Here is a 59350-nt window from a genome sequence, read left to right as displayed (position 1 = left end):
TTTGCGCCATGATCTGTAGTTTTTATCAGTACCACTTTTGCTTAGGTTTTATTTTTTATAAATTTTTTGGGACAATTTTTTTGGGACTTTTTGAAAAAAATTACGTTTACACCATTCACCGTATGGGATAATTAACAATATATTTTAATATTTCAGACTTTTACGCACGCGGTGAAACCAAATATGTGTAATAATAATTTTTTTACGCTTTTTGGGGGGTAAAATAGGAAAAATGGACGTTTTACTTTTTTATTGGGGGAGGGGATTTTTCACATTTTTTTACCTTTTTTTTTTTACACTTTTTATGTCCCCATAGGGGACTATTCATAGCAATCATTTGATTGCTAATACTGTTCAGTGCTATGTATAGGACATAGCACTGATCAGTGTTATCGGTGATCTTCTGCTCTGGTCTGCTCGATCTCAGACCAGAGCAGAAGACCCCGGGAGATGGCCGGAGCCAGGTGAGGGGACCTCCGGCCGCCATGCTGGATGATCAGATCCCTGCGGCAGCGCTGCGGGCGATCCGGTCATCCATTCAAAGTACCGCACTGCAGCAGATGCCGTGATCTGTATAGATCAAGGCATCTGAGGGGTTAATGTCGGACATCCGTGTGATCGCAGATGTCCGCCATTCCCGGCGGGTCCCTTGCTGCTGATAGCACCCGGGACCTGCCGGGCATGATGTGAGCACCGCTGAACTGAAGCTTCCACTCCCCAAGTGTGTTACCTCTGTCTGCACTACAGGCTCTATGACTCTCTCCTTAATCTTTTTCTCATGAACTTACTTTGAGGAGGGGCTAAGAAAGGATATTCTTCAGGATAGGGTTCTTCACAGGAGCTAGGATGTGCACCAAGCAATCTTGGGTTAAAGGCTAACTCCATATAGAGGATCAGGGCTCAGGACAAGCTCCTCATATGTGTAGAAGTATATAAAAGTGCATATGTTAAAGGGGTACTCCGGTAGAATATTATTATTTTTTTTTAGCAACTGGTGCCAGAAAGTTAAACAGATTTGTAAATTACCGTAAGTGTAGAAATTAAGTCGTCACTCACCAAGGTACGTTATGCTGACAGTTTCTTTATTTCATCCACAAAAGCATGCGGGGAGGTGCAGTGTCAGGCAGGTTTAAACGGCAGGAACGCTGGAGCTCACAGCGTGATGGCTACAGCTGTGTCGTGCTTCCTCACTTCTTGGTGTTCTACAGTGCTCTCTGCTGACACCTGATGCCTGTATCAGGAACTGTCAAGAGCAGGAGAAAATCTCCATTGCAAACCTATGCTGCTCTGGACAGTTCCTGACATGGACAGAGGTGTCAGCAGAGAGCACTGTGGACAAGACGGAAAAAAAATCAAAAAAGAAAATAATTTCCTCTGTAGCATACAGCTGCTAAAGAAAACTGTAAAGGCAAAGATTTTTTAATAGAAGTCATTTACAAATCTGTTTAACTTTCTGGCACCAGTTGATTTAAAAAAAAAAAATGTTTTCCACCGGAGCCTTTTCTCGCAGCCAAACCTAGTCCAATTACAGCATATTAGTAATATAAATCAGTGGAACAACTGTAAAAAGAAAACATATGTAAGGCAAGCCCTAAAACAACCAACTCTGAACCAACTGACTGTTCAGAGATACCAGTGGGACACTACATGTGCCTTTTAGGTAGAAACCAAGTGGGTTTAATATGTGAACATGTGGGGATGAGTCCCTGTGTGCTGTAAAATTCCTACTGGAGCAGCAGTGAAAAGCAACAAGCATAAGTGATGCTGGGTTGTAATACACTGAAATTTAAAGAAACTGTGAGCTGCTGGATATGACTGCCATGGAGTCTGGCAGTATTGCTATGTGGAGCATGGATTGCAGAGATATCATGCAATTCCAACAAAGGCAAGTATATGATGGGCGGAGTGAGTCTGGTGCTGAAGAGTGTGCTTATGCGGAAAATTAGAGCAAACAAAAGAGTAAGACAGCTACGAGTTCACAGAGCACAAAGTAGAGCAAGTAGAACTCAAGTCTTCCTGTAAATAGCTCTAGGAGCAAGAATCCTTGCCTGTAAAGTAAAAGTGCTTGTTACAAGGGTCTAAAGACTTTGGGAACATTTATTTTTATCAAATATCTTTTTATTAATTTTACAGCATAAATAGAAGTTGTGTATACATACAAAGGTATTCATTTGGGTCTATAAGGAGACCTATCGTGTATACAGATGTTACTTGCACAAAAGAAACATATAACTAGCAAACAGAATAATCAACCAGGGAATGGGTAGGGAGGAAGGGGATGGGATGGGGAGGGAGGGTTTAGAGGGGTGGGAAAATTTCTTAAGGAATGTATGTCAGTGTTCTGGTGTACAAATCCATTAACCACAATGCCCAAAAGGGGTAGCTGTGGGGACTCAAAACTGGAAAAACACCACACCTTAAGTACCCAGAGGAGTAACCCCCCTCCCCCAGGATCACAGGGTGCAAAACCACTTTTGTATAATAAAAGTGAAGTTTTATATATAATAATTTGGTGGCCCAGTACAGGAGTTGCACCACTGTACCCTTGCTGTCCTGTCAGGCAGCCTCCATACAGTGACCCCTGCCCCCCCCCCCCCTGCACCTGTACCCTATGAATATTCCTAAGTGCCTGTGTTATATTGTGTATTGCATATAAAATGTGTTATGCCTTTAAGACCTGTTGTCATGTGATTGTAACCCAGTGAGGTACCTGTGACCATGTGACCTAATGGCGATCTATGGGACCCCTCCTAGTCTACCCCATATAAGCCCTGGGTGGAGCTAGCTTACTCTCTTCCTGCTTTGCTGAGTTGCAGCAAGGTCAAGTCCTGTCAGAGTGTGTCTGGAGTCCAGAGGAGGTAAAGTCTGTCAAGCAGCCCCAGATCCACAAGTCCACTACCCCCAGGTCCAAGTCAAAACCTGGTAAGCTACAAACAGGGTACAGTCAGTCTAAGTAAAGTCGGTCAAAGTCAACCTGTCTCAAGTCAGCGTGGCCTGCATCAAATTGTCCAAGTCCACTCTAAGTTCCAACAAGCCCTGTGGTCTCTGAAGTCACTGGTCACCTCTGTGGGCCTAGCCAAGCTGTATAGACTGTTACATCTGTCTGAATCAGTAAATCTGCCATTGTTCAGTAACTTGGCATCGGAATCATTATTTGCCCCCGTGCCTAGCCCAGGATCCAGCAGCATTCCTTCGGGTGGTGTGGAGGATAAACCATGCCCTGTCATCATGAACACAAGGGGTTAATGCACTCTGCCCCTAGGGAAATTCCCTCTGCCCTCATCACACCTTCAGCACAATAAATATACAGGGGGTAGCTACAAAAGGTGTACAAATCTCGCAAATTAAAAAAAAAAATGAGGTAAAAACCGTTATCACATCTGATTTGACCAAAGTTTGAAATGGTCCTTAGTAAACTTGTAAACTTTTAGCACCTTGTGTACTAAAAGCCTCTAAAACAGAGGACCAGAATTGTAAACACTTATAGTTTAATCCAAGCCACACTGGAAATACCAAATTGAATATCGTACCTTTTACATACATTTATGTAAACACCAAGCATAATTGACCTGTATGTAAAACCTTTGTGAGTTCTGCATTACAAACTGACCATGTCTGGGCATTTCTTCTGGCTTCATTCCCCCAATGAGGTAGGTGTTCATGGCCCTTTGCCATCATAAGTCACTAGGTGTTAACACCACACCACCCTTCTGCACCCCACCCCACCCTCCCTTTCCAATATACTTTACCACAGTTCTACAGAGGGACTAAGATATCCTTTTGGAGACTAGTCACAGATAACCAAAAAAATAAAACCTTGGTTGTGATAGCTCCGAGTTCCAGGTGGAATCTCTTTTTGAATGGTAGAAATCTCTTTTGGGTCAGCGCCTCACCTTCCTTTCGCATTGTGATGAGGAATTATATATTTTCACACTGCTGGAGCTGCTGCTTTCTTTGTCAATTTCAAACATAACATAATCTTCTACAATTATGTCTGAAAGGAATAAAAAAAACATCTGGTAAACATAAAGCACAAAAGACGATTTCTGAAGCACAAAAATACAAACAAAGAGATAAGTATTCATTCCAATAATGTAGCTGAAGCACAGACTTGAACAAGCTGACCTGAAAGATCCATACATTGAACAATGCAGACTGTAAAATAATATGCATTTGGAATAGAAATTTGTGCATTAAGAAATCACACAATGACAAAATATGGGAAATGGTGGAGGAGCAAATTAGGCAGTGAGGGGCATTATTAACTGGTGGTATAGAAATAACAGATGATATTGGCAGCCATAGTAGAATAGTCATACAGTAGGGGATGCAAAAAGAATAGCAGATCATCGGAAGCCTAATAGTAGGAGAAATAAGAAGATGACAAAGAAAGAAAGTAATAATGAAAATGCCGAAATCTGAAATAGATTGTTGTAATAAAGGGCAGGTGGGTAATTTTATGCTATTTCAGCACCGTACATTTGTAAGAACACAAGTCTGTAACTTTATGGGAATATATCTTGACCTTTTTAGGAATATTAAGAATGTATCATTACGGAACTAAAAGGGCTGAATTGAAATCCCTCTGAATTAACACAAAAGAAATATGAACAAACCGGAATTAAATGAAGTGCTACAAGGATCAAATTCCTGCTGAACAATTCCTGGCTGCTAAAGGTCATTTTTATGATCTTTCAAGTTATGCTTTAAAAAAAAAAAAATTAGAATTACTTGTGTTTTTTTTTCAGTAGCTATTCGTTAAGCCTCTTAAATATCTAGATTCAATGCAAACTCTGCTTCAGAGTAGTTCATTATAAAAAAAAAAAGCATATACGATGGTCTTTGTGCAAAACTGAATGGCATAAAAGAGAAGGAGCCAAAGTGGTGGAATTTCCTGCTCCAGCATTTTGACATTTCATTAGTTTATTGTATTTCTGGTTTGGAATATTAAAAACTGATGGAGAACATTGAAGACGGACACTTCTGACTTTCACACACACTGAGTTGTGCAACTTATTTTGCTTTCTTCAGTTATAATAGAAGTCAATGTAACTGAAGACTGGTGCCCTACACTGTTTTCTTTTGGACAGTTGAGTGATATTAGACTGTAAAAATAGCTGTAGTCAACTATACATTTCAGAAGAAGAGGTATTGTGCCTTCAGTAACAGATATAGGCCAACATTCTCTAATCTGTGTATGCCAGTTTGGGGTGTACATTTGTAATGGTGCGGCTGAAACTGCAACAGAATAGGTATTTGTCTGTCAATTTCAAACATATGTGATGATAAAAGTAGGTGTTGTCTTCAAGGAGATGTAGGTTATGCCACATTTATTAATCCCTTCCTGATGTAGGACATGAAATGCCTTGTGGGTGCTGGCCGTTATGTGCAGCTGACACCTGCTGAAGTCAATAGTCACCTCAGAAATTAGGGAGTTCTAGCTGGGGTCGGTCCTTTTAGGGATTTGATCAGGCAGCCCTGTGATACAATTCTGAGCTGTCATGGCAACCAGGGACTTCTGGGGGTTACTGTGTAAAATCTCCTATTATAGCCTGTCAGGAAATGACAATACACTGCAATAGTATTAAAATGTATTTAATATTAAATATAATGAATAATTTAAATCACCTTCTTCCTCCATTCACACACCATGATGACATAAATGCACTTCATAGAGAGAACTCTCCGTCACTCAGTAGTGACCTCGCAATGTGATTGTGAGAGTTGCCATGGAATCTGTCAGCTACAGAAGCCTCTGAGGCCAAGCCACATAGTAGGTATCACAGGTAAACTGTCTATGTAATACTGACAGGTATTGACAGATGTACTGCTGTGTACTGTAGTATGGATGGGACGATAATATGATTTTTTTCCCCTTAGGGGACCCAAAAAAAGGAAAAATAAACTGTAAAAAACATAAACCAGTGAGAGAGAGGGAGAGAGAGAACAAAAAATGGATTCATACAGCAAACAGTGGACACAATAATAAATCTCTCTTTAGTAATCTTGTATGCTCCCCCTAGTGGAGACTGCAGGCAGCTGTAATGTCAGTATTTAAAGCATACTTGTCATTTCAGGTAACTTTTCAGAATAGGCTGTCCGGTGTGTCTTCATGTAAAGCAGCACTATTTCTGGCCATGATAAAACTTGTATATGGTATTATTTAGCAGTTTTCAACTCTAATTTGCAAAGCTAGTGGGTGGAGCTCCCTCCTGCATAGATTTGTCTTGTAGGTGCAGGACAAAGCTGGGCTGATTTTCAGAGGAGAAGATTCAAGCAGCAGGAGGAGGGGGAGGTAAAACATTTAATTACATCAGATAGAAGCATTTTTGTCTGATAAGATATTTAACACATTTTCCTATATTTGCTTGAATAATTCTATACAAAGTTGATTCAACTGAGATTACCTATTTAATTCTATGTGGATGACAAATAGAACATTACAAAGTGAACATCTTTCATCAGCTTTTTTTCTATTTACTTTCTTGGAGTTCTTCAACAGAAAACTCCAGACCTAGACACACATATCATGAAATATAACCATTTTTATTAAATAACAAAAAAAACTAAAAACTATTAGTACATTTAAATGTATCATCAATGTAAAGGATTTACACATAGTATTAAATTATCAGAACTCTGATACAGTATCACCAATACTTTTTGTAGAAAAGGCCAGTCCACTCTTTTAAATAAGACTCTGACCTGTTTGTTTAATGATATATCACTTGGTTGCAGAAAAGTGTGAGCTTATTCCCCTAATGCTTATAGTATACAATTAACATTAAGAAACTTCATGTAAATAACATGAGATAATCATTACAGACTGAGCAAAGAGCTTTGGCATACAGCTTTTGTTAATAAGCATGCTTAAAATAGACTAGACTGCGCCACTGGCGTTAAGCTGCGGAGTCTTCATCCTCCATCGGCTTGTCTCTTTTATTTTCATTTCATCCCGGCATGACATGCCTTTGAAGTGTGATCAAAATGTATTTAAATTAGCATAAAATTTTATCTTATGAAAAGCAGTAGGGCCATCTAAATTAGCAATGGTAAGCAACCGAGCAGATCCTTTCACAAGAAAGCAGACAAGATAAAACTCCCATAGTAAAAATGTACTTCACATTCTTAATAGGGACTTTATAGCTGGGGAGAGGTGGAAATAGCATTCTAGAATTGTCATAAAAAATATATTCACTTTGTTTTCACTTGGAATTAAATACATGGTCTGTATGACTCCCTAGCTGTTTTCAAAGGATTTAACAGCGGTAAGGTTGTGCTACAAATATGAAAGATGTTATTTACAGAATGCTGATGCATTTAGGGAATGAATACAAGAATGAATCAGTCTTTGTAGTTGGAGACTGATGGGTTATATATTTCAAAAATTAACATCTCCTTATTGTTGGTTGGCTAACCTTACTATCTCTTTATTGTAATAGACTTCAAGCTTTAGAAGAGGCACTTTCATATTTAAATGTGGCAAATTCCCATATTCCATAACAAGCAAAACAGTGGGGATCCATCCTTTCCATCACCTTTTTTGAGTTGCAGAAAAGCTCTTGAACATTTAATTACTTAGAAGTCAAGAAAAAATATGGAACTTTAATTGGTCTATTAAATGGCCATATAGTCATTTTACTTATCAACTCAATATAAATAGCTAGCAAGCTCATAAAGGAAATGAATCCATAACAGTAACTTAGGAAAAATAACACAAGGAAACAATAAGACGTTAGTCATTGAGGATCCATTCAGCAATAAAAATAAAGTGAATAAAAAAAAACAAAAAAGTTTTTAGGCTTTTCTCTGGACTATAAAAAGTTTATCTTTATCTTTATTGGAGCACTTTGAATAGAACCTGTCAGATGATTTATGATACCCAAACCACTGGCAGCATGAAATCCCGACAGGTTCCCTTGTTACAGACAGCTGGAGGGAAGCTGCACTCTTGACATTTGACAATTCTGTTTAGTCAGAAGGGTTTCTTGACAGTAAGCTGATCATAGTACGATACCTACCACAATCAGCCATAGACTGTGGAGGAGCTTGCCCACAAGCGTTGACTTTCCCTGTGGCATCACTACAGGTAAAAAAAAAAAAAAAAAAACATTATCTGGTATCTATTGAAATAAAGTACTTCCTGAAAGAGGGGTGAAGGGGGAGCGGTGTAGCTTCACATGAAAAAGTAAGAGCTATGGGGTGACGTCCTTGCTGGAGGAGAAGGTATAGTAAGAAATGCACACACATTCTGTTTCCAGTGTCATACAAACAAAGGTTTTGCTTGCAAGATATACTTTATGTTTGGCTGTTAAAGTAATATATATATATATATATATATATATATATATATATATATATAAATATACTGTATATCCAGATTTCTTCAGTAGGCATTTCTCACAGGTCACATTTGTGTCAGACCCTGTCAAGCACAGCACAGTTTCACGTTACATTAACCAGCATCACACAAAACACGAAATCCCATTCTTCTCAATTCATACAAGCATAGGGACCCTCCCGCAAATGGTCAAATGCTCAAACATGCCCCCCTCAGCTTCTATCTACAGTGCACACATCAGCCTTCCTAAAGACAGCATAATGGTGGAATTCCCTGCTGCCATGACGCCTAACTGCAAAGAAACTGCTACCAAAGAAATGCAATTTAAAGACACTGTACATATGCACAGAATTCAGATTCTCATTTAGGAAATCAGGGTTTGGCATCAGAAATTCACATGTCAACACAAGGCCACAAATTTTCACACTACAAACTTAACAAAATAGGGCATCAGAAGAAGACAGATACTATTAAGAGTACTCACTTTCCTTAGATGACAATATTGACACTGGATTCTGGGTCTTTCAGAGACAAAGACAGGTTTTTTGTTGCTTTGGCGAATAAATTAAGGTGTTGCTATATTATTTTAGCACTACATAATTTAAATAAAGACTATGGACACATTGGCATTGTTTTTCTTTCATAGCTCTATTGCTTCCTAAATGCAAAATTTAAGGGGTATTTCAACTTGTAACACTTGTCTGATCGCGAGGGGTGTAACTGCTGGGGACCCCTCACAATCTTGAGAACAGGCCAGTCCATTCATTGTTTATGGAACTGCTTATAGTAGCCATCCGCTTTAAAAGCAATTTTGAAATGACAACCAAATAATCGTAGTTTTCTTCCACCATTATATCATTAAAGGGGTACTCCGCTGCTCAGCGTTTGGAACAAACTGTTCTGAACGCTAGAGCCGGTGCTGGGAGCTTGTGACCTCATAGCTCTACCACCTCATGATGTCACGCCCCACCCCCTAAATGCAAGTCTATGGGAGGGGGTGTGACAGCTGTGAGTTGCATTGAGGGGGTGGGGCATGACATGAGGGGGTGGGGCTATGACACCACAAACTTCCGGTGCCGGCTCCCGCCTTCGGAATAGTTTGTTCCAAACGCTGAGCAGTGGAGTACCCCTTTAAATACCATATTACCATTAGCTGATTTGTGTCAGGCTGCAATTTTTTTCATGCATGATCCTTAAAAGAGGATGTTGTGTTAATCCTTTGTGATCTTGTCATGAACCTAAGCGAGCCTGTCACGTTGAACTTAGCGGGTCATGTATCACCAGGGAGGTTTTGGTGTGCCAAAGGGCAAATTTTTATGCATGACTTGCCTGGTGGACATGTATGATGATAATGTGTGCCTTTTAATATTTGCTGGCTAATGTTAGGGTGCGACTTTAGGTTCCTCATTGGTGTACAAATTTGCACAGCATGCTTTAAGAACAAACTGCTGTTGAGCATGGTAATTGGTCGCTTAAATTTGCACTTTATACATTTGGTGTGCACTTTATACAAGAGGTGAAACTCGGTACACCAGTAAATCCAAGCAAAAAAACAAGCCCAAAACATGCTCACTGGTGCACTCATAGAAAGGCATCAGCACAAGTGAAATTTGCTTCTTAAATGCGGCTCACAAAAGTAAGACAGGCCAAACAACCAATGTGCGCTAACTGACCAGAGCGTTATACATCAGCCCCTTAATTCCTTTTACAGGCTGTCTTCATTAGCCAAAGCTAAGAGACACCCGAGCATCCACAGAAATCAATGGATGCCCAGTTGAAAGTAGTGCTTCCCGAATATTGGCCCTGCGGTTTCCAAGTTAATAGAGGCAACTGTCAGCTCTATTACAAAACATTAAAATATATAAGAAATAATCTAATTAGGATAAAAACCGTTATCATTGTCCTTTTTTTTCTGTAATGCATTTTTCTGTTATACATGCTAGAATTACCACTGAGGCCAGTGATTTGCTACAGCGATGACATGAGTTTAAAGCACTCCACCACTGCAAGAAAACAAAGGCCGATAGGGGCTACCCAGACATCAGCACTGGCCCTGTGGGACATATGACAGGTTATTAATAGTTATTGTTTTATTATTATTTTATAACATTTCCTTCTGCAACCTACATATTTTTAAGACTCAGACAATATTTCATGTACAAGTTATATATAGCCTAATGAACTGTTATAATGCCCTATTCTGATATCTGCCATGTCCCAGCAATTATTTTCTGTGCGTACATGTATCTATCAAAAATAGGTGTTTGTATTAAATATAATAAGTATTAGAAGAAAAGTAACCTTTAGCCTTTACCTTCCTGAGACTTAGAAGCAATTGGCGCAATTAAGTCTAACGGCAGACAAATACATCTTGAAGTTCAAACTAGGTAATTATCACTAGGGCTGTCATTGAGAAAGCCATCACTGCTGCCTTAATAGTTCTATTTCAGAGCTTCCTCTCAGCACCATCTCCTCTCCAGGGACCTGTATAGGGATTGCGATGTAGTTTGTTTCTAGCATTGCCATAAATTGACAGATGCCGTTTCCTGCTTTGCAGTACTCATATGAGTAGTTATGTTTTACACAGTCATAAACAAAAAGCTTTCTAAACAGAGCAACTGACCTTCAAATTTGGACATTCTTGCAAGACAGTGAATGAAATTGCCTTAACAATCTTGGTTTGCAAAGATAGTTATTGTGGGCCTACAGGGATGACACAGGCAACACTACTACCAACACTACTACCAATTAAAAAAACAATGTAAGCAGCACCCTTTACATAATTTGAAACACATAATGGAACCATGTCATCAGAAAATACTTATTATTTAAACCATTCCTGCTGTCATTTAAAGTTTTTTCCTCTTCATCTTTTTAGGCTAGGTTTTTCATTGTAAAAATGTGTCTACAAAATCCTGGACAAGCTGAGTCTGCATTTTTAACATTAATGTGCTCTATGTAAGACCATGCTAAAGTGGCTGTCTGACTATACAATGTGTAAAAATACAGATGCATTTTTTACTTCAGCTTAAATAAGTGACATGTCATTTATTTATGTGGCTGTTAATAATTTGGCCATATTTTTACATATTGGCCCTGATTTACTAAGATTGGAGTATACGTTTCTTTGAGGGTTTTAATTCGCTACAATTTTTTTCCATGATATTTACCAAGGTTTCCCTATATTTTCCACTTTCCCTCCATTTTGCTTTTTTTTACACATTGTCAGAGACCGACCAGGGGACAGGGAAAGTGAGCCTTTAACTGACACAAAAACCGCCCTCCCTGCCTACTTGCCCATCCACCCTAAACGGTGGATCAACAACTGGGCGCCGGTCCCTCCCTGAACTAAAGTGCAAGGGCCTAAAAACACATACTAATAAATAGTCGGTCACAAACCAGAAACATACAGGAACATAGATCTCCATGGTATAAAAAATCAGAGAGCACAGATCAGAGAGTTAGTACAGAGGACGCTATATCGGCGGTCATGAACAGAGGACTCCATAGATTAGCAGATATGAACAGAGGACTCAGAGGTTGTGAACAGAGGACAATATAGATCGGCGGTCATGAACAGAGGACGCTATAGATAAGTGGTCATGGCCAGAACTCCAAAGATCTGAATAAAGAACTAATAAACATGTAGAGTTCAAAACACCAGACATGAAAATGGATGAGTCTGAACATACTCCAGAAATGAAACAGGAATAAGCTGAATCCCTTAGAAAAACCTCTGGTAGACACAGGAATAACAATACACTCTGAGTCCCCACGGACAGGTAAAAGGGATCTATCGCTAAACAGGAATATTCGCAATCCTACAGAAAACCTCCAGTAGACACAGGGTCCCCATGGACAGGTAACAGGGATGCCTAGATACACGGGATATATTTATAGAACACTGTTCACACTGAACACAAGACAGGAATCGTAATCCCTCAGAAATCCTCCAGTAGACAAGGAGTCCCCATTGACAGATAACAGGGATGCCTAGTTACAACTCAGAAAACATATGCAACAGGATATAATTATAGAACACTGTTCACACTGAACACAAGACAGGAATAATCGCAATTCCTTAGAACACCTCCAGTAGACACGTAGTCCCCAATGGAGTGGTAACAGGGATCTAACATAGGACACTGCTCACAGTGGACACTCCACTAACGAAGTAGCCATTAATGATAAATCCAAATAGACTACTGGCCAGCGGCACACTCCACAGTGTGGTCAGAAGCTGACCCAGTAGGAAAACAGAAATATAAAACACAGAACTTCATAATAATGGATACAAGAGAAAACAGAGTGTAAAAAGACACATAGCAGAAAAGATATACAAATCCTAAAACCGACTATACAAACACAGCTTAAAAGGGTACTCCCACCCTAGACATCTTATCCCCTACCCATAGACTTGCAATGAGGGGACGGGGCGTGACGTCACACGGGGCGGAGTCCTGACATCACGGACTTCCATTCCCGTGGTCGCGACCCAGACCCTCCAGCGCTTCCGGACAAGAAACAGGTGGGTGCCACATGCAACATTCCGGGGGTCCCCAGTGGCAGGACCCCCGCGATCAGACATCTTATCCCCTATCCTTTGGATAGGGGATAAGATGTCTAGGGTGGGAGTACCCCTTTAAAATCTACAAAGAGCATGCCACATAACATTGGCTAAAACCAGAAAATACAAAGTGTGCATTTATTACAAAGGAAAACCTAGTCTAAGAGTAATAATGTTTTTATTTTTACATTGAAAGAGTCATATGAGGGCTTATCTTTTACATATTATTGGTACCTTTTACTTAACTTTTAAGGTGAATAAAAAAAGAAAAGAAAAAAAAGAACACAACTGAGCAATTTTTGTGGGGTGTTTATTTTTCAGATAAGAATGATTACAATTATAACGAAATTATATTGTTTTTAATTTTATCTAACTACTGATCAATATAATTTTTATTTTTATTTTTTATCTACAGACCTATTTGAAACTTTCCTTTTTTGTGTAGTGAGCTGTTGTTTTTACTTGAGAAATTTTTTTTTACTTTTCTTTAAAATATTTTTACTTGCTCTAGCAGAAGCAAATAATTGAGCAGTACACTGTAATACTATTGCTTCGCAGTGTACTTTTTTCTGTGCTCTGCTGGCAGATCTAACATGGCAGCAACAGAGACTTTCAGAAGGCCCCTGGCTCCTGTGTTAATCAAGTCCTTGTCAAATAACTCCCTAGATGTCGCAGTTGCTTTTGAACATGACAGCCAAGGGGTTAAACAATTGGTATCTTACTGATGCTAGCTCCAGATGGCAGGTGTAAGCCAGCCCTCACTTGGTGTAGAAGGGGTTAAACCAGATTTTTATACAAAACATGTAGATGAAGATATTTTTTCAATTTCTTTTCTCCTCTTTTGCTCTGGCTAATAAACATAATATTAGACTGTACTACCTGCTCTGTAGGTATGTTTTTTTATTAGTAATTTTATAATCTTTGCAGATAGAATTCCATTTAACCCGATAACGACCAAGGACGTCTAAGCTCGTCCAATGGCTGTTAATGGGGTATGACGCTAATTCCTGTAGCTGGTGGCCTGCATTAATAGCCGACATGCGGCGATCACCGCGGCCGGCTATTAACCCTTTAGATCGCTCCTGTCAAAGTTGACAGCGGCGTCTAAAGGTGCCTTTATCCTGTCCCTGGTGGTCCAGTGGGGTGGATGCCCCCCCCCCCCCCCCGCAGCACGATCGCAGGGAGCGGTCCACTGTGGAGGTAGCCGCAGGGCTTACCTCTCCTGCTGCGGCGGCTCCAGTGCTCTGAATGAATGGCAGGGCCAGGCTTTATCAATCGAGCGCAAAGCACACAGATCAATATGGTTCTATGGAAAGGGGACTAAAAATGTAAAAAAAAAGTTTACAAAAATTTAAAAACACACACACACATTAACCCCTTCCTTATTAAAAGTTTAAATCACCCCCCTCTTCCCAAATTTCATGTAAAAAATATATAAACATAATAAAAATAACCATATTTGGTATCGCCATGTGCATAAATGTCTGAACTATAAATATATATAATAAATTAAACCACACGGTCAATGGCTTATGCGCAAAAAAAATTCATAATAGAATATTTTTGGTCACTTTTTATACCATAAAAAAAGGAATAAAAAGCGATCAAAAAGTCTGATCAAAATAAAAATGGTACCAATTAAAACTTCAGATCATGAGGCAAAAAATGAGCCCTCATACTGCCCCGTACGCAGAAAAATAAAAAAAGTTATAGGGGTAAGAAGAGGACAATTTTAAATGTATTAATTTCCGTGCATGTAGTTATGATTTTTTCCAAAAGTACGACAAAATCTAACCTATATAAGTAGGGTATAATTTTAATTGTATGGACCTACAGAATATTTTTTCAATTTTGTCGCACAATGATTTTTTTCCTGTTTCGCCGTAGATTTTTGGGTAAAATGACTGATGTCATTACAAAGTGGAGTTGGTGGCACAAAAAATAAGCCCTCATATGGATTTTTAGGTGAAAAATTGAAAGGGTTATGATTTTTAAAAGGTAAGGGGGAAAAAATGAAAGTGCAAAAACAGAAAAATGCTTGGTCCTTAAAGGGGTTGTGCGCTGCCCTGACTTTCGGAGCTCCGCTCACAGCATCCGGAAGTTCATTACTCCGAACGCTGTGTGCGGGCTTCCGTGTTCGCGGCTGCCGGGCCCCTCGTGACATCTCGCCCGCCTCCTCAACAAAAGTCTATGAAAAGGGGGCACGACCGCTGTCACGCCCCCTTCCCATAGACTTTGGTAGAGGGGGCGGGCGTGATGTCACGAGGGGGCGGGCGAGACGTCACGAGGGGTCGGGCGTGACGTCACGCCCGGCGGCCGCTAACACGGAAGCCCGCACACAGCGTTTGGAGTAATAAACTTCCGGACGCTATGAGCGGAGCTCCGAAAGTCAGGGCAGCGCACAACCCCTTTAATGGGTTAAAGGTGACATCTGTATGTAGATAATACAGGATCCTCCATTTACAACAGATAATGATTACATCTACCCCTTCCCCTCCCTGCACATGTCACAGAGTGTGCCTAGAAAGGTCTTTCAAATGGCCTAGAAAGTCTGTTCAAATGGATACTGTAAAGCATCTCTGTAAATGGATGAAGAGACACAGCACAGTAGACTTAGGGAGGAAAATGAGTTATGTACAGAATGATAAACCAAATAAGCAACAGATGGAAGGTATTTGTGAAAGAACTATAGGTGCTAGACACATGAAAAGTATATGTACATGATCAGGCTTAGGTACTGAGGAACACATAGCATTTTTGTTTTGTTTTTTGCTGGGTATGACAGGTACTCTTTAAGCACACAGGGGCTAAAATAGCTAAGCTTCCAAGCTGGCTTTATATAAAAAATACTGCAATATTTCTTTCCATTTTCAATTCTTCAGTCTCAAATTAATAGTTAAATATATATTAAGCCTTATGTAATATCTCTCCAAATTAAGATGACATCTCTAAGTGATATTAAAGATCCTCTGGGAAATCACAGTTTAGTTTGATTTGCTGCAAAAGAGAGAACAGCTTTTGAACGAGACGTAAAATGTGATTTTCTGCGATATTGTCTTTACACCCCATAATAAATTTACAAGACACCTCAAGAGTTGGAAAAGCAGTAACTTAGCAAATGCCAGGTTGATTGAAGCAAAGTGTAGAATTTCATTAACACAAAGAATGCAAATTTATTCCCCGTGGACTCCTGATTGTTCCAATAAAGTATGCCTGTAACATTGTGTGCGTACGTGATTAAATTCACATTCATTTTAAGCCATTCTTACAGTCCCAAAAATAAGCAAGCCACGAATCCTGTAATGTATGCACAATCAGACATACACATAAAGTGAAAATCAGATATTTGAGCTCTGTCTGTGAGATAAAGGAGTCAACTAGTTATACAAGTGCCAAATACAGCGGGAGTTTAATCAATTCAAAATCAACAGAAACAGAGCTGGAGAGAGAATTGGAATTTAAAAAGGATCTAAAGCTAACAAAATATTTTAGATACGATGTAGCAGCGGGTGAATTATGCGGCTTTACCTACTCCTGGAAATCACAGCTCTGCGAAAATCTAGCTGCAAATGGAAGTTCTACTATTTCACAAGTTTGTTGGATAACCAAAGTCACTGACTTTATAGAAATAATCTAATAACCAACTTTGTTATTATATTTTATATGTATTTTAAATGATTGTATTGTATTTTTAGGTTGTTTTCCTTAATCTGATGGTATTTCTATAGGTGAAGTACCAAAGATAAAGACGGGCGTTCTGCACAAACCACATAAGACCAGGTATTCCAGGTTAGACGCTATGGGGCGCTCAGAGGCGACTGCCGGCTGTTTCACGCATAGGAATGAGCTTCATCCGGCCTCCCAGCCGGATGAAGCACATTCCTATGTGTGAAACCGCCGGCAGTCGCCTCTGAGCACCCCATAGCGTTTTAAAGTCCCCGCCGGAGTAGCAGCCCGAGATGGGAGCTGGAATACCAGGTCTTATGCGATAAGTGCAGGACGCTTGTCTTTATCTTTGGTACTTCTACTATTGATTGCTGTTTGCATTGTCCTTGCACCGCCACTACTGGACACGGCTGGTTTCCCTACCTGGAGCAATCATATCCATCTCGAGGAGCTGTTGGCTAAAGGTATTCGGTGTCACTTTCTTGTTCTTTGGTTGTCATTTTGTATTTCTATAGGTCATCATCATCATCATATGGAACCTATATAAAAATAAGGTTATATATATATATATATATATATATATATATATATATATATATATATGTATCTGAAATATTAATGAGAGTCCAGGTACAATGGGACCAGCACTACTGATCTAAACACACAGCTAAGTAATTAATGCCATTACAACTGCAATATCAGCATACCAAACTGTGCATTGGGAGGAGAAATTAGGTTGTAAGGCTAATGCACATTTGGGACAATTGTACCATATAAGTTATGCAAGAGTACAGGTGTGTGTAGAAAAAAATGGTGAATGGGAAAAAGTGTTAATATGCTTGCTAATGGACTTGTGCAATATTTGGGACTGTCAGCAATTATGTCTACAGGTGACCTGGTGCAATAATTGAGACACTGTGCAATAATCCTGTAGATGCTGACAACACATGCACTTTTGGAAAAAGCACCATAGACAGCAACTATAAATACTTATATATACTGTACATTATACACCTGGCAAGGATATATGCAAGCTAAAATGGACTCTTTGGTGTATTCCATTCACACATTGGTCCATTGATCCCCCATCTTGAGACAAAGTGTGAAATGACACAGCTGTATATCACAACATAGACTGTGGACATATGGTAACTGGTGGTGGCCATTGATATATCTTAAGTGACATGGTAATAAGTGTGCTTTTTTTTAATAGTAATAATAAAAGTGATGTTTTAAGGTTCCCTTGGAAATGATTGGATGACCTCACATAATAACAGTAGGTGCGGCAGCACCCTTCAGAGAAATATATATATATATATATATATATATATATATTCTAGTAGAAGGTCTTTCTAGGAGATTATTCTAGTATAGTGGGCAAATATATGCAGATTGCTATTTTATGTGCATGTATCCAAACTTCGATCCAGAAAACCTGGTATATAAGCAAGAAACGGATGCTATTTCTGCTTTATCTTAGAATTTAATAAATGCCCTTACAGAACCTACTGATATTTGTTTTCATCATTGGTCACTTATTTGTCCAGATTAGCTCTGGGCTCCTGCATCTCCTCAGGGGCGGTGATAGTGGTTTTTATACCTTATCTAATTTAGTAATGTCCTAGCTATGCTTCTAACTGGATACGAGGAATACAAATCTGGTGAAGGAATGGCAGTAGGGCAGCACAGGAAGCACTAAGTAACTAGTCAGTGACATGATTTAAGGCGGCAGAATGTAACACAGAATACATGTCAAATTCCTTGCAGAGTCTGTCTGAATTCCCTCAGTGTGAACCAGCCCTTAGACTCTGTTAACATCTCTGTCATGGCATCTATTAAAGGGGTTATCCAGGAATAGAAAAACAGAGCTAATTTCTTTCAAAAACAGCTCCCCATCTGTCTCCAGGTTGGGTGTTGCAACTTGGTTCCATTTACTATTTATTGGAACAGAGCTGCAGAACCACACCCAACCTGGAGAAAGACGGGGAGTGGTTTTTGAAAGAAATTAGCTCTGTTTTTCTATTCCTGGATAACCCCTTTAAAAATGGAAGCCATAGTACAGTGACAGACTCACTGGATAGCAACGGAGCCCGACAACTTTGCAGACTTACAATGGGGTTCCTCAGAATTCCTCAATATGATGCATACAGTGCTATTCCATCAAATGTGACCAAATTGCTGAAGTACCCAATACAAGTGTGAACATAAGCTTTCATATTGCAGTTTAGAGCAATTCAGGCCCCCAGCAATCCAAAACTAAATATGTTCAGCACTGGCTGTCCGGGCATGCTAAAAGTTGTGGTTTTGCAACAGTTGGTGGAACACTGGTTGGAAAAAAAACAGCTATAAGAGATATTGTGGAAGTCTAAAGTTCCAGGTGGGGTTTCTATTATAGATTTTGCATTGAGGTCAGCCAATTGTGCCTCTGTTGTCCACCCTCAGTTTTAATAAAGAACTTATAGTCAGGGCTTTAACGTGTAATATAGGAAAACCAGCCCTACTATACAATGTACAGTAATGTAACTGTAGAGGAATAATGTAAACTGTGACATCACAGTATAGGGATTATACACACAGTGATGTCACATCATAAGTAGATTTCACATTTTAGACTTCAAGAATGATGTTCTTCCATAGAAAATCTTAAAATGTGCCCCCCTTAGTTGTTGGGTCCTATAGCGGCTACTACTTACAGGTGGTTGGGACATGACTAGCGGGCTTGCACTTCATGATCATAAAGTATACTAATGACCTGTTAGTTTAATACATTTTGCTGAGAAGCATTAGATCATTGTGCATGTTGTGGATGTGCGACCATGTCTGTTTTTTTCTCTATTTGAATTCACATTGTGTTTTTTATCCCACTCTTTTTTTGTTTTTACTTGTTCATCATTCTGCCCCTCCCCCTCAGCCCAGGCCTACATAAATTGGCAGGGCCCTGTTCTCCCTATTCTTTCTGGCAGTTTCCAGTCTTTGACTGAGAGCACATGGTAAGTCAGCTTTGTGACCTGTTCACTCTGGTGCTGAGCTGTGCAGCGTCCATTGCTGCCACCGCACCCTGTCTGTGAGGAGGTATGGCCCAGGGTCTGGTTCAGGCGGCATTGGGGCTGCTCTGCCAGTGGGTCGTTCCCCCTGTGGGCACTGGTGTTGCGGCATTGGTGGTCCCCGCTCAATACAGAGCCATTTGATTCTAGGGATGTTAGGGACCCACTACTTACAGGTGGCCGTGAGGCTAGTGGGCTTGCACTTCATGATCATAAAGTATACTAATAACCTGTTAGTTTAATTAATTTTGCTGAGAAGCCTTAGATCACTGTACATGTGGTAGATGTTCGACCATGTCTATTTTTTTCTCTATTTGAATTCACATAGCGCCTACTAGGTCTACTACCCTGGTTATGCTTGAAGTATCAGAACCTGTTTTGGATGCGTTCCAAGTGACCGCTCTAGGTGGATGTCCTGCTCCAAACTAGGTAATACATGCAAGGAGAAAAACATACACTGACTCTCTCATTGGGTCAAAGCAGCTTTTCTGGTTTATTGTATTGTGTACACACAAGATATATCCTTCAGTAGGGCGTAGCACATTGTGTAAGCATTCTAATTGGTTAGCAGACTACTTTACGTAAGCATTGCATCATATTTTCTGTGCCAAAAGGGGATGGCCTCACAGGGTGTAGTACAGGATGCAACCACCATCTTAGAAGAATGATCTTCATTTTGTATCTATTATCCATAACAAACCTATGTTCCCTTGTAGAAAGTACCAACAATGTCAATCAGTCTTGGAAATAAACACAAATAAAACAAGTTCTCTTTCACATTTTTTGTCTACAAAGTCAACTAAAGGGTTCTCTAAGCTGTCTTAATGCTTCATTAACAATCCAAATGAGGAAGTTTGTCAATACCGCTTAATGCTTGTGTGGAATAAAATTACCTTAAAACGATTAACCATGACACTAACAATCTAAATGCACTAGACCTGTTCTGCTGGAAGATATGAAACACTACAGTGAGAATGCTCGAGAGTTCCTGATACTCCACACTTAGCTGCTTCCTGATTCAGAATTCCATTTGTCAGCGAGTCATTTAGGGGTAGTTTTATCCTCTCACAGTGTGCGAGGATTACCAACATAACAACACCGTACCAGCTGAGCCTTCATATGCCACGCCATAAAACAGTATGCAAAAATAAAAAGCTCACTATGTCAAAGTACCAATCTGTTCCTCCGACGAGATTGAATCCTCTAAAATGTGATTATTTTGTGTTCTTTGCTGGGAAGTGGTTTCAGAGGTTGTTAAAACGTTTCTTTTCACAGCCCATTATTTCCATTGAACAGCTGCTGCCTTATTACAACGCTAAACATAATATAGTTCAAAGTAAAGAAATCGGCAATAAAACTGGAAGGCCTGAGTAGGCTGTTGTGAGCTTTACAAAAACACTATTTACACAATCGTACGGCAAAACTAGAGCAATGTGCCACACAGTTGACATATTTTCCGAAATGAGCAAAGTCAACTCTGAAGCTTTTTCCAGCTAGTGAAAGAAACACAAAGAGCGGTGGCTCATTCTGTTACTTTTTCATAGAATTTAGTCATTTTTAATTTGAAGGGAAAATCTTCTAAACATAAAGAAATTACATCACAGGATACCTGGTGATCTGCAGGGCCGGGTCATACATTATTAGGGCTTTAGCTTCCTCACCCACTGTTCTGAATTAGACCAATGAGAAGTAATTACATGAGTCAAGAGTAATTACATAATGACATGATTCACACTGTAATAACATCTTCACTTTATAGAGTACATTTATATCCAGGCTGCAAGAATATGTTAAACACCATCTCATATAAAAAGATTTAAATGATACTGCCATTATGTAAGTTCTCTGTGGTTTTTCTGTAAACTCCTCCATGTTCTATATCAAAGCACTTTTAGTGTTTTTAAAAAATGGGAACAATGGTACAAATACATTATATTCCTAATACTATAAGCTGTTATAAAAATACTCCCCATTTCTAACATTATAAATAGGGATGAGTGAATCGAATGTGACAAATTTGTTAAAAATTTCAGGAAAAAATTTAATTTGCAATGAATGCGAATATCACTGTGATTCTATCGCGCAAATCATTTAATTAAACTCCATTTAGTGCGGTCCAGGCACCAGGGCATCTAAAAGGGTGGTTCCACATGTGAGGACATTGGGTAAGGAATCCTGGTAAGGCGGGAACAAGGGTATGTGGGATGACCCTGAATCACATGCAGGATGCCGCCTATCAGCAGCTGTGATGTCACAGCCCTATATAATCGGTAGCCATATTGCGGCCAGTCACTTCAGCCTTTCACTGCAGAGAGATAGATAGGGACAGACAGTGCTATGTGTTGCGCTAAAAAGCTTTTTCCAGCAGCGATTCACCTCCTAGTCAAGTCAGCATTCTTTTGCACAGAGAGAGGGACAGTGAGCAGTGTGTGTTTCACAGAAAAGCATTCTTACTGTAGCGATTTACCTCCCAGTCACTGTCTACAGCGTTCTATTACAGAGAGCAGTGTGTTGCACTGTAGTGCAATTTTCTGCCCTCATAAGTGAATAAAACATATGTACATCTAAGTGGTGTACTATTTTGTTCCTGATAGAGTCTCAAGGGCCTAGATACTGTTAAAGGACAGCCAAACACCACTGCTGTTCTAGACAAACATTGTTAAGCTTAGTGGAGCACATTCTCCTCCCCTCATAAAGGGCATACCACATACGTACATCTAAGTGTTATACCATTTTGTTCCTGATAAAGTCTTAAGGGCCTAGTTACTGTAAAAGGCCAACCAAAAGTACACACCTGCTGCTGTTCTAGACAAATACCGTTTTAAGCGTAGTGAAGCGTATTGTACTCCCCTCATATATGCACTAAGTTTGTCAGGCAGGACGTGCACAGAGGAGTGGCAGAGGCCTAAATTCATCAGGCACAGGCAGAGGTCGCAGCAGACTAGGGATGAGTGGCAGCAGGAGTGCAATTGAGAGGCCTAATCTCCTTGTATCAGCTAGCGGTCGTGTCTCGACCAGCAACCCGTCTGCCATCATCGATTGGTTAACACGGTCATCCACTTCATCGCAAGTGACATCTGATATCTCCCAGTCAACAGTTGGTGGGTTACTCAGACACAACCCTCAGTTGGCATGGCCCGCGAACATTCCCTGTTTTCCCATTGCCTCTGTCCTATGCTGTTCCCTCCCCAATAGAAGTATCTTATGCTGTGGGTTAAGCTCCACTATTCAGTGAGGACGATCTGATAGAGGACAGTCAGCAGCTACTGCCCAGCCAAAAAGTCGAAGAAACATCTGCCACTTCCTCTGCTAGGAGTGCAAGTGGTGATGAGGAGAGTGATGTGGGAGGTAGTGTTGCCAGCGTTCAGGGTCCTGAAGCAGACACTGTTGAGGAACCCGAGGAGGACATCAGTGACGTGCAGACACTTTGTTAATGAAGCCAATCGCAATTGGGAGCCGGGTGCAGAAGGGGCTTCATCATCAGGAGAAGAGGGTTGCAGGTTGCCCGTGAGGCAGCATCTGTGCCAGCAAGGTGGTAGCATAGTTGGCAGTCTGTATGGTGGCAGAAGTGGAAATTCTAGAGGGTTATGAGGAAGGCGAGACAGAGGACCCAGACACACTGTGGCAGTATGCAGTGGAGATGGAGGCAGGGAGTCCCTCCGAGTCACTTGCCCAAATGGCACGGTGCATGCTCAGTTGCTTGTGTAGTGACCGCCGACTTGTTACCATTCGGCAGCGCGATGACTTTTGGCTCTCTACCTTATTGGACCTTCACTTCCGGCACAAAATGGGGGTCTTTTTTACACCCACTCAGAGGGAGGACGAACTGACCTACTACAGAGACATCCTATTTAGTCAGTTGGGCAATGCCTATCGGTGCCATCGCCCATCCTCTCATAAGTTGGGGGCCCTCAACGAGTCTACAGTAGCTGATGCGTACCTTTCTTCACCCACATAGTGAAGCAGCTCATCAGCAGCAGGTAGACCGGGAGCAGGACCTTAACCAGCAGGTGGTGGCATACCTTCACATGCCCATGCCAACACACCTTGAAGATCCGCTGGACTTCTAGGTAGCCAAACTTGATTTGTGGCCGCAACTAGCAGAGTTTACCCTGGAAAAGCTGTCCTGTACTGCCCTTCCAGTAGTGTGCCATCAGAGCGGGTGATTAGTGCGGCGGGGGCCATAGTCACCACAAGGAGAACTCATCTGTCCACAAAAAATGTGGAGAGACTGACCTTTGTGAAGATGAATCAGGCATGGATCAGCCAGGATTTCCACCCACCAATGCCTGATGCATCAGAGTAGATTGACCATGGTGCCACACTAACACTTCACAAATATGGATAGTGCAAAACAGATTTAAGGCGCTGCTCCCCATTTACAAACATTCCTCCGCATCAGACCTTTTTTCACCCACCTTCGTCACCGGGTACTGGTATTGCCACCCACCACACCACTCTGTCACTGGGTCACTTTAAGGACTCCTGATGCTGCTTCTACCACCTCCAGGCTTTCTCATTCTGCCACCATATATTCTCCTCATGCTGCCGCCACCTCCATGCTGTGTCATTCAGCCACCATATGTTCTCCTCATGCTGCCGCAAACTCCAGGCTGTGTCATTCAGCCACCATATGATCTCCTCATGCTGCCGCTAACTCCAGGCTGTGTCATTCAGCCACCATGCGGTCTTCTCATGCTGCCGCCACCTCCAGGCTGTGTCATTCAGCCACTATATGGTCTCCTCATGCTGCTTGTATATTACTTAAAAATGTTTAAGGTAGCGCTAGCTACCAAAAATCTTCAAATTAAATTTGAAAATTCATCTTTTTATCTTAGGGATTGTGAAGCTCTATTGTCTCCTCATGCTGTTGCCAACTCCAGGCTGCGTTGCTCAGCCACTATATGGTCTCCTCATGCTGCCGCCAGCTCCAGGCTGTGTCATTGAGCCACTATATGGTCTCCTCATGCTGCCGCGAGCTCCAGGCTGTGTCATTTAGCCACTATATGGTCTCCTTATGCTGCTTGGACACTACCTAAACATTTTTATGGTAGCACTAGCTACCATAAATCTTCAATTTAAATTTGAAAATTAATCTTTTAATCTTAGGGATTGTGAAGCCCTATTGTCTTCTCATGCTGTCGCCAACTCCAGGCTGTGTCGTTCAGTCACTATTAGTGTTGCTTGTGAATATTCGCAATGCAAATTTTATTCGCGAATATCGCATATTCGCGAATTCGCGAATATTCGCGAATATAGCACTATATATTCGTAATTACGAATATTCTTTTTTTTTTTGTTTTGTTTTTTCACAGTACACATCACAGTGATCATCCCTCTCTGCTTCCAGCTTGTGTGGTGTAAAGAAGGCTCTAATAGTACTGTGTGAGACTGGTGTGCGCATTTTTGCATATACGAAAATTTGCATATGCGAATTTTCGCATATGCGAATTTTCACTTATGCTAATTAAGTATATGCTAATTTTCGCATGTTAAATTTTGCATTTGCGAATTTTCGCTTATGCGAAAATAAAACGAGAATATTACGAATATGGGAATATTCGCGAATATATGACGAATATTCGTCCATATATTCGCGAATATTCGCGAATTCGAATATGGCCTATGCCGCTCAACACTAGTCACTATATGGTGTCCTCATGCTGCTGGGGCATTTTCTAAATATTTTTATGGTAGCACTAGTATGCTAGCACCATAAATCTTCAATTTAAATTTGAAAATTAGTCTTTTAATCTTAGGTATTGTGAAGCCTTATTGTCTCCTCATGCTTTCGCCACCTCAAGGCTGTGTCATTCAGCCAATATATGGTTTCCTCTTGCTGCCACCAATTCCAGGCTGTGTCATTCTGCCAGATTATGGTCTCCTCATACTGCTGCCACCTCTAGGCTCTGTCATTGTGCCGCCATGTGACATGTGACTCCTTGTTGGATTTGGTCTTTTGTAACCACACATTTTATTATTAAATCTTACATTTAAATAAAAATAAATCCATAGAGCAATAGCAATGAACATAACTGATTAAATGAAACATTCCCACTTTCACAGCCAGTGGGGCACTGAGAGGCAGGGGCTGGAACAGGTGGTATCTCGCCTGGCGGAGGGCCGCCAGCTCAATGCTCAGCAGAATGGGTAATCAACATTTTTTTTATAAAAATTCAAATAAAATAAAATAAAAATTACATAAAAATTCTCTTTATTCTCTTCAAATTTGACGTCATATGTTCTTCCTGCTGCCACATCCATACGCTCTGTGGTAGTGATTCTAATGGGAATGCTTGTAATCTGCATGTCATACTGAATAATTGTATTATTTCACTAACACAGCACACTCCCTATGCATGTTAAGACTAGGCAAAGTGTTCTACACCCTTATTAAGGCTTAATGGTCTCCTCATGCTTCCGCCACCTCCACGCTGTGTCATTCAGCCACAATATGTTCTCCTCATAATGATGCCCCCTCCAGGCTCTCTCATTGTGCCACTCTGCGACAGTGATTCTAATAGAGACAACTATGATCTGCATGTCATACTGAATAACAGTATTATTTCACTAACCCAGCACACACCCTATACGTGTTACAGTAAGGCAAAGTGTTCTACACCCCTATTAAGGCTCTCTGTAGGCCAGAAATAGCCATCTTTAATAGCAATTTACCACGAATAAATTCGGACCAAACTAAATTTTTTCGGAATTGGGCCAATCAAATTTTTCAAAACTTCGCTCATCTCTAATTATAAACTGTTGAATTTACAGACTATCTGTACTTCAGCAGGTATGTTTGCAAGTTTAGAGTCTTCGTAGATTATTACCTTTTTCTTTTTCCATATCTATCATTTTCTAAATTAAGTATATATATATATATATATATATATATATATATATGTGTGTGTGTGTGTGCTGAGGGCGTGATGAGGGCAGATGAAATTACCCTAGGGGCAGATGGCATTAACTCCTTGTGTTGGTGATGCCAGGGTGGGGTTTATTCTTTACACCACCCAAAGGAATACTGCTGGATCCTGAGCTAGGCACGGGGGCAAATAATGACTCTGACGCCGAGTTATGGAACTGAGTCAGACAGGAGTAACAGTCTATACAGCCTGGTGACCATTGACTTCAGAGACCTCAGGGCTTTCTGGGACTTATATTGGACTTGGACAATTTGGATGCAGGCCATGCTGACTTGAGACAGGATGACTTGGACTGACTTGACTATGACAGACTATGACTGACTTCACCCCTTCTGTAGCTTACCAGGCTTTGACTTGACCTGAGAGTCAATGGACTTGAGAATCCATGGCTGCTTGACTGACTTTAGGACTCCTCTGGACTCCAGATACACACCTAGGACTTGACCTTGCTGCAACTCAGCTAAGCAGGAAGAGAGTAAGAGAGTGAGCAGAGGCTACACCCAGGGCTTATATGGGGGAGACTCTGTCGGGTCCCATAGGTCACCCTTAGGTCACATGATCACTGATACCTCACTGGGTTACAATCACATGACAACAGGTTAATCACATGTCAACTATTCTTAAGGGGATAGCACTTTTATATACAATACACAGCATAAAGATAACTGTACAAGGGGAACAAGTGCAAGGGGACCCAGGGGACACTGTAGGGAGACTGTCTGACAGGGCAGCAAGGGTACGGGAGTGCAACTCCTGTACTGGGCTACCACATATATTATATATATATATATATATATATATATATATATATATATGTTAAAGGAGTAGTCCAGTATTGGAAAACATCCCCTATCCTAAGGATATCCTAAGTTTCAGATCGCGGGAGGTCTGACCACTAGGACCCATACGGGGACCCGGCTCTCCAGCCAGATAGTGTGTGTCAACCCCTGCATGAAGCGGCAGCTGACACGCCCCAACAATACAGCACTATAGCAGAGTCGAAGATTGCCGAAGGCAGCGCTCTGGCTCTTCCATAGAGTTGTATTAAAGGGGCGTGTCAGCCACCACCTCGTGCGGAGATCGCCGGGGGTCTCAGCGGTCAAACCCTGCGCAATCTGAAACCTATACCCTATCCTTAGTATAGGGGATAAGTTTTCCAGTCCTGAAGAACTCCTTTAATATCTACTGTTAACTGATTCAGAGTGTTTACTGATCTTACCATCAACATATTGCATTCTACAGAATCATTGAAGCAGCTTAGTACTGCTCTGGGTAAGGGTCCCTAAATGCATTAACATTTGAGATAGGAATGACGTGGTCATTATTTTAGGAGGAAATCTAAAATAAACAAAATAGGAGCACTTAAATAAAAATGTTTAGAAGCATCCGATTTAATGAGACATGTGTATTCATTTACTACCTATGCACTATTTAGCAGCAGTACATTGCGGGCTGATCTTTCTAATATTCTTTAACCTGTTAAGGACCAAGGGCGTAAACGTACGCCCCTAGTCCCGCTCCCGTGATATAACGCAGGGTTACACGGTAACCCCGCATCATATCACGGCGGGCCCAGCATCATAGTGAAGCCGGGACCCGCAGCTAATAGCGCGCGGCACTGATTAACCCTATTAACCCTATTAGCCGCGTGCTCAAAGCTGAGCCGCGCGGCTAAAAGTGAAAGTAAAATGTGCCGGTTAGCTCAGGGAGCAGTTCGGGATCGCCGTGGTATAATCGTGGCATCCCGAACAGCTGTACTTCAGGAGGAAGGTCTCTTACCTTCCTTCCTGCAGTCCGATCGCCGAATGAATGCTTCAAGCCTGAGATCCAGGCTTGAGCATTCAATCGCCGAAAACACTGATTGATACATTCCTATAGAGATGCATCAATCAGTGGTAAAGATCAGTACATGCAATATTATAGTCCCCCTGGGGGCTATAATATGGCATAAGAAAAGTGTAAAAAAAATCATTAAGCCTTTCAATGATCCCTTACCCTAATAAAAGTTTGAATCACCTGGCATTTCCAAGAATAAAAAAAAAAACTGTAAATAAAAATAAACATATGTGGTATTGCCTTGTGCGGAAAAGTCCGAATTATAAAAATATACCGCTTTTTAAACCGCACGTTCAATGGTGTACGCGCGAAAAAATTCCAAAGTACAAAATAGCGTATTTTTGGTCACTTTTTTTATCATGAAAAGATGAATAAAAAGCGATCAAAAAGTCCGATCAATCCAAAAATGGTACCAACAATACTTCAGATCACGGCACAAATAATGAGTCCTCATAGCCCCCTGAACATGGAAAAATAAAAAAGTTATAGGGCTCAGAAAATTACAATTTTAAACGTATAAATTTTCCTGCATGTATTTATGATTTTTTTTCAGTAGTAATACAAAATCAAACCTATACAAGTAGGGTATCATTTTAACCGTATGGATCTAGAGAATAAATAAAAGGTGTAATTTGTAACAAAAAATGTACTACGTAGAAACGGAAGCCCCCAAAATTTACAAAATGGCATTTTTTTTTTCAATTTTGTCGCACAATGATTTTTTTTTCCATTTCGCCGTAGATTTTTGGGTCCAATGACTGATGTCATTACAAAGTAGAATTTGTGGCACAAAAAAATACGCCATAATACAGATTTTTAGGTGCAAAATTGAAAGAGTTATGATTTTTTAAAGGTAAGAAGGAAAAAACTAAAGTGCAAAAAAACGAAAAACGCCTGGCCCTTAAAGGGATAAAATAGAGATTATTGCATGGTGCATTTTTACATTCTGGTGTAAATCCCAAGAATTTCAGATTAACACTGAACGCTCCGAACAATCTGAACCCAGACTTTCCTGAACACAATATTTTGTTCAGTGTAGCCAGTTTTTATGAGATAACAAAATTATTGTTTATTTTTACCAAAATATAAGAACACAATATCATCAAGTTTGGAAAGAATGGACACAGGAAATGTTTAAAGTATGGTGTAAAATTATAACTTGGTTTAAGGTCTTTGTGTAGTCTTGATGCAACTCTTCTATATGACTGTATCATTTCTAACTTTCCACCTGCTACAGTATTTGAAATATGCCCACAGAAGAAAGAGTTTATAATAAAGCATTTCCAAAAGAGATTGCAGCCATTCACTACATCCATATTGACTTGAACTAGTGAATTAGAAATAATGGCTGCTTAAGCAGTCTAGAAACACGGCCTTACAAATATCATTTGCTTGTATTGAGGTAATGCAAGTAAAAGTGACATTTATATATTTTGGGTGTAGTGATGTAAATCTACATATTTGGTTTCTGGCAATATCACCGCTGTAAAATGACTCATGAATGTGTTCAATGAAGAAATATATAGCAGTCACAGGTAGACGCACAAAGATATGAGGATTACTGAATGAACATCCTAGTTTGGTTAGTCTTAAATCAAAAATGTTATGTTTTACACTGTATAGTATTCCAATATTTTATAGAGATGTGGCTTACCTAACAAGACACACACAGTGCTCCCATTTCCTAATGTGCTTATGAAACACCAGCAATTGAGTTTCTCCATAACAAATGACCAAAAGACAAACCGGGATGCTGGGTGCTAATATAGCCATATTTATATAAAACCATCAGATTCCATTAGATATATGAAGCTATTACCCCACATTTACCATTCTTAGTATAGGACAAGCATAGGCAATTGTCAGCACTACAAATGTTTTGCACTACATTTCCCATGATGAGTTGGCAGCTTTTTGGCTTTAAGAGGATCATGGGAAATGTAGTCCAAAACATGGGCAGTGCTGAGGGTTGCCTATGCCTTGTATAGGAGGTAGTTGGAGTGATTTGTGCCAAATTTATTAACAGGTACACTTTTGCACCATTTCTTATTTTACTACACAATAATAGTGATGTAAACTATTCCTCCTTAGAGATTAGGCCCATTTACTTTTTACTAACTGACTAAATTTGGTGAAGGACACCAGTCACAAATTTCACCATTAAAATGTCACAGTTCATCGCATTTGTAGGGTTAATGTTTCACTTATGTACAAGCATGTTATAAGTGAGTACATACCATAGTAGCAGTACATGCAGCCGCCATGGGCTCTATCATAAAAAAGTACAATTTTCCTTCATTTGTATTTTTTTAATGAACCTTTCCCTCTCTGTAACTGTGTTAGTGTTGGCGAGCAAGTTACAAAGAAATGTGTTAATATGTTAATAATCCTCCACAATAGACACACTAGGCACTGCTATGCTGGATTTGGCTTTGGTACAGAGGACTGACACATACGCTCCAGATCCTCAACTTCTACACTCGCACAGCCTAGGGTGCTCACTGACCAAAAGAGGCAAAGAGCTTCACATACACTGTCCATAAGAACAAAAGATCAAGGCACTCACCATTGCTGCTACAGTGAACTTTATTGAAGATCCAGGTATCATATCACACGTGCGAGACAGACATATACTTTAGCAGGGGTGCTTCTCTGGGTGGCGGTGCCGTTTTGCGCGTGGATTGTGCTTCAACTGGCCCAGTGGGCCAGTCGAAGCACAATCCACGCGCAAAACGGCAAAATATTTATTGTGATACCTGGATCTTCCATAAAGTTCACTGTAGCAGCAATGGTGAGTGCCCTGATCTTTTGATCTTATGAACAGTGACCCTATGTTAATGCTACACTGACTGCATGAACTAGCACTAAAAAAGTGTATAACACCTAGAAACAAAAACTACAAAATCACCACGTTTGTAGGCTGTTGTTCACCAATCTTATTTATATTATAGCAAATCAACAGATATAACACAAAGTAATATTTATTTATCCAGACAATATGGCTTCATTAAACATCCTTCATGCTGAAGAAAGGAAATTATAATACAAGGAATTTGTTTTTCCAGAAAAATTATGGAAACATCAACAAAGTATTCCAAATAGTACTTTGTTGTTTCTCCTTTTTTGCCGGCCTGAATCCAGGATGGATTCAAGTATGGAATTTATTTATCCTTGACAGATCAGCTTTACAGGATGGACCATCTTGAAATGCATTCTGCTTGCTGGCCATGTCATTTACTTGATATTTTTTTTAGCAAAGGAAATCTTTAACGCTATTTTCTCTGTGGCAAGACCCAGTATTATCCAAAAAAAATTACTTCATCATCACAAAACCTATTTTCTATTCATGAAATGAGAAAAGTGTCTAAAATGCTATGTCTACCTGTGCATTGACTGTGCAAGGAATGATTGCCCTCAACCCTGGTTCTTTACCCGAAATGTAACCCTGCATCATAAAGAAGTGGGGAAATGTGATTGTTTTCTTCTGGTGTCATCTTTATACACTATGCTTCATTAGAACATCACCAGATAAAAGTTCCAGTATGATCTTCTTGGCCAATGTAGTCTGGTGATGCACCATATGCTTTTACCATATACTTTCTTTCTATGATCTTCGCATTTTGTTTGCACGTACACCTAATTTTACACAGAGCTGACTGGGAACAACCAACATATTTTGTCAACGTCTGCATTGGGTTTTTATCTGTAATGTATTATCAATTTATGTATTTCAATTGGCAATTCTCTTGTTGGAGTGTGGAGAATTATTTTGGGGAATTTTGTTCGATTTTGTTTACTATGAAATCTGCTGAGTATCTTAGTGGTGATAACTAGAGGTAAGCAAATCTTCTGAGATTCAAATCAGGTCCAATCGGGGGCATATATTTCTGGTTCATATCCTGATTCAGAGGTTCCCCACTAGCCTTGCAATTGTCCACACACAGTATGTACAGGAGCAGGGACTCCTATCAAAGTCTGGTATCACTGATGTGTATAATGTGTACATTGGGTGGCTTGGCAGTTCCGTATACAGGAGCAGGGAGGGAACTAATCCAAAACCAAAGTTTTAATTCTTATTATTCTTACTAACTATTCTAACACAAATTTTTTTGTGAAATTCAGACCGAATCTAATTTATGTTGTATCTATTGATTAATCTCTATCGATAGGAAAACCTCTAATGTAGCATTTTATAACTTTACACATGTCTCTGCATTGGTTTAAAAAACACACAGATGAAATATTGTGATACTTTAGCACGTCATGTACAAAAAAGCGGAATCCACAAAGTTATTTAATATATCTGTATACATTATACTTTCTATTGAGAGATTTATGGTATATTGTTTAATAAAAATAAACACAATTTTCCTGGTAGTAACTACACGATTAGCTATACACTATTAAATATATATATATATATATATATATATATATATATATATATTCATTACAGAGGATCTAAAATGATAAAATAACCACTCTAAAGTGATGACAAGCTGTACCTGAAAGGTTTGAGGAACAATAGTCAGCAACTACATTCAGTATTGATGATGATGCTTTGTTGCTAATTTAAACATTGTTGTACTTATATAACACTGCATAACAACACCTAATAATCCCCAAGTCACTATGGAATCATTTATAAATAGATGCATGTTGTAAATGAGAAAAAAATCTCATTAATTGTTCAGTTTTGTCTAACTGCAGTGCATACACTTTATGGTGGAAGCATTGTTCTATGGTACCTTAATTAGACTTTTCTTCCACAAGTTCAAATATTTGTATTCATTTACATTGTGATATCTGGAAGAAATCTTTTCGGATTTACTGTACAAAAATTTCTAAAGGATTTTTTTTTTTTTTTTTTGCATACGTTAGGAAAATCCTTGGTCTCCATCTTGCAGCCCAACTCTTGATGTCACCGGTTGAGCATAGCTTTAATGAGCAGGTGTCACTGACTTTCTCTTGGAAATGAATACCAAAGTACTTATGAACAAGGCTTAGTTTGTGGAAAAGTCAGTGAAACAAAGTTCCACTTATATTTCGTCTCTCAAGCATAGTTGCCAACTCTCAATAATTTGCAGAGATAGTCATTTAGAAACAAAATGTCACTGAAAGAGATTGCCCTGAAACTGTACATACCAGTTAGAGTAATTGCTCTCATTTCATATGAGAGATGAAATTAACCGTATCTAGTCTTGTTCTTTATTAACTGTGTAAATAAATGCAATGCCACAGATAGAATGGAGTTGCTACTATGGCCAGGGTCCTGTTATTGCTCTTTGCTAATGATGTTCATTCTGTTGCATCACAATACTTGGAAGAAGTGGTAAAGGGACAGAACTTGGGTTGTCCATTTTAGAAAACCCATTTTCATATACACTATTGGGGAATTCTTACTGCTTAGTTAATAGAATCGGGGTCCACTGTTAGGATCTTCATTCTCTGCCCGAGTGTTGAGCCTCTCTCTGCCTTTGTGTATAGAACATTTCTCACTCTGGAGGATCTGTCTTACTGTATATTGTATGACAAGTTATTGATGTGAATAAACACTATGGGATGCATTCTTTCTCCTGTGGTGGTTCTACAGAGAAGCTTAACATTAACTACCAGTTTCATCCACAAATTACAGCTGATCTCTGGGTGTTCCAGCAAGGGGACACTGTGGGATCAGCTTATTGTAAAAGAACCCTGCTAACAAATAAGGATTGCCCAAAACAGACAACCCCTTTGAAGAATGAATGCAGAACTTAATAGCTAAACTGAATGCCTGATAGTTATAAACATATAGGGGAAGAATTGTCCATACTGAAAAGCTGCTGTGGGTCTTGTGGGTCCAGTACTTATCAGGTGCTGTATGCCCCAGAAGAAGTTCTATAGTTCTTTCCAGTCTGACCACAGTGCTCTCTGCTGACACCTCTGTCTGTGTCAGGAACTGTCCAGAGTAGGAGCAAATCCCCATCGCAAACCTCTCCTGCTCTGGACAGTTCCTGACATGGACAGAGGTGTCAGCAGAGAGCACTGTGGTGGGACAAAAAAGAACTTTACAACTTCCTCAGAAGCATACAGCAGCTAATAAGTACTGGAAGGCTTAGGATTTTTAAATAGATGTAATTTACAAATATGTTTAACTTTTTGGCACAAGTTGATTTAAAAAAAAATGTGTTATCTACAGGAGTACCCCTTTAAGATTCCACACAACTCCACACAAGAGTGACCTAGCTATGGTTCCTGACAGTGTTGAGACAGAACACAGTCTTCATAAAGCCACTCTAGAGTGCAACACTATATTTCCTTCCCAGTATAAGTACGGTGAAGGTAGCAAGCTACCCAGCTCCCCCCTCATACCGGGTGCTCTGTTTTCATAATAAGATGCTAGATCTGGTCCCTGTAGCATTCCCGATTCACACAGCTGAGGTATCATATAGCGGATGTAACTTTCCAAGTGGGGAATATAGCATTGAGCTGAGGTGGCTCTTTAAGAGCTGGCTCCCCCAGGGCTGGAATTTCTAAGAGCCCACACAGTTACTCTGCTATCTACTGTTTCTCCATAACAGACCTTCAGCTTTGCATTAAAGAGTACCTGTTATCAAACTTTTTTTTAAACTAACTCAGTTTTGTAAACTAATTCAGATTATACTCCCTAACTACTCCTAACACCACACCTGCCTTTAAAAAAGCAGGAGCTTTAAAAAGCTCTATATTCTCCCTTTCCCCTTGCTCACATTGTGTGAGCTCCCTGCAGGAGAAAGTGGGTGTTCCCCAGCAGGTGTGACATCACTATAGCCTGAGAGTGTGCCTTGCCATTCCCCACATGCACTTTCTGAGTTTTGTCTCCTGCCAGGCAGGGAGGAGATCGAACTAACTGTTTGACTTGTGCAGGCAACAGAACAGAGCCACCTAGTGGCCGTTTTTTCAATCACATTAAAAACATATAAAAGGTTGAGAATTTTAACAGCCAGTAAATAGCAAAGTGTCTTATAATTACAGAATGAACAATATATTAAAAGTTTAGTTTGGGGACAGGTACTCTTTAAACTGCTGTAGCATTTCTCAATGACAGTGTAACTGCATGAATTTCATAAGACCCGCTGTGCAGCTTCTACACAGGTATACTCTTATTTGCTTCAGCTTCCAGCCAACAGTCACACTACACAGTCAACTCAGACTGCTATGCTCACAGGCCAATGACACGTTCTTATAACAACTCATGTGGTCTTACCTCACACACTCACCATTTGGCACAAAACACTGTCCTTTTATATATTCACCTTTACCTTCTCCTACCAGCACAGTGTTACATAGCTTCTGTGCCACTATGCACATCTGTGTCAATCTCAGGGTCTTTCTCTGCCCACACTGATGTTGGCATCACCTCCTGTAAGCTGGCAGGAAACCAAAAAACTGTCATTCCTGATGCCCCACTATTTTGGCAGGATGTGGCAGCACTGCAGTATACCATAGCCTGTTGGTATATATATATATATATATATATATATATATATATATATTAGAGCCTAAATTTATACAATATTTTTTTTTTTACTTATTTTCACTTAAAGGGGTACTCCGTCCCTAGACATCTTATCCCCTATCCAAACATAAAGGATGACGTTTATCCTTCTCATACATTTTTTACTTTCTTGTTTGCTAACATTGCAGCAGCTATGGGGATAAAATAATAAAAAAATACTCGTAAATCTTTATTCCGTTTGTCATTTATTTACGAATTTCTCAAACAGTGTCAATGCAGACCAGAAAGAAAATGTTCACAATGTACAGTATTTTCAATTGATTCTGCCTCTAGCCCCAGGCACAGAAGAGTCCTAGGCTGTATTCACATGCACTGCAGCAGCATGAGCCTTATTTTATCTATTAGTCAATTTCATCTATAGTAAGTAAACCCACTTATTCACTTGTCGAGTACACTGTACATGAACACTTAGAGCAGACTCTTTTGTTCCTGAGATTGCTGTCATTTGCATAAGCACCAGCAGAGATGTAACAGGAATATCTGTGACCCTAATGCAAAATCTGTAACAGGGCCCCCACAAACCATGTGGCACATTTAAACAAAAAGTTATTTTAGGGGCCCAGTACAGCTGTTCAAACTACCATCCTAATAAAGTTGTCGGGTAGCTGAGAGTTTAAGGCTATGTTCACACTCCAGAATTTCCGCATGTCCCCTCCCATAGAAATGAATGGAGGGGGCATGGCATGACGTCACAGACAAAAATGCAAAGATGGGTTTAGTTTTAAATACATTGATCCATAGAATAAAGAGAACATGTCAATTGTGCCGTAAAGTGCACTGTGCAAGACTGAAACCCCCCTGAAAGTTGCAAAACTAAGTTGCGAAATAACAATTTTTTTGGTCCCACAAAAATCAAGCCCTAATGTGAGTCTGTGGATGGAAAATAAATGAGTTATGGCTCTTAAAAGGCGAGGAGGAAAAAACGAAAACGCTACAATGAAACTTGGCTGTGATATCATGGTACCGTGGCCTCTTCTATTTCTGGACCTTAAAAGTTGTGTTGTCTGTGGATCTTATTCTATGCTAATGTAAAGCATCATATGAAAAAGGAAAATAAAAATGTAATATGCCAGTCACCTCCTGTGTTATACAATATACAGTGAAAAAAATATATATAAAAAAAAATCAAATGTAGGAGAGTAATACATTTCCGGATTATAACACGTGGATGGACCTTGTGAAGCCTTTTCTATTCACCAGGGGATTCTGGATAATACAGATTTTCCTTTCTAGTAATATGTCGGCTTTCTACACTATCAGGTCTACAGATCATATACATATTGCAGCTGAGATCACATCCCATATCTTGAAGGAATAAAGTATTCCCCTTCCAAATCTAGAGAACACCAGGGAGGAGCAGGCAAGTCTTGGCTTAGGGCAATGACTAGTAAGCAACCATCTGCACAACAGCCTGGGCCGCACATCAAAGAGACTTCATGGTAAATTCTTTCTTTTTGATATAGTCCCAAACATATATTTCATTAATGTGTTTATATATTGCATTACAAATAAAAGGAAGCCACATGCTTGCATTAAAACACATCTTATCACTGCAACAGTTTTATTAACAGGTAGAGGATGAAAATGTGTTTTTTTTCGAGATTTTCATTTTCATATGTGTAAATGTAACAATTTTGTTTTTATGCACAAGAATTTATTATTATAATCCCATCATTTAGGGGTTGAGAAGATTGCATCTTAGATCTCAAAGACCTCTTCATTTCATGTTATGTTCTCAATAAGCTCAATGAGATTTAATTTTACTGTGTAACAAATATAGCGACATTAAAGCCACCTTTGATTAACCACAGGATAAGGGATAAGTAGCTGATCATGGCTGGTCCAACCACTGGAGCCCCCTGTGATCTCCTGAATGGGACCCCATTCTGCTCAGTCAGGAGCATGTGTCATCTACCTCTAGATGGCACACGCTCTATTGAAATTAATCTATGTATATAAAAAGATAAGGCCTGACTCACTGACTCATCAACGCCCAGCCTAAACCCTTGGACCTTGAAAGCTGAATTTTTTCACAGGTGTTGTTTTTAAGACGTAGATGAGGAACAAGAAAGGATTTTTCAAAATTCAACCCTTAAGGGGGTGAAAAAGGGGTTCAAAGTTTGTATGGAAGTCCGTCATTTTAGAAGCTAGAAGCATGCAACCTTGGCGTGGTGTGCGGGCTCAAGTGTGTCCTTCATATAAGGATATCCTGGCTAATGTCTCAGTTTTACATCAGTTTTGAGGGTTAGCTAATTTCATTGTTTACATTAACCACAGTAGTGAAACCATATTGTGATCCATAGGTGCAGGTCCTCCATTCCAACATAGGTGCACAACTGCACTTGGGGTTGGGCACCTTGTATCACCTTAGATCACGTCAATGTAAAACTTTGTTTTTAGTCTAACAATTAGAGATAAAGTAACACGTGTTTTAACATTTTCTAAAACTCCACCCCTGAAGGGGTGAAACAGGGGTTCAAAGTTTGTACGAATTAACCCCATGCCGCAGAACGCCGGGTATACCCGGCGCTGGGGCATGGGAGGGTTATGAAGCGTGCTCAGGAGCTGAGCTCACATCATACCCGCACGGTCCCGGCTGCTATCAGCAGCCAGGACCCGTGGCTAATGCCGGACATCGCCGTTCCGGCAGATTTTCAGCATTAACTCTTTAGATGCGGCGATCAAAGTTGAAAGTATTCGGGTTGTTTGGATGCCCGTAGACTTTACCCAGAGCGGCCTCATTACTATAGAATCTTAAAAAGTAGATCTATGTTACCCCAAATTTAACGTGAGCAAAGCTGCGGGCAAAAGCTTGTGGAGCAATAAGACCCCCGTGATCAGCTACTTATCCCCTATCCTGTGGATAGGGGTAAGTTAATTCTGGCTGCAGTACCCCTTTAAGGGGAAATAGGACTTAGTCTTGGCTCACATCATTATTTTAACACATTATTACACCATTTTTTCTACTATTCTAGTCTCTTATAGGAGCGCCAAATCCCCTGCACTCTGGACACCAGTGCTGCTTGCACCTTACTGATTTAATGGGATCTGTTGGGTTTCCACCATAGTGTCATAACATTTTGTGCTATTTTGTCCAGGGTTTTGGATGGAGAATGTAACAAGCTTTACAAAAGTTGTGAATGAGGCTTAAAAGGAAAACTGTCAGCCTGATCAGCCACACTAAACCCAATACACTGGGTTAAATTGTGGGTGACCAGGATTCCAAGGAGGGGTGACTAAATTTGGTCCAGTTGTTCCTGTGGTAACGGTTGCAGAAGTTCCGTTGCTGTATTCAGCTAATTGTGCACTAGAGGTGTGGCCCCGCCAGCTGGTCGCCTCTGGCTCTGTCCTTCTTGTTATATTGCCACCCCTTAATGTACATATCCTCAATTTTCTTCTGCGACTCCATGTCCTAGTGACGTAGATTCGCTGGTCACGTGAGCGCTCCGTTCTGTATACAGCTCTGCACTCTGTTTTGACATTGATGCCCGGAAAGTAACAGAGTGTCAGGGCATGATGGGAGATGTTGGGAAATGTTGTTTACATCAGCCAGGGGCCTCCAGCTGTTGCAAAACTACAACTCAACATGTCCAGAAAGCAGTTAGCTGTCCGGCATGCTGGTTTACATAGTGCTTTGGACTACAGCACACTGACCTGATGGATTGCGTTCTGCTCAACACAGTCACATTCACAATGAAGTTATAATATAGTCCTATGTTCATGATGTAGTGTTATTATGACATCACCGACATGAGCATTAAGCTCTATATCTTGAGCGCATGCATGAGAGCTGTACAGTCTATTGGTGCATGCGCTTGAGATACAGAGAGGTGCGCTCACGTGACAGGCAACTCCACGTCACTTTGACGTGGCGTTGCAGAAGATGAATTTGTAAATTGAGGGGGCGGCAGTATAAGAAGACGGACAGAGGCAGGGGCAGTCAGCCGCCGTGCAATTAACTGAATGCAGCAACGGAACTTTGAATGCAATTAACTGAATACAGCAACGGAACTGCTCGCCACCCACCCACGCTCTAACGTAGTGTATTGGGGTTAGTGTGGGAGATCAGGCTGACAATATGCCTTCAAATAGTTTAATACTCTACATGAATGGTCTAATAGTTACTTGTTTTTATTTTGCAGTAATATTCACAATACTATATTCCATGTCTAATACTATGAGAGACCATTTACAAGGTACAGGTAGCAGAAGTAGTAGCTCTCCGACCAGGCTTCATATCTAGTGCCCTTAGAGGCAGTACAGACAGGAAAATAAGGAAATATTACTAAAAAATCTATCTTCACACTAAGTCACATTATAAAACGTTGTCTGCTTACGGTCACTACCTATGGGGACTTACAGGCAGATTTTTATAGCTCACATTGAAATCAATAATAAATGTATCTTATTCAAGGCCCAAAGCTTCCCCTATTGGCTTGTATTTTACCATTTAAGAAGAAGGACGTGTGAAGAGCAGATGATTTGAGGTTATATGAGAGTTGATAACAGAACATGTGAACCATTTTTGACCATGTGCTGTGTCAGGTACAGTCACTCAACGCTACTGAAGTGAAGTCACGTTTTACAGCACATCCCACTAATGCTTAGTTAGATTATCAGGCAAATTTGGGGACCAAGGGGGGAATTTATTAAGGTTTGTGCAGGTGCACATTTTTTTAATTCAGTACACTTGTTTTTATGGTGCCCCGCTACAACATTTTTGCTACTTTTTACTCCCTTTTGCACCAAAATGTGTAACTTTTCGCAACTGCTGTCCACAGCAAATTTGGTAAGACAAGTCTGATTCTGTCTAGATTTGGGACAAATTGAGGGCATTGTGACACATTCTGTGACAAATCGCAAATGATGAATCCATGACTACCGAAAATGGAGCTCCTTTCAGTTTAACCATTACTTGTCTAAAGTGGAATATCCTACAGCAGTATCCATATGGACATCAGCTTAGCACAGATAATAGCTGATGTTACTTTCTTCAGTAAAAGGTTCATATTGCTTTATGCATTACCTAAGAACCTCTTAGATGAAGAAAAGAAGGCGCTCAAAACAAAAGCATGCTGCTAGACCACATAAAATGGATAGCCCATTTCGGAAGAGGCAACTAACAATCTCTTTGAAAGGCATGATTGCGGCAGCTAGGATTTGGTATGGAGACAGGGAAAATGACAGCTGGAATATGGGGAACGAGGTAAAAACTACATGAAGCTGATGATGTGTATGTGAAACGCTCAGAAGCATTGGAAACTTTGATGAGATGTCAGGAATGCATTCTGAGATGGATAGGTATGTTGCTGCGTGACTGACCGGTGTCGTTTGCAGGATTACCATCAATTTAATAGCCGAGATGCTCACTTGGCTATGTCATAATAGATTAGTTTTGTCTCTGCTTTTTTTTCCCTGCTGGATTTTTTTCTTGCCTTCTTTGATGTGATTTCAGACTGCAAAGTGTGATGAAGGAAAGACAGAACTATAGAAATAGGGGCATATTATAAAAGCATAAAATGGTTACAAAATCCTAAGACTACTTCAATAATTATCAAATTGCTCATTTTTCCCAGCTAACACCATGTTCACATGATAAGGATCCTGTCAGGATTTTCCATCTGTTAGCAATTTTCCAACAATTCATTAAAACAGGGTATTTTATGCTCCAGAAAAATCCATTTCGAATAATAAAGGTCCGGCATATTTTAAAATATACAGCATGTTCATTATTCCTGCACATAGTACACTAAAAAACTCCACTCCACTGGATAACAATGGGGCTAACCCTAAAGATTATTTCAAAATCCAGGATCTTAAATGAATCCTGTCATTGCAATAAGCCCCTTTAAATGAAGATGGAGATTACCTAAAAATACTAAACTTCACGGCACACAACTAAATAGTCTCCTGCCCAATGCCATACTCCCTGCCTTATATGGAGGAATTAATATGGAGTCATGGGATCTGTGTGCTATTAAGAATCCATGCACATGACCTTGAATTGTACTTGAACCCTAAAGTAGGTCAAAAAATAATTACATATATATTTCTTCACTGTGATACGGGGTTACATCATTATTACCTCTGAGCTATAATACTACTCTATACCCTTTAGAGAGTGTTTAAGGTAGAGTTGTTAATAAGGTTGTTGAGCTCATTAGAATTTAGTTTTAAAGCATAATTGTCATACTAGGTCATGCAGATGCTTTAGATTCCTTTGTCATGTGTGTAGCTTCTGTATTTGGCTCACAAATCCCTCTATTCTGCTGCCCATTCATTCTGACATCCACTGCTCAGGAAGAGGCGTATCCCAGGCAAGCACTAAACTCGCCCCCAGTCACTAAGAATGTACCTCCTCCCTAAGTCTGCTGGGGAGCAACGTGGTCTGTTCATTGTTTACAAGGTACAACCCTGTGCATTTGGTGCAGGTTGTGCCTGGTAGTGCAACTCTTTGTAGCTCAGTCCCAGGAATCAGATCCCCAACCATCTGATATTGATGACCTATTCCAAGGTCAACGATATTAAAACTCTTCCACTTTTTTTCAACATTTTTGGGGGGAGGTTATATATTTATCAGGAGTCATAGAGTTTTTGTGCGGATTATTTTCCTGCTGGTGCCCTGTATGTGTGATATTTTTAGCAGATCACTATAAGGAACTGCAACAGACATAAAAGATATATTTAGATAATTTATTATGTAAAGTCATTATTATTAAGCATTTATTTTCATGCTGCTATCCTTGTACAGACAACACAGCCATTCCCTAGCTCTATGCTAAATTATTATCTAGGTTCCACCTGCATTTTGGTTAACATAAAATGTGTTTGGTCTAATTTTGTTCTTTGTTTTTGGAAAATAAAAACCTTTCTAATTTAAAAAACAAAAATGCATTTGGATGACAAAAGTCAGAGAGTGTGATACTCAGGCCACTCCGCTAATGTTAGGGAAAGAATGGAATGTAAAGGAGGCTAGACAAGACAAGACAGTGTCTCTAACAAGACAAGTCAGACATGCTAGACAAGACAGTGTCTCTCTGAAGAAGTTCCGAAACATACATGAGGGGGCCAGTGATAAGACCTATCTAGACCATTGGTATGCCAAAATCCGGATTTGTTGGTACATTTGTTTGCTTACACAGGTTATTATTGCAATGCATACCTTAAGTACAATAAGACTGTGTAACGCTATGCTCACACAGCGGAATTTCCGTGTGGAATAACGCAGAAGAATTCCACTCAGACATTCCGCTGCAGCAGAGTCCCATTGAATTTAGTGAGATTCTGCTGCACCGTGCACACAGCAGAATTTCTGCACCAGATGTTTCTGCCATGGAAATTCTGATTCTGGAATTGACATATCTATTCTTTCTGCAGATTCCACTAGGTAATGCATTGCCATCTATGCATTTCCAAGTGGTCCTAGCATTGGCAATGGTGTCGGTGGAATGTCCGCATGGAAATTTTCCATACCAACATTCCACCGTGTGAACATAGCCTAAGGCATTGCATTTTCACATTATACATAGTGGTATATATCTGTTGACATAAACACCCCCTTTAATATCGTAATGTAATGTATTTTAAAAATGTGACTTAATTGCCTGGCATCCTTTAATGTGTAATGTTATTGTAAGGCCATATTGAAATAAAGCTAAATACTCCCTTTCCCCTTAAAGAGATCTAGGGGTTAGTTTAAAAAAAAATGTGTTTTTTTTTTTTTTTTTTTTTTACATTATAGCCTCTGATTCCCTAATTCCAATGCTGTATTTATTTTTTTGCTTCCATTTCCAATAAATAGGGTTTTTTCTAATTGGTTGATTATTTGCACTTTTCAATAGTTGGGCAGGTACTTTATTTAAAAAATGGGTGTGAATACTAACCTCAGATGGATGTGAGTCTAGCTTACTTCCCCTCAGCCTCATATTCCCACCCCCTGAATGTGAATCATACCCCTTCAGCCTTATATTTATACCCCTTGAGCCTAGCATTCACATCCCATTTTTAAATGAAGTACCCCGCCCATTTGACTACGCGTGGAAAAGTGTAGATAAGTCAACCAAACTGTAAAATCACAATATTTCGGGAACAGGGGAGCATAGCAAAATAATTCAAACAGTGCTGAAATCAGGGCATAGCATTGTATAAAGCACATTTTCTTTTTGTATTGATCAAAGTTCCTCTTTAACTATACTACGAAACTCTACTTATTCACTAACCAGTTAACTCTAAGGTATGTGTATCTTAAAGGAGTTCTGTAGTAAAACATAACTCATCCCCTATCTTCAAAGGATAGGGGATAAGTTATAGATTGCGGGGGGTCCAACCGCTGGGACCCCCCCAGCCCCCCCCCCCCCCCGAATTCCTGAATGGGGCCCGGGCAGTCTGATGGAAGGGGGCGTGTGAACTCCTATGTGGAGTGGCAGCCAACATGCCCCCTCCATGTATCCCATAGAGATACATGAAGGGGGAGTGTCGGCCGCGGCTTCCTGTGGGGGGTTGGAACAGTCATTTCCAGCAGACTGCCGGGGCCCCATTCAGGAGATCATGGGGGGGTCCCATTGGTCAGACCCCCAGCTATCTATAACTTATCCCCTATCCTGCACTACTCCTTTAATAGCTCTTGCTTGCTGAAGATCCAGTGCACTAAAAGGTGGGTAAAACATTGTCATTTTCACAGGTAAATTACAGCGATGTCTTTGGATGTGTTTTTGAACACGCACCACTTAGTAATAGTCGTCACTGTGATGACTAAGAACTGACTATTCAAAAGACGTCAACAGATTTTGCAGTGTTTTTCCCTGTCCATCCCAATATTAAAGGGGACCTCCGGTGGAAACAAGTGGAAAACAAATGTTTTCAAATCAACTGGTGCCAGAAAGTTAAACAGATTTGTAAATTACTTCTATTTTAAAATCTGAAGCCTTCCAATACTTATCAGCTGCTGAATACTACAGATATACTACAGAGAAATTTGTGAAGTTCTTTCCGGTCTGACAACAGTGCTCTCTACTGACACCTCTGTCCATGTCAGGAACTGTCCAGATTAGAAACAAATCCCCATAGAAAACCTTTCCTGCTCTGGACAGTTCCTGAAACAAACAGAGGTGTCAGCAGAGAGCACTGTTGTCAGACTGGAAAGAACTTCACACATTTCTCTAAAGTATATCTGTAGTATACAGCAGCTGATAAGTAATTGAAGGGTTAAGATTTTTTAATAGAAGTAATATACAAATCTGTTTAACTTTATGGCACCAGTTGATTTGAAAACATTTTTTTTTTCCACCGGAGTTCCCCTTTAAACTTTATCACGTCTGGAGCATTGAGTTTCCCTCCTTCCTTCCAAAGAACCTCCTGTTATAGATGGCCTCTAAGACAATAATTACTTCATATCGTGTTTTCAATGGACTTTCTAGACTAATGAATTCTGTGGCGTTAATCTTGTCTGTGATGATCTGGGAAGCCCCCAAAATAAACATTAGTGGGAGAATTAGGCATTAAGCTAGATCAAAGCTATTTCCAAGACAGGACAGTGTGAAGAGGATGTGTACAGGTGGAAATGTGTTAGAGAGGAAAATCATGATGAAATGTTCAGGGGAAAAAAGGCAAAAATGATTAATATATGGTGCTAATGCAGAGTAAAGTGCTGGTGGTTAATGAGATTTTGTGAACACTGAATCTTTCATAGCAATTTAAATGTCATGCCACCAAATACAATCCTGAGGCAGAGCTCTTAGATCTTTATAAGGACGGCATATTACTTGTATGAAGATTATTCAGCTGATGAAGTGCTCGCTATGACTGCATTAAAGGGACTATAAAGCTATCATTTTGCATTCCCACTTGTACTTGCCTCCTGCAAATATATACAGATTATATATATATATATATATATATATATATATATATATATATATATATATATATACAGTGAAAGCACCGCATTCTACAGCTTTATATAAACAGTTTCTAGGGTAGTGGAACTAAGAGCATCTATAGCTGCGGATAATATTGCCAATGTGACCAATAAGGAGCTTTGGTGCCGATAACCTGTGCATATAGGATTACAAAATAATCACTCAAAAAGGCAACCAACTCGCTTAGATTTTTTTAGCAGCTTATGGCTATATTTGTATTTATTTTTTGGGGGCAAAAACTCCCCCAAAAACTTCGGATGTTAGCAGGAAGTCAATAGGGAAACGCAAAACACCAAACCCACTTTGCGTTTTTGAGTTTGGCGTTTTTTTCTAGTGTATGCATCGCTGGCTCACTTAACCCCCTGCTGGGCTACGCGTCAGCCCAGCTAAGAAAGAGTAAATTCACACTGCTGGACGGTGTAGGTTAACCCTTTGGATGGTATCCAATATATACAGCCATCTATAGATGGCGGCTGTATATACTGGATACAGAAGCCGTCAGCTTACCTCATCCTGGCTCCTGCTCCGTCTTGGTCTTTGTAACTCCGCCCCTATTCAGGGTGTCATTAGGGGCAGAACCGTATCCAGGAGCCAGGGGTGGTAAGTCTAAGGCTCTGTTTACATTAAACATTTTGTATAATGTAAACAGGCCCTTCTAGCAGTGTTTTCCCAGACATGAGATGCCAGCAGTTGCTAAACTACAATTCACAGCATGCCCGGACAGCCAAAAGCTGTCCGGGCATGCTGGGAGTTGTAGTTATGCAACATCTGGAGGCCCCCTGAATACTACTCTCATAGTATTGTACAGTGACCCCCCGACCTACGATGGCCCCAACATACGATCATTTCAACATACGATGGCCTCTCAGAGGCCATCGCATGTTGAAGGCAGCATCAACATACGATGCTTTTGTAGGTCGGGGCCATTGCATAAACTGCTACCTGGCAGCGCAGACTGCTTCAGCTGCCACCGGATAGCAGTTTACGGTGCCCCGTGTGGTCCGCCGACGATCACTTACCTGTCCTCGGGGCTCCGGCGCGTCCTCTTCGGGATCCCCTGCATCGTTGGCGCTATCCATCGTCGTCATCACGTCGCTGCGCACGCCGTCCCGTCATCCAATAGGAGCGCATGCGTAGCGACGTGATGGTGGCGACGGAGAGTGAGGATGCCGGGGAAGCAGAGGCCTTGCCGGAGCGTCGGAGCGACTGTGATGGAAGGCAACATCCAGGGCAGTGGTGATGAGCGGTGATGGTCCGGAGCGGTGGGGACAGGTGAGTACAACTTCTTATACCAGTGGTCTTCAACCTGCGGACCTCCAGATGTTGCAAAACTACATCTCCCAGCATGCCTGGACAGCCAACATCTGGAGGTCCGCAGGTTGTAGACCACTGTCCTATACTTTACATTGCACGGATCCCTCAACATACGATGGTTTCAACAAACTATGGTCCGTTTGGAACGGATTACCATCGTATGTTGAGGGGCCACTGTATTTCTAAAAAGCAAGTACATGTGTGAAATAGGGCATATGTATAAATGGACATGCACCAGAATAGTCAATGCATGAATAAACATAGACAAGGTGTCTAAAACTAGTACAAAAAAAAAAGTTTTAGGGTGCATTCACACTATGGAATTCCCGCGGAATTCTGCTGTGTGAAATTAACATTAGCGTGAATGGGTCTCCGCGAGACCTGTCACACTGCGGACGATTCCACCGCTGAAATTGTTCCGCGCAAAGAAAGAACATGTTCATTCTTTGCGCGGATTCCGCGAGCACTGCATAGCCCTAGCGCCGAAGTACCATCGGCGGAGGCTGCCAGGCGGAATCCCCGCTCGCGGAATTTAGCGAGCGGAGATTCCGCAGTGTGAACGCACCCTTAGGCTGCGTTTTCACTTGGCAGTTTTTTGGGGGAAAAACTGCCATTGCAGTTTTTGAGACAAAGTCAGAAGTGTATTCTGGGATACATAGGAAGGACTTACACTTCTCCTTCCTACTGGATCCTTTTTTGACTTTGGCTCAAAAACCGCAGTGGCAACTTTCCAAGAGAACTGCCAAGTAGAAATGAAGCCTAAGTAAATTCCCCTTATTGTTCCTATTCCTATAAATATTTATTATACATTTTATTTTTATTATTACCAGATAACTTTGCAAAGTTATTGCAAGTGTAGCAAAATATCTGTTTTTACTTTACAGCATTTTAAGGGGATACGCCACTGGAAAACATTTATTTTTTAAAATCAACTGGTGCCAGAAAGTTAACCAGATTTGTAAATGACTTCTATTTAAAAATCTTAATCCTTCCAGTACATATCAGCTGTTATATGCTCCACAGGAAGTTATTTTCTTTTTTAATTCCCTTTCTGTCTGACCACAGTGCTCTCTGCTGAAACCTCTGTCCATTTTAGGAACTGTCCAGAGTAGGAGCACATCCCCATAGCAAACCACCTGCTCTGGATAGTTCCTTAAATGGACAGAGGTGTCAGCAGAGAGCACTGTGGTCAGACAAAACGGAAATTCAAAAAGAAAATAACTTCCTCTGGAACATACAGCAGCTGATAAGTACTGGAAGGATTAAGATTTTTAAATAGAAGTAATTTACAAATCTGTTTAACTTTCTGGCACCAGTTAATAAAAAAAAAAAAATGTTTTCCAGGGAAGTACCCCTTTAACAGCATGCAGAGTACTAGACTGTACTTTTAATAGGATCGTATCCGATTTAACCCTTTCCCGACCCATGACATACATGTACGTCATGGGTCGGCCCCCATAGCGGGTCAGGCCCAGCACCTAGCAATGGCCGGGACCTGTGGCTAATAGCGCGCAGCACTGATCGTGGTGCCAAGCCCTTTTAACCCTTAAGATGCGGCGTTCAAAGTTGAATGCCGCATCTAAAGTGAAAGTAAATCATTGCCGGTTAGCTCAGGGAGCTGTTCGGGATCGCTGTGATGAAATCGCGGCATCCCGAACAGCTGTAAAGACAGCAAGAGGGTCCCTACCTTCCTCCTCGCTGTCCGATCGCCGAATGACTGCTCAGTGCCTGAGATCCAGGCATGAGCAGTCAGGCGGCAGAATCATCGATCACTGGTTTCCTATGAGAAACCAGTGATCAATGTAAAAGATCAGTGTGTACAGTGTTATAGGTCCCTATGGGACCTATAACACTGCAAAAAAAAAAAGTGAAAAAAAAAAAGTGAATAAAGATCATTTAACCCCTTCCCTATTAAAAGTTTGAATCACCCCCCTTTTCCCATAAAAAAAAACCAGTGTAAATAAAAATAAACATATATGGTATCGCCACGTGCGGAAATGTCCGAATTATAAAAATATATATTGTTAAGTAAACTGCACAGTCAATGGCGTATGTGCAAAAACATTACAAAGTTCAAAATAGCGTATTTTTAGTCACTTTTTATATCATGAAAAAATGAATAAAAAGCGATCAAAAAGTCCAATCATTACAAAAATACTGCTAAAAACTTCAGATCACGGTGCAAAAAATGAGCCCTCATACCGCCCCATACGCAGAAAAATAAAAAAGTTATAAGCGTCAGAAAATGACAATTTTAAACGTATAAATTTTCCTGCATGTAGTTCTGATTTTTTCCAGAAGTATGACAAAATCAAACCTATATAAGTAGGGTATCATTTTAATCGTATGGACCTACAGAATAAAGACAATTTTGTCGCACAACGATATTTTTTTTCTTCCGTTTTGTTGTAGATTTTTGGGTAAAATGACTGATGTCATTACAAAGTAGAATTGGTGGCGCAAAATATAAGCCATCATATGGATTTTTAGGTGGAAAATTTAAAGGGTTATGATTTTTAAAGGTAGGAAGGAAACGAAAGTGCAAAAACGGAAAAACCCCGGGTCATGAAGGGGTTAAGCTTCCTGATGTAAGCTAATGGACATAGATATCATACAATATAATAGATATTATGCAATCAACAATCTTTTGTCCCACTATGATTTTAAGTCTATGGTTAGTTTTTCTTTAAAGGACCCCATACACATTACAAAAGTCTGCTGTACCCACTGATTTTGGCAGAACCCAGCTACTGACATAGGAAAGAAGGATCAGGCATGTTGAATTTGCCTGATCCTCTAGTTCTCTCCTTGAGACAAAGCACCACCGGAAGGGTCAGGCCATGAATAGGAAGGGTAATTACTAATATCACTGGTAACAGGTCATGGCACAGTCTTCCATCTATTATGATTTGGATTAGTTTGAATTCATAGTATGTAGTAAAAAATGATATTGTGTGATATTACCCATATGCCAACATGGAGTCAGGTCAATGATTCCATCTATTCTACCAATTTCCCTAAGATAAGGACCTTTAACATCTGGATCTAAAAGTAGACTAATCATTTAAGTTACTGACAATTCGTATATAACACAGTATTGAGCACAACGCTGCTATATGTCCTGTCTGTTTTTAGGTCTTGTATTTAATTATTCAACATGACCTTTGATTTCTTCCTGTTTAGTTATACTCGCCTGTTTCTGCATAAAGATGTTGACTAGGAAAGTTTCTGAATAAAGTGAAGACGTCACAGTTTGTAATGTTATTCAGTGCAAGTAGGTTATTTACAGCAATAAAGACTTTTGTTTTCATGTATTGAGGGATAAAGTATGTATAGGGACCTGAGACTAAACTTATGGGGGTGAAGTTGCTAGTGCACCTGGGCCCTCAGTGTTACTGTCTCTATTCTGTGACATCACTGCAGGTATTAGCTCTATTCTGTGACATCACTGCAGGCATTATCTCTATTCTGTGACATCACTGCAGGCATTATCTCTATTCTGTGACATCACTGCAGGCGTTATCTCTATTGTGTGACATCACTGCAGGCGTTATCTCTATTCTGTGACATCACTGCAGTCATTATCTCTATTCTGTGACATCACTGCAGGCATTATTTCTATTATGTGACATCACTGCAGACGTTATCTCTATTCTGTGACATCACTGCAGGCGTTATCTCTATTCTGTGACATCACTGCAGTCATTATCTCTATTCTGTGACATCACTGCAGGCATTATCTCTATTCTGTGACATCACTGCAGGCGTTATCTCTATTCTGTGACATCACTGCAGGCATTATTTCTATTCTGTGACATCACTGCAGGCATTATCTCTATTCTGTGACATCACTGCAGGCATTATCTCTATTCTGTGACATCACTGCAGACGTTATCTCTATTCTGTGACATCACTGCAGGCGTTATCTCTATCCTGTGATATCACTGCAGGCGTTATCTCTATCCTGTGACATCACTGCAGGCGTTATCTCTATTCTGTGACATCACTGCAGGCATTATCTCTATTCTGTGACATCACTGCAGGCATTATCTCTATTCTGTGACATCACTGCAGGCATTATCTCTATTCTGTGACATCACTGCAGGCATTATCTCTATTCTGTGACATCACTGCAGGCATTATTTCTATTCTGTGACATCACTGCAGGCATTATCTCTATTCTGTGACATCACTGCAGGCATTATCTCTATTCTGTGACATCACTGCAGGTGTTATCTCTATTCTGTGACATCACTGCAGGCATTATCTCTATTCTGTGACATCACTGCAGGCATTATCTCTATTCTGTGACATCACTGCAGTCATTATCTCTATTCTGTGACATCACTGCAGGCATTATCTCTATTCTGTGACATCACTGCAGGCATTATCTCCATTCTATGACATCACTGCAGTCATTATCTCTATTCTGTGACATCACTGCAGGCATTATCTCTATTCTGTGACATCACTGCAGTCAGTATCTCTATTCTGTGACATCACTCCAGGCGTTATCTCTATTCTGTGACATCACTGCAGGCATTATCTCTGTGCTGTGACATCACTGCAGGCATTATCTCTGTGTTGTGACATCACTGCAGGCATTATCTCTATTCTGTGACATCACTGCAGGCATCATCTCTATTCTCTGACATCACTGCAGGCATCATCTCTATTCTGTGACATCACTGCAGGCATTATCTCTGTGCTGTGACATCACTGCAGGCATTATCTCTATTCTGTGACATCACTGCAGGCATTATCTCTATTCTGTGACATCACTGCAGGCATTATCTCTGTGCTGATGTCATCACTACAGTCATTATCTCTATTCTATCACTGCAGGCATTATTCCCATCATGTGACATCTCTAGGTCCAATAACTATTTACTATTACTTTAAAATATATCTTTACTTATTAACACTACTGTGACTATTATTCCTGTTATATGACATCAATACTTTTAGGGTATGTTTTGCTATGTAATTAGCACTGAATTGCGCGTCAGAATTCTGCGGTGTGAACTCCTAACATTAAAGGGGTACTCCGCCCCAAACATCTTATCCCCTATCCAAAGGATAGGGGATAAGATGTCAGATCGCCGCGGTCCCGCTGCTGGGGATCCCCGGGATCCCCGCTGTGGCACCACGCTATCATTACTGCACAGAGCGAGTTTGCTCTGTGCGTAATGATGGGCGATACAGGGGACGGAGTAGCGTTATGTCATGGCTCCGCCCCTTGTGACATCACGGCCCGTCCCCTTAATGCAAGTCTATGACAGGGGGCGTGACGACCGCCACGCCCCCTCCCATAGATATGTATTGAGGGGGGCGGGCCGTGACATCACGAGGGGCGGAGCCGTGACGTAACGATGCTCCGGCCCCTGTATTGCCCATCATTACGTGCAGAGCGAACTCGCTCTGTGCAGTAATGATAGCGCGGTGCCGCAGCGGGGATCCCGGGCCTCCCCAGCAGTGGGACCGTGGCGATCTGACATCTTATCCCCTATCCTTTGGATAGGGGATAAGATGTCTGCGGCGGAGTACCCCTTTAATGTAAATGGGTCTTTGGTGGGCCCGTTCACACTGAGGAATTTCAACGGCGGACAATTATCTATGTGTCTATTATTGTTTGTAGTGTGGGCGGCAGCCCTATGTTTACCCTCTCTGTATTGTGGCTTCACTCGTTTATTATACCATTTGTACCTGTACTGTGACCTCACTGTGTGTATTGTACCTGTACTGTACCTCTCTGTGTGTATTGTACCTGTACTGTGGCATCACTGCATGAATGCACCTGTAATGTGACTTCAATGTGTGTATTGTACCTGTACTGTAGCTATACTGTGGGTATTGTACCTGTACTGTAGCTATACTGTGTGTATTATACCTGTACTGTAACTATACTGTGTGTATTGTACCTATACTGTAACTATACTGTGTGTATTGTACCTGTATTGTAACTATACTGTGTGTATTGTACCTGTACTGTAGCTATACTGTGTGTATTGTACCTGTACTGTAACTATATTGTGTTTATTGTACCTGTACTGTAACTATACTGTGTTTATTGTACCTGTACTGTAACTATACTGTGTGTATTGTACCTGTACTGTAACTATACTGTGTTTATTGTACCTGTACTGTAACTATACTGTGTGTATTGTACCTGTATTGTAACCATACTGTGGGTATTGTACCTGTACTGTAACTATAGTGTGTATTGTACCTGTACTGTGAATTCACTGTGTGTATTGTACCTGTACTGTGACATCACTGTGTGAATTGTACATGTACTGTAACCATACTGTGGGTATTGCACCTGTACTGTAACCATACTGTGTGTATTGTACCTGTACTGTGATTTCATTGTATGTATTGTACTTATACTGTAACCATACTGTGGGTATTGTGCCTGTACTCTAACCACACTGTGTGTATTGTACCTGTACTGTGACATCACTGTGTGAATTGTACCTGTACTGTAACCATACTGTGGGTATTGCACCTGTACTGTAACCACACTGTGTGTATTGTACCTGTACTGTGATTTCATTGTATGTATTGTACTTATACTGTAACTATACTGTGTGTATTGTACCTGTACTGTGATTTCCCTGTGTGTATTGTACCTGTACTGTGACATCACTGTGTGAATTGTACCTGTACTGTAACCGTACTGTGGGTATTGTGCCTGTACTGTAACCATACTTTGTGTATTGTACCTGTACTGTGATTTCATTGTGTGTATTGTACTTATACTGTAACTATACTGTGTGTAATGTACCTGTACTGTGATTTCATTGTGTGTATTGTACTTATACTGTAACTATACTGTGTGTAATGTACCTGTACTGTGACTTCCCTGTGTGTATTGTATCTGTACTGTGATTTCCCTGTGTGTATTGTACCTGTACTGTGACTTCCCTGTGTGTATTGTTCCTGTACTGTGATTTCATTGCGTGTATTGTACTTATACTGTAACTATACTGTGTGTATTGTACCTGTACTTTGACTTCCCTGTGTGTATTGTATCTGTACTGTGATTTCCCTGTGTGTATTATCTCTGTACTGTGACTTCACTGTGTGTATTGTACCTGTACTGTGACCTCACTGCATGTATTGCACCTGTAATGTGACTTTAATGTGTGTATTGTACCTGTACTGTAACTATACTGTGTGTATTGTTCCTGTACTGTACCTCACTGTGTGTATTGTACCTGTACTGTGACTTCACTGTGTGTATTATACCTGTACTGTGACCTCACTGTGTGTATTATCCCTGTATTGTGACTATACTGAGTGTATTATCCCTGTACTGTACCTCACTGTGTGTATTATCCCTGTACTGTGACCTCCCTGTGTGTATTATCCCTGTACTGTGACCTCACTGTGTGTATTGTACCTGTGTGTATTGTACCTGTTTATTTTAATTTCCTATAACATACGTGTACAAACTATTTCTGTGGATTAAAACCCCCCTGTGCATCCTCAGGAGTGTACATAGAGGAGGTGCACAGGCTGAAGTCACACCTTAGAGTACACCTTAGAACTACTACTACCTGTGGTGTTGTAACTGTCCCTTTTCAAAATTACACAACAACTACTCTAAATTGCATGAAAACATGTTAAACATTTTATGCCTCTCATGGGGCCCTGTATATGAATTCCTTATCCATGTACTTCCCCCCTGTGAATAGTTTCTTGCCGGCAGCTAAAGCCCCTAATAATTGCTTTCAATTACTCCCAACAAAATGGATCAATGAGATGGATCACAAGGTTGATCCCCACCAAAACAGGTGCTTACATGGAGCTCAGTGTCCCAGCGGTTCTGCAGAACTTTTCTGACTTCAGTAGGAGGGGTGTTCTTAGTATATATGATCTGTAAAAAAAAAAAATATATATAATACAACAGAAAGAACCTCAGTATTCAGATGAATATATTGCTCACTCTTACCATCTGCTCTTTATTAGATAAATGGTATGATATGTGCCAACAACATGCTACCTGAATCTGCAGCAGAACCGTAGACTCATCTAACAATCTTTAGCGTAGGAGATCAACCTTAAAGGTGTACTCTGCCCCTAGACATCTTATCCTCTATCCAAAGGATAGGGGATAAAATGTCTGATCGCGGGGGTCCCACCACTGTGACCCCATGATCTCTGTGCAGCACCCGGCATTCATTTAAAATGCTGGGTGTGGGCAGCGGGGGTTGTGACATCACTCCCACGCCCCTCATGATGTCACCCCATGCCCCCCCAATGAAAGTCAATGCCATCACGCCCCCTCCCATAGATTTGCATTTTGGTGGCGTGGCGTGACATCACGAGCAGCGAGACCGTGGCGTCACAACCCCCGATGCCTGCACTCAGCATTCAGAACAAAGTGTTCTGAACGCTGTGGCAGCAGAGTACCCCTTTAAAGAAGACCTATCAATTCTGACATTTTGGTTTTAGCAATTACTCTTCTTCCAGAAATATACAAATAAATTGGCGACTGGATATTACCATTTCCTGTTACCATTCCAATGGAACGTTAAGGCTAAGTTTCCACTTGGTTTTTTGCTTGCAGTTTTTGGAATACTGCCGCTGCAGTTTTTGAGCCAAAGCCAGAAGTGTATTCAAAAGGAATAGGACAAATAATGGAAGGACTTACACTTCTCCTCCCTTATGGAGCCACTTCTGACTTTGGCTCAAAAACTGCAGTGGCAGTATTCCAAAAACTGCCAGAAAAAAAAAAAACAAGTGTAAACTTAGCCTAACCGTGTCAGAATATGTTGGGACACACCCTATAGACAAGGGGAATGCTAATGGCCAGATCTTAATGTATTAATATATTACCAAGAGGAATGGCACAAGTAGTTACCTCATTGGTAATACAAGTGTTTAGAGCAACGTTGACAGGTCCTATCTAACAAGACAAATTACTATTTACAGTTGTAGCCATTATATGTCATCTACACTAGATTAAATCTATAGGTTTTAGTATTAAATGGGTACTCCGGTGGAAAATATTTTTTTATAAATAAACTGGTGTCAGAAAGTTAGCACTGACTTCCTCAGTGCCCCTGAGGAAGTCACCATTGGGGACCTGTTTCTGCCCCTGAGAAAGTCACCGTTGGGGACCTGTTTCTGGGGGGACACCCACTCCTGTAACTACCATGTGATGTATTGTATATATTTTTTTCTCTCCTTTGATTGTACGCTGGTTAGTATTATTGCTAAGTTTGTGGCTGCCAACATTGTGGCTGCTCGTTATTACGAATTTGTCATTATTGCTTGTGTTTGCACAGGTATTTGCTCATTGCATGGATTTGCATACTAGTTTTATAATGTTTTGGCTGCGAGGATTAGTGCAATAATACTGATACATTTACATCCACATATGTGTACTGGGGTACACGGCAGCAAGGGAGTGTTTGTTATACTTATCTGGGATTGCAGGTGTCCCTTGAAGGGACTCTCCAGGTTTCTGGGCGTTCTCCTCCGTGGCTTTGGGAGACCATGTGTTATCTGGCTCCCATATTTTAATTGTTTTTAACTGTATTATACATACACAGTTTTTTCATGGGGCTTGAATAAAGTATAAATTGTTATTTACTCATTGGTGTGTGCCTTTGTGTGCTTTTGCTTTTTCTTGTTGGTTATTATTGTACTGACTATGAAACATTGGTAGCACCCATCTCTGATTTATTAGTTGAGCCCACATACCTTTTTTGTATAGAAGGGGCAAGACCGACCCCAGCAGCGTGAAAACAGCATTTGAAACATTTACTTCCGAACGCTGGCCAGTGGAGTACCCCTTTATGCCCTTGTAGAGCTCTATAACAAGTTAATAGATATCATTATGCTTATTATATCATGCTGGATGCACTTTTAAAGGGCATTAGGTTAAAGCTAGAATTCTCAGATGGAAATTTCCCTGTTCGCCTTTCACCACGGTGATTTGGGGGAAATTTTATTCTGATATTATATCTTATCTCTTATATATCTATTGTACTTCAAATATTTTACTGTATTTTATCTTACTGTAAATAACACTTCTACTAAGTCTATTCCAAAAAAGAGAAATATTGGAAATAAGTGTTAATATTTGGTCTATTCGGGGTATAAAATGAATCTCATCTGACTGTAGAAAAGGTAATTAACAAATAGTTGTAAACTGTTAAAGAAATGTGGCTATTTGTTAGTGGGTGTCATGCCTCCTACAGTGTATTCTCTATTGGAGTGAATGCATTAGTTGCCTAGATAATAGCAAGTGCTGGCAGTAGGAGCAGCCGGGCTTGTCTGAGGATAAAGCGGATAATCACTTTTTAATTCTCCTTTGATGTGACCCCAAATTAAAGAAATCCTGACAAATGCCTTTTTATTTGGGATAACATAAATAACACACATCACAATAGTAACAGTCTAATAATAAATACAGACATACAAATATCTACTCTCTTCACGATCACAGAATATGGACGACGTGTACTTCGATTTGATCTCGTATTTCAGATACCATTGGGCATGCATGGAGGGCTGTGAGAAAAATAAGACTAGCTCTGTACAATAACAAGAAACAAACTTACACATTATATTCTGAAGCTGTGAAACAATCTTTCTTCCAGACAGCTCCGGTGTAGTAACAGGACAGCTGGGATCGGCTAGTAGAAACCAGGTGATACATGTCAGATCAAGATCAGGCAGGGATGTCGCTCGACACTACAGGTACACGAGGATGAGGCAAGCGTAGCAGCCTGGAAAACAAAGTTACCCCGAGGAATAGCCTGGACTTGGGATCGCTCCATCTTGTGCTGATCATCATGCTGCAGCTGCAAGAGTGAGAGCCGCTGAATACCCTAGCTGTCATTTATGTGTGGTGCTTTTAATGAATGAGGTGAGGAGGCAGGGGGGCGCTTCCTCTCAGCGCTGAATGAGATGTCAGCAGGGTTCCAATAGAGTGTAATGTCACTCACTGCTTGAAGCTGCTTTTACACCCGTTATCTTTCTTCTCTCATTCTTTTCCTTACATACTCAATATTCCACTTTCTTATCGTGCTTGCCTTGCTGCCCTCTTTCCTATATTACTTGTATGGCTCACTAGCCTATTAATATTTTCTCCCTATCTTTTGTCCATTTGGAAATGAGACATACAGTATATATCAATCCAAGCCAAAACTATTAGGTCCATTTGTATCTGTTTCCCATTTTTGGTATAATGGGGAGATTTATCAAGACCTGTCCAGAGGAAAAGCTGCCCAGTTGCCCATAGCAACCAATCAGATCGCTTCTTTCATTTTTAACAAAGCCTCTGTAAAATGAAAGAAGGGATCTGATTGGTTGCTATGGGCAACTGACCAACTTTTCTTTGCACAGGTTTTGATAAATCTCCCCCAATGAGTGTGTAATCTAAAAGGGACACTAAACCTTTCGTATCTTTATTTGCTGTTCAGTTAAAAAAAATAAAGTCTGTTCCCCTTTAATGAGCCATTTCACACTGGGTAGACATGAACTGTGGAAATTAAGAATACTGATATATAAAAATGTCCATTACTACTACTTTATCTTACATACACAGTATTGTATCTGGACATCATTTTTGATCAATGCATTCTACCTTTCAGTCACACACATTGGGTGGTGTAATAGAATAATAGAAGCGGCATAGCAAATCTTAAAATGGGCTTTGTTATGATGATATTAGGTTTTGCCCCCAACAACCCCCCCCCTCCCCAGTTCTGATTTCCCCTTTCTTTCCATGACCCATTGGTAAATACCCCCCTCTATTAATTGCTGACAGTGCAGTTCCCTGAAGAGAGGAGTTCTACCAATAGCAATAGGAATGGGACCAACCAGGACAGAGTCCCCCTCTCTCCATGGGCCCCATAGCGGCCAGATGGTCTGCAACTATAGTATGTATGCTTCTACAAGAAAGTTCTTGGCACCAATGTCCAGCAATGTATGGGATATAAACCGCACATAACACGTTCCTCTGGCTCACGTCAATGAACACAATACAATCTAAACTTTGTATATAAAGCACGAAGCACTCACCGGACATCTTCTTGCATTAATAGAACATTTTTATTTACTTACTTATCTTGAAACAGCAGCAGAAGAGCGGAGGGCTGTGTGAGCATGTGGGAGTAACAGGTATCATGCACTAAGCGCTTCGTGAGGCCCTATGTAATCACGCTAGGGGGGGTGTTTT

The 59350-nt window shown here is 40.4% G+C and overlaps 1 long non-coding RNA gene across 1 annotated transcript; it reads right to left on the bottom strand.

Annotated features, from left to right (window-relative positions):
* Positions 1-3715: 3715 nt before the first annotated feature.
* LOC130361743 (uncharacterized) lies at positions 3716-58293 on the bottom strand. Its single transcript, XR_008891133.1, has 3 exons — positions 57729-58293; positions 54959-55033; positions 3716-3994 (listed from the first exon to the last, which is right to left on the bottom strand). It is a non-coding gene; the product is annotated as an uncharacterized LOC130361743 (long non-coding RNA).
* Between the last annotated feature and the right edge of the window lie 1057 nt (positions 58294-59350).

This window comes from Hyla sarda, chromosome 3 (genome assembly GCF_029499605.1).
Source record: "Hyla sarda isolate aHylSar1 chromosome 3, aHylSar1.hap1, whole genome shotgun sequence".
Taxonomy (NCBI): domain Eukaryota; kingdom Metazoa; phylum Chordata; class Amphibia; order Anura; family Hylidae; genus Hyla; species Hyla sarda.
This window is presented reverse-complemented; position numbering and strand designations above follow the sequence as displayed.